The sequence below is a fragment of the Euleptes europaea genome, chromosome 5 (assembly GCF_029931775.1).
Source record: "Euleptes europaea isolate rEulEur1 chromosome 5, rEulEur1.hap1, whole genome shotgun sequence".
In the NCBI taxonomy this organism is placed as follows: Eukaryota; Metazoa; Chordata; class Lepidosauria; order Squamata; family Sphaerodactylidae; genus Euleptes; species Euleptes europaea.
Genome location: NC_079316.1, coordinates 109,424,620 through 109,491,713, shown reverse-complemented (window position 1 = coordinate 109,491,713; position 67,094 = coordinate 109,424,620). Strand labels below are relative to the sequence as shown.

General features: G+C 46.6%; 2 protein-coding genes across 2 annotated transcripts; both read right to left on the bottom strand.

Moving 5' to 3' along the window:
• Positions 1-6,671: 6,671 nt before the first annotated feature.
• On the bottom strand, positions 6,672-13,004 carry LOC130478135 (transmembrane protein 254-like). The gene is made up of 4 exons (XM_056850263.1): positions 12,831-13,004; positions 9,623-9,726; positions 8,299-8,358; positions 6,672-6,792 (listed from the first exon to the last, which is right to left on the bottom strand). Exons 1-4 carry the CDS (start codon positions 13,002-13,004, stop codon positions 6,672-6,674), a joined length of 459 nt encoding a protein of 152 aa, XP_056706241.1.
• Positions 13,005-38,203: 25,199 nt separating this feature from the next.
• On the bottom strand, positions 38,204-63,627 carry LOC130478393 (homeobox protein Mix.2-like). The gene is made up of 5 exons (XM_056850534.1): positions 63,606-63,627; positions 61,387-61,574; positions 59,783-60,056; positions 40,678-40,798; positions 38,204-38,303 (listed from the first exon to the last, which is right to left on the bottom strand). Exons 1-5 carry the CDS (start codon positions 63,625-63,627, stop codon positions 38,204-38,206), a joined length of 705 nt encoding a protein of 234 aa, XP_056706512.1.
• Between the last annotated feature and the right edge of the window lie 3,467 nt (positions 63,628-67,094).

Here is a 67,094-nt window from a genome sequence, read left to right as displayed (position 1 = left end):
GTACTGTCTAGCCTCAAGGCCGACCACACATACCAAGGCCTGGGAATACTGCTCCTGGGAAAGTTGCCTCTGTCTGTGTATGCTGATGTTGTATAATCTCCCGCCATTTACTGCCTTATATTATCGTTCGGCTAGTAGGACTCTCATAGCTGCCATAGTTCCCTGTATGCACTGTATTGCCTTTTTGACCAGTAAAAGCCATCTGCTTGGATTCTATATGACTCTGTGGTGATTTCTGGTTCGAAGGGTCAGGAGCTTACACATACAGAATATAATTTTTAAACCCTGGGACTTAGTCAGAGAAATGCCTGATTGCAACAGCCTACCCCGCTTTGGATACCATAGAACAAGATCCATTGGAGACTCTTTAATACATACTGACAGTTTACCTAAGATTGAACATAACATGCCTGCCGGACATCATAAATGCGGGCAACTTTAACATGTGTGAGCTGTCTCTACCAGTTAAAGAATGTAAAAGTACACACAATAATTTTACTTTCAAAGTTCGACAATTTTCAAATTGTAACACTCGCAATGTTATTTATATTTTAAGGTGCCCATGTAGTCTCCTCTATGTTGGCAAAACATCTAGACCCGTTAAACTACGGGTAGGAGACCACAGATCACGCATCAGGAACAACGTGCTTGAAGCACCACTTGTATCACATTATAAGGAAAAGCATCATTCTGATACTGATTTACAATTTTTTGTTATTTGGCAGTACAAACAGAAATCATATTCCAAACAAAATGTAGATAGACTGCTATTGCAACAGGAGGCTCGCTTTATTTTTCTTTTCAATACTTTGATGCCTTATGGTTTAAATTCTACCTCAGATCTCACTTGTTTTTTGTAATGCTATTGAGCTTTGGTAACTGTGTAATGATTGCATCAACTTGTTATATGCTCTCTGTACCTTTAAGACTGCATTAATTGACACACCTGTGTTATACTTTGACTGTAAGAGACATACTGTGCTTTAGACTAATTAAGACTGGCTATTAGCCTTCCGGCTCAATGTACCATGATAGTTTCATCTAGCAATGTGGTATGTATTTGTATTTTGTATTGTCTCATCACTGTGCATTATAATATGATTTACTTAACTGTAACCTGGGATATTTGGGCTAGTGGATTTGGGGCTTGTAAATTTACAGTTCCATTTTTACAGGTAGACGCACATCCGTTGTGTTTATGAATTCCCGATAGAAAAAGCTTCTGCGAAATGGGATTTGCACCGGGTTCCCATCTCGGGGATTACAATCTTGACCACAAAGATACCGTGCTCTAACCCGACTCTCAGTGCAGGAGACTGGGCGCTTTCTTATCACCCTCAAGCTCGGGCGGACGTGTTCACCAGAAGCGTCTGGAAGTTTATTTTGTGTCCTGTTAATTCTCAGAACTTTGAACTTCACTTTGTATATTTTCTTGGGACTTTTTATTGACACCATACCTTTGTTCTGCAATGTTTTATTTTGGCTGTTATTTTGAATAATCACCAATTAGCTATCAGTGCTGTCTTTTGTCTTTAACTACCATTACTCAGCATGAGGTTATTTTTGAAAGCCTCCAGGTGGTGGCTGGAGATCTCCAGCTATTACAACTGATCTCCAGGCGATAGAGATCAGTTCCCCTGGAGAAAATGGTTGCTTTGGCAATTGGACTCTATGGCATTATACCCCATTGAAGTCCCACCCAAGCTCCGCCCTCCCCACGCTCCACCCCCAAATTTTCCAGGTATTTCCAAAACCCAGATCTGACAACCCTACGCCTGGCAGTTGGCAATTCTATGCACAACTGTTTGTTAGGGTTGCCATCCTCCAGGTGGTGGCTGGAGATCTCCCGTTATTACAACTGATCTTTAGGCAACAGAGTTCAGTTCCCCTGGAGAAAATGGCTGCTTTGGCAATTGAACTCTATGGCATTAAAGTCCCTCCCCTCCCCAAACCCCGTCCTTCTCAGGCTCCGCCCCCAAAATCTCTAGGTATTTCCCAACCCAGAGCTGGCAACCCTAATGTTTGTGTAAGAGCTGAAGAAATGGCAAATCTGCTCCAGCCAGTCTACAAACATCTTACAAGGAGAAGGAATAATGGCAAATTTTGGATTAGATGAGAGTAAAATCTATTTTGTTGGCAAATTATGTGATGCCTTTAATAGCTTATGTTGGCATTTCTAAATGAGAGCTCCCCCTACTGGTCTCTGTGTGACTTTGCGCCCACTGAGCTGACTGGCTGTTAAAGGAAAGTACTGAACAAACTCTCCCAGATTCCTGCCACCCACTCCGTTTCTATTAAATTTTAGATTTTCAGCTCCTCCTGGTAAGGATATTAGGTTTTTTTATTATTCTGCAAAGAACCATACGCGTTAAAGGGTCACATCAACAAAGGAAGCATGCCAGCAAGAGAAACTTGACTTGGCCGCAACTGGATTAAAAATAGCTGTTAAAAATCCTCCTCCTGTATGGGCATTCCCACACAGCTCTCCTTCCTGTCCCATTTCCTCCCACCCCACACCTTTTTCTTGCATGTATAGTCTTTTACACACTGTCTCTGAGGGCAGGGTTTGTTTAGATTCATGTACAGCATGTACCTGGCACAGGTATTCTGCAAGAATGGGGGGGTTGCAATGAGGAGGAGGAGAAGAAGGGTTTGTTTTTATATGCTGATTTTCTCTACGTTTTTGTTTTTAAGGAGAATCAAACCGGCTTACAACCTCCTTCCCTTCCTCTCCCCACAACAGGCACCTTGCAAGGTAGGTGGGGCTGAGAGAATTCAGAGAGAACTGTGAGTAGCCCAAGGTCACCTAGCAGGCTTCATGTGGAGGGGTGGGGAATCAAACCCGGTTCTCCAGATTAGAGCCCACCACTCTTAACCACTACACCACGCTACATAGCCCCCATTATCACTGAGCTGAAGAGCTAGGATCGCCAGCCTTCAGGTGGTAGCTGGAGGTCTCTGGGAAGGGCAACTGACCTCCAGAGATCAGCTCCCCTGGAGAAAATGGCTGCTTTGGAGGGTAGGTACTATGGCTTTACACTCCACTGAAAATCCTCCCTTCCCCAAACCCCACCTTCCCCAGGCTTCATCCCCAAATCTCCAGCAACTTCCCAACCCAAAGTTGGCAACCCTACCAAGAGCCCTAAGAAGGGCAGATGATAGCTTGATAGCAAAGAGGATAACCCTAATCAAGCAGGTTTGGCAAATCAAGCAAGTTTAGCACCTAGCATAATCGAAGCATGAATAAATTTTGTGCGTGTGTGTTTTATACGTATTTTAGCTCTGGTTTTTAATTATTTTAATGGTGTTATTTTTTGGACAAAGGTGTGATTTTATTATGTAAGTTTTATGAGTCACACCACCAACGAAGGGGAAATAACGTAACCCTAAACGACAGAATTAAGTACCCAAATGGTCAAGAAAAAAATAAACATCCAAGGCCAAAAGTTACACAATCTAAAAATCAAGTACAAAATATGTATATATGTATTTCACGAGAAAATCTAATACCGCAGGGCCCTATATGTGTTATATGTTGTTTAAATTTTATCCTGAAATAAATATATACATATTTTGCACTTACATAATTTTTAGATTGTATAACCTTTGGCCTTGGGTGTTTGTTTATTTTTTCTTGACCTTTAGGGTACTTAATTTATTAGTCACCTTGGTGGCCCTTATGAGGACAAAAAGGTGGGCTATAAATTTTGTAAAAAAAAAAAAAAAGTAACAATACATGAAAGAAGAAGAATTGATTTTTATATGCAGACTTTCTCTGCCACTTAAGGAAAAAGCAAACCTCCTTACAATCACCTTCCCTTCCCCTCCCCACAACAGACACCTTGTGAGGTAGGCGGAGCTGAGAGAGCTGTAAGAGAGCTGTGACTAGCCCAAGGTCACCCAGCTGGCTTCGTGTGGAGGAGTGGGGAAACCAACCTGGTTCTCCAGATTAGAGTCCGCCACTCATGTGGAGGAATGGGGAGTCAAACCCGGTTCTCCAGTTTAGAGTCCACCGCTCTTAACCACTACACCACTCTGAAGACTGCTCACTCTCTTAGAACCTGCAGAGACACAGAGTAGAACATGTGGGCCTTGGATAAAACAACATTCAAGGCATATTCCATAGGATTTCCCTACAGGCTGGGGCCTACCAAAAAGCCGGCAGGGTTCATTTAGAGAGGAGGAAGGAAGAAAGAGGCTGATGGAAGGAAGAAGTAGTCATTGGTCTTTCCATTCCTACCAAGAAGAGAGGTGTTTTTTTTTTTTTTTTAATATATGAAACGTGGAAGCGGAGACTGAGACCATCTTAGGAGTTCTTGAACGGCCTTATAGGGCTCGTGCGTTCAACACTCTGGCATTAAGTGCTGGCATAATAATAATAAACAAATACTTGGTAACATTATTAAACATTTCATTTTATTTTTTTTTGTAAAGATGCCTCTAAAGGATGGCAACCAAACAGGTCCCGGAGAAAGCTCTCACCTCAAGACTCAACACTACAAGAATAAAATGTACCAGCTCCAGTTATCTATAATAATAAGACACAACCTCCAAAAACTACCCAGAGTTGCCTTTCTAGACAGAGGATGGCAACAGTTATCTTTCAAGAAACAGACTGTCTTAAAGAGATGGATTGTAATAGATTTCAGAAGACAAAAGGGTTATTGCAACCAACAGAAGAGCATTCGGTGTTCTTCGGAGCCACCCCAAATCCAAAGGCCCAACTCCAAAGGCACAGTGGAAGCATCAGAAAACATCACAGTGTTTAATCCAGATTACAGAGTAACTGCCTCTCAAAGGCTAGCAACACAATAAACTGGAACAATGTGAACAGCTCCTCATAGCACCCACCATTCGGCTCAGCCTCGTGGGCCTATCCAAGGCCCACAATAACCCCACTGCAGATCTGTTATGGGTCCTGAACCCACATGTAGCCACCAACGGTAGCCCAAGAAACATCCCAATGCCATAGAAAACACCGATTTCAGGTCAAGGAGCTAGAAAGGTGGGAAGGGAGAGGAAGGAGTACTCACTCTCTACTCTGGGGCACATACTCTGTGTACCAGATGCACACAGCTCCCGCTCTGGTGGTAGAGGAACCCGGACAAATTTCTTCCCAATACCAAGCACTTCCGCCCCTGCAATCGGCTTTTTATTAATCACTATGTCGGTGTTGACCTGCAAAGTGTTCTATGTCACGGGCCATTTATTCATGGAAGGTTTTGCATTGGATTTGTCACTATAGATGCACATTTTCCCCATCTGAATTCTCAAAACTCTGCATGGCAGCTTATTGTTGAGTTTTGAGAATAAGGATGGGGGAAATGTGCATCTAAAGACTGGCAAATCCAATGCAAAACCTCCCATGAATAAATGGCCATGGAGTCTACAAAAAACTGTTGATTCAGCTTCTTGCCACTACTGAGCGGGAAATGTGCGGGCGGCCGCTTTCCAGGAACTTACTGCCACAGCGTTCCAAACCTACGGATTAGGCCATATCTGCAGGGAGCTCAGATGGGGACGGATGGGGCGTGTGCGGGATTAATTAGGAAAGAGATGGCGCTACAGCCAGGGAGGGAAGAACTTCTGGACTCAGCTGCAGCTTCCAGAAAGTTCGGCTGGGAATTCTGAAGGGTTGAAGGGAGCCCACTCTGCAAACCTGGCCTCCATCAAAGTAGTACAGATCCTGCAATACGTTCTGGAGAGGACACCTCGACCACGGGCATATCCTCCCCACTGCAAAAAGAGGGCTTCCTTCCAACTGTCTGGAGGGATCTCCCAGAAAGTGACCGCATTGTGTTCCAGCTTGGGTTCTGCCTAAATCGAGTTTGGTCCCAGGATTCCAGAGATTAGCTGCCTCGTCCCAAAAAAGATGCCCTCCTGTGTCGCATGTTTAGTGCAATGTTTATCATTTCACAGTGACAGGACTAAAGTGCAGGGGGTGGGGTGGGGGGTGGGAAGAGTATGAGAAATCCTTGTCACATTTCCTTTTGGAGTAGGTCCCAGTGCATATATTGGGGCTTCCTTTTCAGTAAGAATGGGGACCCTTGGGCTGTAAGAGGTGCAATTCCTCAGGTGGCTAGGGGAGGCAAAAGAGAACTTGATCATGTGCTGATACGGCAGGCCTACGGAGGCTGCTGTAGAAACAGCAGTGATGGATCAAATCCTGCCCCTGCCCTGGAACCTCGCTAGGCGAACTTGGGACGCTTTCTCTCTCTCTCTCTCTAACCTACTTTGGGGGGTTGTTGTGAGGGTGAAATGGGTGGGAGGGTCTGGTGCATGACACCTGGGAGGAAGGAGTGCTAAATCAATAAATGGCACAGCAAGTCTGTGTGCGTGTGGGAAATATTAGCCATTAGTCAAGCTTCAAGTGTCTCTGAAATGGAAGTTCTGGTGGTAGGTTCTCATGCTCTCCTGCCGCTATGAAGCCATTGGTGGAGAGGAACATCTGGATTTCTTCCTCTGGTCAAATGATAACGCTCCTTCTTTATCGAGAATAATTCCATAAGCTACTTTCTTCACTTCCCCTAGAGTTGCAATACCAAGAGACACTCCCAGGAGATGGGAAACTCTTCCAAGCGTGTAAGTATTTAGTAGTTCCCCCACCCTCGGGCAGAAAACAATACCCAAAAGCTTGACTGCATTTTTAGTTTTTCTTCCAGTCAAATCCTTCATTGTTTTTTCTTCCTTGGCGGGTTGTAACTCAGCAAGTGGCAGAGGGAGGCCATTCCAAATAAAATTGTTTGAACGGCCCACCGAAACTGGGTTGAAGGGTCTGTGATGCCTTTGTCCCTGCAGAGAAGACACAAACCAACCGACTTTCAACTGCCATCTATGTCACACAATTTTAGATGGTCGGGGAGCAGGGGAAGAGGAGACAAGTAAAAAGCCCTCAGATCAACAAAGGAAAGGAAGGATTTGAGACAAACATCTCTGGCAGGATCCTTCAACTGTGATGACCCTGGGGGCACTGCTAGAATCTTGGAAAAGGGTTGAGGGGGCCGCCATAATATGGCCGCCATGGAGGACCCATGGCGAGTCACAAAATGGAGGGTGGCGAGTCACAAAATGGCTGCCATTGAGGACCCAATTACAAAATGTTGAGGGGATTCCCTCCAAGCATCCACCTCTGATAGGACCAGGTTTTTTTTCCCTGAATGGGTGCTCCTTGCAGACACTAAGGTGACACCTTCTAGGCCAGGGGTGTCGAACTCATTTGTGAGGAGGGCTGGATATAACATCAATGTCTCTTGATCGGGCCGAAGATGTGTAGCCTCCGGGAGGGGGGAGGGGAAGAAAAAAAAAACTCCCCAGTGGCAGGCCAGGTCTGCCGCCATGCAAGGCAATGGGTAGACCTGGCCTCCAGACAGAGACTTGGTTCCCCCCCCCCGTGGAGGCCAGGTCTACCCATTGGCTTGTATGGCAGTAGACCTGGCCTCCCGACTGAGACCCCCCCCCACACACACAGAGGCCAGGTCTATCCATTGGTAGAAACCAATGAGTGGACCTGTCCTCCGTGGGGGGGGGGGGAAGTCTCTGTCCTCCGTGGGGGGGGGGTCTCTGTCAGGAGGCCATGTCTACCGCCATGCAAGCCAATGGATAGACCTGCCCACCAGACGGGTTTTTCCCCCGCCAGGTCTACCCCCACAGGAGGCCAGGCTTGCATGGCAGTAGAGCTGGCCTCCCGACTGAGACTTCCCCCCCCCATCCCCCATGGAGGCCAGGTCTATAGAAACCAATGGGTAGACCTGGCCTCCGGGGGGGGGGGGGGGTCCTGGTCGGGAGGCCAGGTCTACCGCCATGCAAGCGGTGGCCTGGCTGCCCCGTGAAAGTGCGGGGGCGTGGGGGGGGCGCAGGCCTTGGGTCGCGGCTGGTGAGCAGCCCTCCAGGGGCCGGATCCGGCCTGCGGGCCGCCAGTTTGACACCCTTGTTATAGGCTCTTCAGAGGAATCTCCTCTAATGAGCTGGACTTCTCACTTCCATGAGAACTGGAATATTGTCCCACCATGTTCTAAACCCGTGGTTCTCAAACTTTTTTCGGGCCACCGCTCCCTCAGTTCCACCAACTCCTCCCCAGTGGCCCCCTACCCCACCCTACAAAAAGCATTTTTCAAAATAGTGGTTTTGCATGACTCACTGAGGGAGATAATAACAATAAAATCCAAAAGGGTAACCATTCATTGCACATCTGTTCAAAATCAAATTAAAAACTTTTCGACCTTATCCGGCATCTTCGAGACTTTAAAAGACAAGTGAGGGAAGGCCGAGATGGCAAATAAAGAAAGAGGGGCAACTTACCTGCACAGCTTGAGAGCGTAAAGTGTTTCCAAGACATGAATTAGCCAGGCAATGGCATATCTAAAAATGAGGAGGGGGGAAAAAAAACAATAAATGTTTTTGGACTCTGTTCCTTCAAATCTGGCCTGAGACAGTTCAATGCCCATGGGAGAAGTCTGATGGGTGCATTCCCCACCAAATGTAATTAAAATGCTGGGGCAATAAGTGAGGGGGGCCCTCTCCTGCCCCTCACTGAGCTGCACTCTTTATGTCAACCCAGGACTCAAAAGGAGGGGGGGAGGTATTGCATCTACCACCTTCCAAGACCAAAAACACTCAGGTTTGGGCCCAAAATTGCATTCTCAAGCATGCCCAGTGAAGATCTCGTTCTTTTCTCAGGCTGTAGACCCCCACCTTTTACACCCCCATCCCCACTCTTGGATAACATAAGAAAAGCCCTGCTGGATCAGACTGAGGCCGATCAAGTCCAGCAGTCTGTTCACACAGTGCCCAACCAGATGCCTCTAGGAAGCCCACAAGCAAGACGACTGCAGCAGCATTGTCCTTCCCATGTTCCACTGCATCTCATATAATAGGCATGCTCCTCTGATCCTGGAGAGAATAGGGATACATCATGACTAGTATCCATTTTTACTAGTAGCCATGAATAGCCCTCTCCTCCATGAACATGTCCACTCCCCTCTGAAAGCCTTCCAAGTTGGCAGCCATCGCCACATCCTGGGGCAGGGAGTTCCACAATTTAACTCTGTGTTGTGTGAAGAAAGTCTTCCTTTTATCTGTTTTGAATTTCTCGCCCTCCAGCTTCAGCAGATGGCTCCGCGTTCTGGTATTATGAGAGAGGGAGAAAAGTTTCTCCCTGCCCACTCTCTCCACACCATGCATAATTTTATAGACCTCTATCATGCCTCCCCTTAACTGCCTTCTTTCTAAGCTAAACAGCCCTAAGCGTTTTAACCGCTCCTCACAGGGCAGATGCTCTAGCCCCCTGGTCATTTTGGTTGCTCTTTTCTGCACCTTATCCAGCTCTGTAATATCCTTTTTTAGGTGTGGGAACCAGAAATATACACACTATTCCAAATGTCATCTTACCATAGAGTTGTACAAGAGCAGTATGATAGCAGCAGTTTTATTCTCTATTCCTCATCTAATTATGGCCAGCATGGAATTTGTCCACTCCCCTCTTAAAGCCTTCCAAGTTGGCAGCCATCACCACATCCTGGGGCAGGGATTTCCACAATTTAACTATGCATTGTGTGAAGAAATCATGAGGAGGGCAAAGTCAGTGAGCAAGGAAATCCAGGCTCATTTTCGGAATCCAACTTACCCAACATTAAGACAGGATTTGTGGTTCTCCACCAGGTATCTTGTGAAGGTGCCAAGCGGTCCCAGGCAGTCGCAGGGGATTGTTGCCGGTGAAAAGACTATCCACTAAGAGAGAGGAAGAGAACGAGAGGTGCGTATTCCTAGGCATCAATCAGACGTTTCCACATCATTTGTCAAGCTCGGTCTTGTCTGTAATAAATTAATTCAAGTAACCTGAACGATATCCATGTCTTACACAACAGAAGAATGGAAAGGTTTCCACACCACGATGGCTCTCACTCAGCCTTGGGAGGTTTTTTTTTTTTTTAATCTTCTGTGGGTAATAAACAAATTGAAGGGACCTGAACGACGTGCATGTCTTACACAAGGGAAGAGAGGAAAGGTTTCTACGCTTTGCTAACCAGCATCCTTTTTAGCCTGGTTCTAGAAACACATTGTGAAGAACGGGGGCCCAAATCAGAAATTGACGGCTGCTTTGGAATCCCAAAGTAATTATCATAGGTAAAAGTTTCTTGCCTCCATGATCGGAAAATAACAAGACAGCGTAAGAGTTTATACTGAACACCAGAACTCAATGGAATCTCAAGGGATGGCTATCCCAATAGAAGGGGATTACGATTATTTATACGAGTTTAGATGTTTATACCCTTTTTTCCCCTCAGTGGAGACAGAAAGCACCTCAGATAACAAACATGAAGCTGCCGTCTACTGAACCAGAGCCTTGGTCCCTCAAAGTCAGTATTGTCTACTTACTGTCAGCGGCTCTCCAGGGTCTCAGGCAGAGGTCTTTCCCATTACCTATGTGCCTGGTCCCTTTAACTGGAGATGCTGGGGATTGAACCTGGGACCTTCTGCATGAAAACAGATGCTCTACCACTAAGCCACAGCCCCTAACACAGTCCTCTCTGACTCCAGCTGTGTCCCCCCAACAACCCTGTAAGGAGGAATCTTCTCCACCACTGAGAGATCACCTTGCAAAGAGACAGAGGAAGCACTGCACCCTTGCCTCTTTACCTGGCCGGTGCTTCCAGGAGGCTGCCAAAAACTAAAGCACCAGCCCAAAGGGGGCTCAACTACCCAGCAAGAGGGGCTCTGCTCCCCACCTGAGGGTCACAAATCCTGGGTGGAACCACTGGACACTTCATTTATTTCCTTCCTTTACACATGGTCTTTCTCCCCAGTGGGTACCCAAGTGACTTACATCATTATTAGGAAACAATTTTTTACAGTAGGAGTTGTTCGACAGTGGAATCGGCTACCTGGGGAGGTGGTGAGCTCCCCCTCACTGGCAGTCTTTAAGCAAAGGCTGACCCTGCATTGAGTAGGGGGTTGGACTTGATGGCCTCTATGGCCCCTTCCAATTTTATGATTCTATGACTCTCCTCTCTTCCATTTTATCCTCACAACAACCCGGTGAGGTAGGTTATGCTGAGAAAGTGCGGCTGTCCCCTGGTCACCCAGCAAGCTGCCAGGGCAGAGCAGGGATTCAGGCCTGGCTCTTTCAGATCTTAGTCCGAAAGACTATAACCACTACACCACTCAAGCTGTCCACAACAACCTGCCCGTCATTCCTTTAAAACCCCCCAAAGAAACAACTGTCAAAACAAGTCTGACGAGGTGCAGCGTAGCATACCTGATCACATGCATGCAGTTGTAGATGTGTGCTCCTAGACAGGAGACCTAATTGAAATGTGATGCCGGCAGGACAGAAGAGACAGATCCATGTTGGTTTGCCTTTGCCCATGCAATGTTGGCACAGGCACATCAGGCTACAGATCTGTAGCCCAGGTGGATGCTATGCAGGCAGGTACGGAGCTGTGGCTCAGGGGAAGAGCATCTGCTTGGCATGCAGGAGGTCCCAGATTCAATCCCAGGCATCTCCAGTTAAAAGGTACCGCAAGTTGGAGATGTGAAAGACCTCCACCCGGGACCCTGGAGAGGGAAGGCAATAAGAAACCTTGACAGACCATGCTCTATGTGCACACTAATATATTACATGCATGAGTGCATGCATGCGCTGGGCTTGTGCATGTGTAAATTCTTCCACACTGACAGCATCGCATTTAAACCAGGGCACGTCTCGGTACCTCCACCCTGCCCCGTTCAAAGACTGAACTTCCAGGAAACTGTGCGGGGAGGAGGGAGAAGAGGTGGGCACGGTTTTAATCTGCAGAAGGGCCAAGTCTTGAAATTCATGCTCACCAGGGAAGCAACCCAGCTCTTCCCCAACCTGTTCATACCTCCAAGAGAGAGTTCAGACATGATCAAGAAGACACAGGAGGAGAAACTGCCCAGGCTGCAAATAAATAATGCCTTCAAGCTTGGGAGCCGGAGCAGCATTCAAGGATTTGGACCAGGATCTGGGGGATCCCAGTTCAAATCCTGACTCTCGCCATGGAAGTCTCTGGGTCCCGAGTATCTCTCTCTCAGCCTCACCTACCTCGCAGGGTTGTTGTGAAGAAAGGATCTACGCCACCCTGACCTCTTTGGACAAAGGGGGGCAGGATGGAAAAAGTGCTTAATTTGATTAGCAGACAATAACAGTAATTAACATTATTAATATAGTAATAATAATTAATAATAATTAGTACTATTATTAATAATACTTTCATTGGAATGAATGCTGCTGAAAAGGGATTACCTAACATCAGTAATAATAATGCATTTACAGTTGTCACCATCCCCAGCCTCAATGGATGCTTACTTATATGAAATTATCCCAATTTTAATACACAGAATCGTAAGAGTTGGAAGGGACCACCGGGGTCATCTAGTCCAACCCCCTGCACAATGCAGGAAATTCACAACTACCTCTCCCCCAAACCCCCCGTGACCCCCTACCCCATGCCCAGAAGATGGCCAAGGTGCCCTCCCTCTCATGAGCTGCCTAAGGTAGATTTCATTGTTTAATTGATTTTATTTCACCCAACCTTTGGGGTCCTCTAACTTTGTTTTAAGGTTGGGTCATTTCCCCCTCTGTTTTGTACTGGCTCAGAAATCTTGCGGAGCCCTAAAATGACCCCCCCCCCAAAAAAAAACACCCCACTACAGAGATAGGCTCAGCTGAACTTGGCTAGGGGGAGGTGTCTTCACTCACACAGCATCACAAGAGTTGGAAGGGACCCCCCAGGGTCATCTAGTCCAACCCCCTGCGCCATGCAGGAAAATCCAGCCCCCACCCCACCCCACCCCACCCCACCTCCACTCACGCCGTAGTAGCCCATGCCGGCCGCGATGAGCACCATCCACGCGGGGTGGGCGGCTTGGAAATAGGTGCCGGGGCTGCGGGGCCGCTGGCGGGGGGCCATGGGCGCGCAGGCTGCGGCGCCACCGGTCGAGCCGGCCAGGCTGTCCCGGCCCTGCGCCAGCCTCCGCCAGGACATCGCCGGCGCCGGCCCCGCCCACTGGGGGGCGGAGCGCAGAGGGAGGGCGGGGACGCCCGGGGGCGGGGCAGGCCGCGCGACGTCACACAAAGGGCTGGCAGGCGAGGGGGAGGGCGAGACCATTCTTCCGCCGCGCGGGGGGGGGGGAAACTCCTGCAACGTTTTTGCAAGCGGGGCGTCACGTTAACCGGATAGGGTTTATCATAAAGAGACGAGTTAGGTCATGTTAAGCAATAGTTATAACTCTTATTGATTCTTCAGTTATTATTGACAGAAAACGTAGTAGATAATCGCAGTTAGATAAAGAAGACATGATATGAGGATGCAGGATAAAACTTTCTAATTAGATCATTTTAACTCAAAATGGGGTGGAATGTGTGTTAAGAATTAACTGAACCAAATTAGTGAAATAAAGGTCAATCTATTATTTAGAATAATGGGTGGCAGCTGTGCCGGACAAGGATTAAGATGTGGTGTTTATTTCCCTACTTTGCCCCCATTTCCCCTTTTTCCTTTTTGTACCCTGAAAAATCTTAATAAAATAATTAAATATACAAAAACCAGCGCTGTTGACATGCAAATTTTAATACATTGAATACTAGCATCATAGGTCGGGATGCCAGGTCCCTCTTCGCCACTGGCAAGGTTTTTTTGGGGGCGGAGCCTGAGGAGGGGGAGGTGAGGGGCTTCAGTGCCATAGAGTCCAATCACCAAAGTGACCATTTTCTCCAGGGGAACTGATCTCTTATCGCTTGGAGATCAGTTGTAATAGCAGGAGATCGCCACCTACTACCTGGAGGTTTGGAAATCAAACTAGGAAGGCTAGTGCCCCAAAAGTAGGAGTTAACAGCAATCAACAGGCACTTATGGCAAAGAAGCACGAAACTAGTGTTGCTTACACAAGAAATCCATGTCTTGTTACCAACAACAAAAGTTAAAGACAAGGTACATATATAAGGTCCCAAAGTGGTTACAAAAGGTAAATGTCTGAAGACCATAAAGGTCAAAAAAGTCCAAGAATGCCAAAGCAAGGAAGATAGATTTCCGGTAGGGTATCCTATTTCGCATAAGCTTTTTTGATTCTGACAATCCCACGACGATCAATCACAGTTCCTCAGAGCATATGTTCTCCGGAAAAAAGGCTTGTGGCCCCTCAATGTTAGCGGATGGCGAATCTGCGTCATCTAATTTGATCTTGATCTCCAGTGTGTGAGGGTCTGCATGTCTCTGTCTGCTGGTCCCAGCTTTCCCCCTCCGCTTTGAACTCGTAAAAGCAGTTCACACCATTTGGCATTTCCTGGGTTCAGGCGCCACATCTGTCAGGCCCTGGCTGGAATGCCTCCTCCCTAATAGATGCCTCCCCTGCTGCGCTTTGTATTCACTCCCTCTTGCCAGATTCGGCCTTGGAGACCAGATAGCCCTAACAAGCCCTCTGGGGTCGATTGATGTCTGTATTGTACCCATCTGTCTTGTAGCTTCCCATAACATAGGTGTGAACTTTGATGCCCTGTAGGGGATATAATTCTGTAGCTTTGGAGTCTTGCTCACTTGCAACTTTAACTCGTGTTTGACCTATACTGTCTGAAGCCTTCAATAAACTCCTTGTTTCTGCATCAACGTCTGAGCAAGTGATTTTATGAAGTTTGCACAGTTCGGTGGGGAACTCTCACACAGTGACCCATCTTTACAATTCAGAATCTTTTCTAGCTCCTTCATGGCTATCTGTGCCAGTCTCAGTCTCCGACTTCCCCAGATTTCACTCCCCAAACCTCTTGGAATTTTCTGGCCCAGCGTTGGGGTTGCTGTTGCTGAGCTGCCCTGCCTTTTGGGAACCGACTGCGAAATCGTTCTCGGGCCCAGTTCGTTTCCCCCTTCCCCTGCAAGTCTCACATCGATTAACGCTGGACAAGGGAGGGGGCATACCGGGCCAGTACATTGGATCATTGCTGGATTAATGGCAGAATAAAACCGGAATCCGGCGGCATTTGAAAGACGAATAGAAAGCACTGCATCCCAAGATTTCCTGAGTTGGGAAGGTGAGGTGCCGTGTATAGAAATCAGCCTGGTGCCTGCACCTCTGATGAAACCCCTTGCTTACTTCATTGATTGGGACACAAGGCGGGTTCAAGAAATGCCAAGGCACCGCCCGTCCTATTAACAGCTCAGTAAAACCGGTTCACGCAAATTAAAGGACAATGAAACCAAAGGAGGAAGGTGCGTTGCATCAACCCGTTTCCACAATTCGGAAACCAGGAAGTTTGACAAAAGGCCAATACATCACAAATTGTCAAATAAATGCTCATTACAACCAGTGCCTCAAGACCAATTTTTAAATATTTGTCATATAGAGGATGGTGCGGAGTTATGGTTGCCAACCTCCAGGTGCTGGCTGGAGATCTCCTGCTATTACAACTGATCTCCAGGTGACAGAGATCAGTTCACCTGGAGAAAATGGCCACTTTGGCAATTGGACTCTATGGCATTGAAGTCCCTTTCCTGAGAGCCAGCGTGGTGTAGTGGTTAAGAGTGGTGGTTTGGAGTGGTGGACTCTAATCTGCAGAACTGGGTTTGATTCCCCACTCCTCCACATGAAACCAGCTGAGTGACCTTGGACTAGCCACAGCTCTCTTAGAACTCTCTCAGCCTCACCTACCTCACAGGATGTCTGTTGTGGGGAGGGGAAGGTGATTGTAAGCCGGTTTGATTCTTCCTTAAGTGGTAGAGAAAGTCAGCATATAAAAACCAACTCTTCCTCTTCTTCTTCTCCCCACCCTTCTCAAGCCCCCCCCCCCAAAAAAAAATCTCCAGGTATTTCCCAACCTGGATCTGGCAACCCTATGCCACATTGTTTTCAGTTGCCCCAGAAGGTTGGACCAGAATCAGTGGATTGAAAGTCAATCAAAAGAGTTTCTGGCTAAAGATTAGGAAGAAATTTCTGACAGTAAGAGCGGTTCCTCAGTAGAACAGGCTTCCTCGGGAGGTGGTGGGCTCTCCTTCCTTGGAGGTTTTAAAGCAGAGGCTAGAAGTTGGCCATCTGTCAGCAATGCTAATTCTGTGAACTTAGGCAGATTATGAGAGGGAGGGCAGGAAGGTTTACATCAGTGTTTGGCTCTCGTGGCCCTTTCTTGCATGCCCAGAGTAGTGCCAATCGCCACTTTGGGGTCAGGCCAGATTGGCTAGCGATCCTGGTGGGGTTTTTTATGACCATCTTCTGGGCATGGAGTAGGGGATCACGGGATGTGTGTGTGGGGAGGCAGTTGTGAATTTCCTGCAGTGTGCAGGGGATTGGAGTGGAAGTTAAGGAGCCATTTAGAAGTATTTTGTGGCACAAATATTCGTGGATGAGACCCTGCTTCACCTGATGCATCTCTTTTCATGCATCTGTCTCTGATGAAGCCCCCAAGTTTATGCCACAATAGATCTTGCTGATTTTTAATGCGCCACAAACTAGTAGAATGATTGGTAACTCCCCCACCCCCTGCTGGGCTCTAGAAACATCTGCAGGTATTCAACTGGTGAAGCTTTGCTATGCAAATATAAATGTGATTAATGGAACTGTCAAATACCCCTTCTTCTGGGCTCTGGAAATTTGTTACACACACACACACATCATAAATAACGTCAAAAAGTCACAGAGAAGAAATGAAAACCAAACACAATACCACAATCTAATAACAATTTTTAAAAGTTGCATACAGGGACAGAAAATCCATTTTTCTTAGTACGGATAGGGTTGCCAGCGGAAGTATTTTTGGGGTGGAGCCTGTGGTGCTGTGGTTAAGAGTGTTGGAGACCCGGGTTCGAATCTCCACTCATGCCATGGAAGCTCGCCGGGTGACATTGGGCCAATCACAAACAGTCAGCCTAACCTACCTCGCAGTTTTGTTATGAAAAGAGGAGACTGATGTAAGATGTTTGGGGTCCCCACTGGGGAGAAACTTGGGATGCAAATGAAGCAGATGGTTTAGTAACACAGCACAGAAATCTGAAGCTGAAGCTCTTGAGCACCAGGGGACAGCATTTCCTAAGAGGGTCCCCGGAAGAAAACAACTGCCTAGCAAACCACCTCTGCACATTTCTTGCCTTGAAAACCCTACGGGGTTGCCATAAGTCAGCTGTGACTTGACAGCAAAAGTCCCCGTCTTTACATTTTTGTGAGAAAGAGATCCCTGTCTTTGGGTCTTTCAAATCCTTCCTTCCTGTTTTTACTTAGTGTTTCTGTTTAATGGTACAAACCTACTTAGGATCTTTTCTTCATTTGAAAACAAACAAACGCCAAACCTCTACTGTCCCTATGCAAAATAGGATTCTGAAAGAATTCCTATCAGAAGGGCCGGAATTCAGGAAGCAAACGTGGGGTTCCAGATAGGGTTGCCAACCTCCAGGTAGTAGCTGGCGATCTCCTGCTGTTACAACTGAACTTCAGCTGATAGAGATCAGTTCACCTGGAGAAAATGGCCGCTTTGGCCATTGGACTCTATAGCATTGAAGTCCCTCCCCTCCCCAAACCCCGCCCTCCTCAGGCTCCACCCCAAAAACTTCCCACCAGTGGCAAAGAAGGAACTGGCAACCCCATTTATTGGTCCCATTTAAAATCCCCTCCCCAACTGAGGAAATAGGGGGTAGCAGGTTATGGCCCCTAGCCAGGGCCTGAAGAAAGACACCAGATGATAAATCTTGATGCGGAGCCTCCCAGTATCATTATGGAAAGCCTTCTGGGAATCCTATATAACCTGTCCTGAGAAAGGAGGGGGTGTCTATCTAAACATATATATGTTTATTTTGGGAAGGTGTTAATGATAGGTGAACGCTTCTGAGTTACTAAAAACACACCCATGCACGCTCATGGTGAAGTGCCTGGTTGTCTTATATAGTCCGATGATAGACAACAAGGAGGAGGTTAAAAGCAACAGTTCTTTATTTAGCTAAACACAGACCTGGGGTGAAATAACCAAAGATAAGATGCAGGGTTATTCACCGGAGAACAAAGGAAGCTCAGTATCATTTATGCATTCAAATGGGGCAGGCCCATAGCTGCTGACAAGCAGATTGATACACAAAAGCACCAATACACGTTAGGTGTCTACTCCACATTAATTACCATAGCCTATAGATATTGCCCGAAGGCATCTCTAAGCAAGTGCTAGGTCTTGTGATCTTAGTAACCAGAAACCACATTCCTAAGGATGAACGTAATTCAAAGACACTGTTTTCTCTCCTGGTGAAAGGCCGTACCAGGCAAACAATGTAATCTGTTGGCCTCCTATAGTTGTGGATGCCAACGTTCCCAAAGCTTCCATGTGTGTGCGTATGAATGCATAGTGGTCTACACCAGCCCTTATATCTGGGCATTACAATGGGAGCCAGCGTAGTGTGGTGGTTAAGAGCAGTGGTTGGAGCGGTGCAGTCTGGTCTGGAGAACTGGGTTTCATTCCCCTCTCCTCCACGTGAGCAGCGGAGGCTAATCTGGTGAACTGGGTTGGTTTCCCTCTCCTACACACGAAGCCAGCTGGGGGACCTTGGGCTAGTCACAGCTCTCTCAGCCCCACCTACCTCACAGGGTGTCTGTTGTGGGGAGGGAAAGGGAAGGTGATTGTAAGCCGGTTTGAGTCTCCCTTAAGTGGTAGAGAAGTCAGCATATAAAAACCAACTCTCCTTCTTCTTCATTCTTCATTCAGCTTATATCACAATGGGTAGCCTGTAGCAGTAGAAAAGAGCAAGAATCCAGCAGCACCTTAAAGACAAGCAAAATTTCTGGCAGGGGATGAGCTTTCATAAACCACAGCTCACTTCTTCAGATACCAGCTCATTAGGGTTGCCAACCTCCAGGTGGTGGCCAAAGATCTCCCGCTATTACAACTGATCTCCAGCCGATAGAGATCCGTTCCCCTGGAGAAAATGGCCGCTTTGGCAATTGGACTCTATGGCATTGAAGTCCCACCCCTCCCCAAACCCCGCCCTCCTCAGGCTCCGCCCCAAAAATCTCCCGCTGGTGGCGAAGAGGGATCTGGAACCCTACAGCTTATATGTTTCTGATGTAGATGATTCCTCAATGTTAAGTTATGCATGAAGTTGGAAAAAAAAGGTTTATGTTGCCTAGGAGAAAATAACTGATTTTCCCGTTAGTTTCTTTGAAGACCCATCTGGAAAGGTGGCATTCCCACCAAGCAAGGAAAGCTGTCTACAGCTAGGGTCACCGAATACTTGGAAGTGTGTGTGTGGGGGGGAATTCCCTCTTTTTCATAGACTCATAGAGTTGGAAGGGACCACCAGGGTCATCTAGTCCAACCCCATGCACAATGCAGGAAATTCACAATTACTTCCCCCACACACACCCAGTAACCCCCTATTTCATGCCCAAAAGATGACAACAAAAACCAGTCCAGGATGCCTGGCCAGTCTGGCCTGCAGGCCTGGAGGAAAATTGCTTCCTGACCCCGAAGTGGCGATCAGCTTTACTCTGGACATGTAAAAGAGGGTCACGAGAGCCAAACACTGACGTAACCCTTCCTGCCCTCCCTCTCAGGATCTGCCTAAGACTTTAACAGAGTCTTAATCAATATAGGTGAGATTATTGATCTCCTTGCCAGGTGAGGTTATTGATCCAGGAAAAGCTTCAGGTGCCCATTTTCACACATTTATCTTTTCACACATTTATTTATTGAAACGTTTATAACCGCTTTCCTTGTAGTTTAAGGTGGCTTACGATACTAGAGGGACAGTGCTCTCTAGTGGTTAAAGTGTTGCACTAGGACAGGGGTCTCAAAACTGCGGCTCCAGAGCCGCATGCGGCTCTTTGGCCCGCTGAGTGCGGCTCTCTGAACTTGGTTCGGAGCCCCTGCTCTTGCGCCTGCTCAACTGTTGGGCTGTGCGGGCTTCCTTTGGTAGACCTGGCCTCCGGCTGAGTCCTATTGGGTGGCCATGTCTACCCACTGGCTTTCTTGGCGGTAGACCTGGACTCCGAGGAGGAGAAAGTCCCCCTTCAGAGGCCAGGTCAACCAATTGGCTTCTATGGGCCTCTGGAGGCCAGGTCTACTGCCAAGAAAGCCAATGGGACTCAGCCGGAGGCCAGGTCTACCAATAGGCTTTTATGGCGGTAGACCAGGCCTCCAGACGAGAACTCCGGACAGGGAGGGGAAAATGGCAGGGACTTACAATTTAATTTTTATCAATAAATAAGATCACTATTAAGTATGATATCAACTTTTATTCAGTGTACCTATAGTTTAATTAAGACTTAAAACTTTAATTAAAGTTTATTAAGTTAATAAACAGTGTACCTACCTATATAGTTTAAGTTTAAGAAATTTGGCTCTCAAAAGAAATCTCAATCGTTGTACTGCTGATATTTGGCTCTTTTGACTAATGAGTTTGCCGACCCCTGCACTAGGATATGGGAGACCTCAGTTTGAATCTCCACAGTGCCATGGAAACTTGCTGAGTGAAGTTGGGCCAGTCGCACACGCTCAGCCTAGCCTACCTCACAGGGCTGCTGTGAGGAGACAGTGGAGGAGAGGAGAATGATATTAGCTGTGTTGGGCCCCCGCTGGGAAGAAAGGCCATTTTAAAAACTTTTCCAGTTTAAACCAGAATAAAACAGCAAACCCCAAATCCATTGAACCTCTATTGAAGGGACAGAGAATTATCCCTCCTGGCATGTTGGCAACCCCAACTACTGACCTGCTTGAGGTACTGGCAGGCTGAGTCCCTCACGCTTCCAATATGGCTGGCGGGGTTCTTTGCTCATGCAAGTCCTCATGCAAGCCGATAGAGATCAGTTCACCTGGAGAAAATGGCCACTTTGGCAATTGGACTCTATGGCATTGAAGTCCCTCCCTTCCCCAAACCTCACCCTCCTCAGGCTCTGCCCCAAAAACCTCCTGCCAGTGGCAACCCTACAGCTTATATGTTTCTGATGTAGATAATTCTTCCATTTGTACTCCAATCTAAATTCCTAGACATTGTCCCTTGCCCCTGATCTGCCCACTCTGTGTTGGCCCCAATAAATGGGACGAGAAGCCCACAAGGGCTTCTTTACACATTACGGAGTGCAGAGGTTGGATCTGGGCTCTCCCCCTCCCCCGTGTAAGACATTAATACACACACACACATCAATTATGGGTTTCTCTTCTGTTCCCAAGTGCGTAGTTCCCGATTTGGACAAGGACCACAGCGCACATGTGGAAAGGGCTTCCGCCTTCCTCCCTGTACCATATTCCCAACCTACAAAAGTCATGGGGGTGCTATTTGGACAAACCCCTTATTCTTTGGGGTACAAGAGAGCTCTCTCTCCCCAAGATATGTCAGACTGAAAAAAATTCTCAAAGGGAGAAGGAGGAAACTGCTCCTTCACTTACACCAGGGGTAGGCAAACTGCGGCTCGAGAGCCGGATGCGGCTCTTTGGCCCCTTGAGTGCGGCTCTGGGCTGCAGGATCGCGGCCGCCCACCCAAGAGAAGCCACCTTCCCCGGGCGTGGAGGGCGCTGGGGTGGTGGTGGCTTCTTTCGGCGGAGGATCGGGGCTGAACGTCATGGTGGAGGAGAGCCTGGCGTCCCTTCCCTGCCCTGGCTGGGCTCTGCGCGCATGCAGAAGTCCTGCAAAAGTTCTCCGCCTTTCCACCAGCCCAGAGCCGCCGCCGCCACGCCTGGGGGGGGGTGGATCTTTGCAATGTGCTCGCCCGAGCACCGGGGAGAGGGAGGGAGCCCCCGATCCAGCACACACACACCCTCCCCCACCTTCCTCACCTGCAAGCTCCAGCTCGTCGCCCTCGTGGCCTGCCCTTCCCTTCCGTCGCTGGAGAACGCCAGCGAGAGGGGAGGGGGGGAGGACACCCCTCCGCCTTCCTCCTCCTCTTCTTCTTCCTCCTCCTCCTCCTCCTCGGAGGCCGAGGCGCTGAGGAGTGGCGGATGGCAGCCCGGCCGGGGAGGGAAGGAAAGAGCCCAGGCGGCGGTGAGGAGGTGGAGGAGGAGGCCAAGAGGCGAGCGCGGGAGGCCGAGGCGGCCGGGATGCACCAGGGCAGCCGCCGAGAGGTCAGTGGGGGTCGGGGAGATGCAAGGCCATTGTTCACATTAAGTGTTTGTCAGTCATTGTCATGATTTAATTTTATGGATACCTTACTTACTTTTTTCCCTCCTCAGAGGCCATGTCTACCCACTGGCTTTCTTGGCGGTAGACCTGGACTCCGAGGAGGGGAAAGTCCCCCTTCAGAGGCCAGGTCTACCCATTGGCTTCTATGGGCCTCCGGAGGCCAGGTCTACTGCCAAGAAAGCCAATGGGTAGACCTGACCTCCCAATGGGACTCAGCCGGAGGCCAGGTCTACCAATAGGCTTTTATGGCGGTAGACCAGGCCTCCAGACGAGGACTCCGGACGGGGAGGGGGAAATGGCAGGGACTTACAATTTAATTTTTATCAATAAATAAGATCACTATTAAGTATGATATCAAGTTTTATTCAGTGTACCTATAGTTTAATTAAGACAAAACTTTAATTCAAGTTTATTAAGTTAATTAACAGTGTACCTACCTATATAGTTTAAGTTTAAGAAATTTGGCTCTCAAAAGAAATCTCAATCGTTGTACTGTTGATATTTGGCTCTGTTGACTAATGAGTTTGCCGACCACTGACTTACACCATGGTCCTCATCCTAATCAGGGTCTACATGTGCAGGTATTGAAGAGAACCCACAATTCATGTATGTGACAAAGGGAATTTTGACTCGAAGAAGAAGAAGTTGGTTTTTATACTTTCTCTACCACTTAAGGAACAATTAAACCGGCTTACAATCACCTTCCCTTCCCCTCCCCACAACAGACACCCTGTGAGATAGGTGGGGCTGAGAGAGCTCTAAGAGAGCTGGGACTAGCCCAAGGTCACCCAGCTGGCTTCATGTGGAGGAGCGAGGAAACCAACCCGGTTCACCAGATTAGTGGCTGCTGTTCTTGTGGAGGAGTGGGGACTCAAACCCGGTTCTCCAGATTAGAGTCCACCAAACCACTGCTCTTAACCACTACACCACACTGGCTCGAATTCCCCAACAAACTAGTTGGTCTCTAAGGTCCTACTGGACTCCAATCTAGCTGTTCCGCTGCAGACCAACATGGCTACCCTCCGAAACACAATCCATACATGATTGTTAGGGTTGCCAACCTCCAGGTGGTGGCTGGAGATCTCCCGCTAGTACAACTGATCTCCAGGCAACAGAGATCAGTTCACCTGGAGAAAATGGCCGCTTTGGGAAGCGGACTCTATGGCATTATACACCATTGTAGTCCCTCCCCTCCCCAAACCTTGCCCTCCTTAGGCTCCACCCCCAAAATCTCTGCATATTTCCGATCCCAGAGCTGGCAACCCTAGTGATTGTGGTACATTTGGCGGAGAGTGGGGACTCAACCTAATCTGTATGCTCTGTGATGTAATTAGGGTTGCCAACCTCCAGGTACTAGCTGGAGATCTCCTGCTATTACAACCGATCTGCAGCCGATAGAGATCAGTTCCCCTGGAGAATATGGCCGCTTTGGCCATTGGACTCTATGGCATTGAAGTCCCTCCCCTCCCCAAACCCCTCCGTCCTCAGGCTCTGCCCCAGAAACCTCCCTCCGGTAGCGAAGAGGGACCTGGCAATCTTAAATGTAATGATCCCTCACCTGCCATACTTCTTACAGTTATATATTGATTTACTTTCTTTATAGCCTGAATTTCTTGCTGAGACTCAGGGCAGTTCACAGAATATAAAACAATAGAATCCGGCACCGCGAGACAACCAATGAATAAGGACTGAGGACCAGGATTACATCATTGGGAATAGGGTTGCCAGGTCCCTCTTTGCCACTGGTGGGAGGTTTTGGGGGCAGAGCCCGAGGAGGGCGGGATTTGGGAAGGGGAGGGACTTCAATGCCATAGAGTCCAATTGCCAAAGGGGACATTTTCTCTGGGTGAACTGATCTCTATCGGCTGGAGATCAGTTGTAATAGCAGGAGATCTCCAACTAGTACCTAGAGGTTGGCAACTCTAACTGGGAAACAGTGCAAACTATCCACTGTCCAAGGCAAGGGATACACTAAACAATGAAGTCAGCAAGATGGTTCCTGCAGTAATCTGTGCAAAGGTCTAGAATCATGAGAACATAAGAACATAGGAAAAGCCCTGCTGGATCAGACCAAGGCCCATCAAGTCCCTCAGTCTGTCCACACAGTGGCCAACCAGGTGCCTCTAGGAAGATTCAAAACAGATAAAAGGAAGTCTTTCTTCACACAACGCAGAGTTCACTGGTGGAACTCCCTGCCCCAGGATGTGATGATGGCTGCCAACTTGGAAGGCTTGAAGAGAGGAGTGGACATGTTCATGGAGGAGAAAGCTATTCATGGCTACTAGTCAAAAGGGATGCTAGTCATGATGCGTACCTATTCTCTCCAGGAACAGAGGAGCATGCCCATTATATTGGGTGCTGTGGAACACAGGCAGGACAATACTGCTGCCGTCGTCTTGTTTGTGGGCTTCCTAGAGGCACCTGGTTGGCCACTATGTGAACAGACTGCTGGACTTGATGGGCCTGGATCTGATCCAGCAGGGCCTTTCTTATGTTCTTATCTCATAACACCAACCCTGTGAGGTAGTCCAAGCTAAGAGCTTGGATGGCCAACCTGCCCCAGGATGTGATGATGGCTGCCAACTTGGAAGGCTTTAAGAGGGGAGTAGACATGTTCATGGAGGAAAGGGCTATCCATGCCTACTAGTAAAAATGGATACTAGTCATGATCCTCCAGGATCAGAGGAGCAGGCCTATTATATTAGGTGCGGTGGGACAGGCAAGACGGGGCTGCTGCAACCATCTTGTTTGTGGGGCTTCCTAGAGGCCCCTGGTTGGCCACTGTGTGAACAGACTGCTGGACTTGATGGGCCTGGGTCTGATCCAGCAGGGCTTTTCTTATGTTCTTATGAGGATAAAATGGAGGACAGGAGAACAGTTTAAGCTGCTGTTGGTCCCTGTTGGGGAGAAAGACTGGGTGCAAATGAAGTACATGAAACGAAAAGCCCCCTGTGTTCGCACTGTTCTCCCTCCTTTTCCCCTGAAATTTCGGAGGAGGGGGCTTTCACCTGCCCCATCTCAAGGGATCCTAACCTAATCACAGGGGGATAATCTGCATTTGAATACCCGCCCACAGGGCATCTGTCTTTGGCAACTTGGTCTCTAAGGTGCTACTGATCTCTAACCTTACAATTCCCTTTGTTGTCCTTGATAGCTCACAGGAATGCAGACGAATACGATCAGAGGCATTGCCCTTCACTCATCAACGACCCTGTTCAGATCTCTTGATAAGCTAGATGGGCCCAACTCTGATATCTTGGCCTGGATTTTACATCTTTATCATTCCCAATAGGTCATGATAGAATTAATGCTGGGGATTCTTATGTTCTGTTAGGCAGGTAGTTTAACAATTAACAGGACATAAGAATCCCCAGCATTAATTCTATCATGACCTTTTGAGAGTGATTAAGATGTAAAATACAGCACAGGCCAAGATATCAGAGTTGGGCCCATCCAGCTTATCAGGAGATCTGAACAGGGTCATTGATGAGTGAAGGGAAATGCCTCTGAACGTGCCGTGATAGGATTAGCCTGCCTTCCTGGACACTAAGGGATGGTAAAAGAAAACAGACCTGTGTGACCTTCCTGTTGCTAAATGATGGATATTAAAACTCTTGAAAGAGAAATGCCCACCTCCAGTAATTCAATGGATTGAAGACCTTACAACTTTATCAACCCAGAAGTGTATGGAATACAAACCAGAATTGAGCATGGATGTATTTGGAAACTTTTCACCATTATTGTTTCACTTTTTGTTTGTTTTCATTTCTTTCTGTTTGGGAGTCTGATTTAAAAATTTAAAAACATGAAATTTATAATGAGAAAATGATGGAATAAACATTGTTCTTCCATCTTCATGCTGCCCCTGGACTCAAACTTTCAGAGACTTCTCCTGCAAATACTGCACCCCTTGCAAGAAGAATGCAGTCATCTGTCTCTGACTCTCTAGGGCAAAATTGTTCTGTGATCTGCCCTGAGTGGATCTCTGTAGGGGAGGGCGGAAAACAAATTAATGAATAATAATAACTGTTGAGGGTTCAAAACATTTCATACGCATTGGGCATTTCCACACGAAAGGATGACACGTTTGTGAGACATTTAATGAAACGTCTTATGTTCGTCTGTCCGCACCATTTCCCCCCATTTTGTCTCCAAAACGTTTTTGAGTGAACTTTACAACATTGTATCAGAAAACGCTTATACAGCGATGCAAACAATCAGTTTCTAGGACACCTTCTACCATGGTGCGGACAAGTAATTGTCTCTTCTAATTCTAACAGCAACCTTGAAAGGCAGCCCCCAAGTATTGCCCTCCTATGACAGAGGAATACTTGAAGCTGAAAAAATAATGGCTTGCAGTGTCTTGGTTAGAGAGCTGGACTTGGAACCAAGAGACCCAGGTTTGAATCCCCACCCTGCCATGGAAGCTTGGAGGGTGACCTTGAGCCAGTCACTCTTTCTCAGCCACCCTTTCCCCGAAGGGCTGTTGTGAGGATAAAATGGTGGAGAGGAGAATGATGCTACACTGGCTCACATCCAGGGCTTATGAAAAGGCCCATTCTTTAGTGCACACAGAAACCGCAAATCCCATGAACATAACTATTGTGGGAGACGCACGTAAAGATTTGGCCTGACATAGAACCCAGCCTTGGCCAGTGAAAAGCAGTGGGCAGCAGTGGGTACATCTGTCACCACCAGCATCGTGGTTCTGGTGCGCATGTCCAAAGATCTGACCCTGACATTCACTGGGGGGTTGTGAGTGTCCCAGGATTACTTTGGCACATGGCTGCCAGGTGGCAGGAGGGCCGGAGATGTGGGACAGCTGAGGGCCCAGTAGCTGTAAAATATTTCTTGCAAAGCTCTCTCAATGGCTGCTTGCTAAGAGGGTGAAACGGAACCTCCATGTTTAGAGGCAGTATACCACTGAAGGCTAGTTGCTATGTTTGCTAAGCAAGAGCAAATACATACATGGTGGCTTTTGTTGTCCAATCATCAATGGAAATTACTCCCACTGAATTTCTCTATTTAACGGAGGTATTTATATCTTGCTTTTTCTCTCCAATGGGGACGCAAAGTGGTTTACAACACAACACTGTCCTCCCCTCCTCCATTATATCCATACAACGACAACCCTGTGAGGCAGGGGAGGCAGGGAATATGTGAGAGGCCCAAGGTCACCCCATGAGCTTCCCTGGCAGAGATAGGATTCGCATCCAGCACAAGGAGCGCAATGCTCTAACCACTGCACCATGCTGATTCCTGTGGCCTTACGCTCTAGAAGCCCCAACCCGATGACAAATTAGGACTTCACCGCTTTGTATTTATGGCTAGGGAGCGGATGTTGAAATCTGCATCCCTTATAGGAGTGTTTGTAAACCTGGGTTGGAGTCACCTGACTCTGCCTGATCCTGAGAGATCGATATTGGCGGTGGTGGGGGGTGGACACATGAGCTACTTTGTTCAATATGTCCTTGTGCCTCTGGGCAGGTGCAGAGTATCTTTCTGTCATATTTAAGCCACCCCAGCTCTGCCCCTGGGAGTTTACAGGAAATGTTTTCAAACCTATTATTTTTTAAAAAATTAAACAGGAAATGTGGAACTGTAAGTTGTAATTCATGAGTCTGGTGTGCGTCACCAACCATCCAGCACCCCTGTGCATTTCCCATGTGTGTTTGTGTGCACTTATAAAAAGTCACATCCCATATTTACACCTCTCTCCACTAACATCAGAGGGCTTCCTCCAGGTGGGCATCTCTGCTTGGGACGGTCCTTTGAAAAGCCCTCTCAATAGAGGCCATTCTGAAACAGAGGTGAGACCTCTAGTAGGATGGAAGAGTCCAGTTGGAGACCTTCGTAAGGAAACTGGAGCCCACTGAGATTATCACTGTGGGCATCACCTGCTTTGGACAGAGGGTCTGTCCACTTTGGATAGGTTCCCGCCCCCCAGTCCACCTGGCCTGACAGGATCTTTTGTTGGCATTGTTCTCCAGCCCTGCAATCCTGGTCCTGTTTCCTTGCTCCTCAGAGGCCTTCTGCTGCCTGATGGCACGGCTTCATCACCTGTCATCCGCCTCAAGTCTCAGCCAGAAAAGGGGACTATGAACCATGTCAATCCATCAATCCCTGCAGGGAGCAAGAGAAATCCCAGAACTGGGAATTGGGTAGCAATTAATACAGGAAATCATGATATTGTGGCTTCATACAAAGGGATCAGAAATTTCTACAAATTGGAAAGAGGGATATGTTTTTACAGAATAAATTAGAAGGACAGGGAAGGAAAAAAAACTCATGCAAAGGATTCCTATAACTCATCTGTCCAAGAATGGAACAGTTTATCCCTTGAGATTTGCCCCCTGTGGTGTGGAATGGCCCCCATTGTTATTCAGATATGCTGCTGCTCAGAAAGGGTCCTTAAGAGGGCGATTGAATGTGCACTTCTTTGGAGATGGGGAGATAGGGCCCTCTGGGACACACCTTTGTTTTTTGAAACCCACAAAGACCCCCTTTCAACGGAAGGCACCAAGAAATTCAGAAACCTCCCAGGTCCCCTCCCCTCCCATTGGAGGAAGATCCAGGCGTTGGCCCTACGGAGAGCTATAAAAACTTGGCCCCTGAGTGAGCCTCCCTATCCAAGGATCCTGGTCTAGAAGAAGACTTGGTCTTCAGCTCAGCCTTTGGTGCCCCGACTGTGACCTAGGAGGGACGCTTCGCCCTGAACTCGGCCCAGCAAAGAGCTTTTTTCTTTAACTGCATCCTGACAAGATGTCATCTGCTAATGGAGGAGGTAAGCAGGGGTTTTAGGCGAAGACTGGGGGTCCAAGCCTGTGATCAATTGTTTCTAAGCTCATCAGCTTTAATTTTTCTCTCTTTCCACCATCTTATTCTTCTGTCTTTGCCCCACCTCATTCCCTCTCATCTTTGAGAAAAATGCTGGGTTTTTTTGGATGCCAAGCTTGGAAACCCATCTCTTTTTCAAGCTAGAAGTTTTGCTTTCCCATCCATGAGCTTCCCTGCTCTGCCAGAGAAGCTCCCTAGGTGATCTTAGGCCAGTCACACACAGCCAGCCTGGCCTACCACACAGGGGCTCGTGGGGATAAAATGGAGGAAAGGCAAACATGTGAAACTTCTCTGGCTTGCCTTTGGGGAGAAAATGGGGGTAAAAACAAAGTAAATAATGGTGGTCATTAAGGTGTGTTTGTGGGATGTTGCTGTGCTGTGCGTGCGTGGACCAGATTAATTGTGGGGTGAACGTAGAGGGAATCGGGCAGTCAGACGGGCATTCATGAGGCACCCCCTCTGTGTTTTTCCTGCAGATGCCGCTTTCCCAAGGTCTCAGGGACTGAATGACAAGGGTGGCCAAAAGAGGAAGAGGACAACCTTCACACAGCAGCAGCTGGATGTCCTGGTGAAGGCGTTCAAGGAGGACAGGTATCCAGGTTTTGAAAAGCGGGAGGAGCTGGCTGCAACTATTGGGGCATCTGAAAGCCGAGTCCATGTAAGTAGGGGATGGGTGCTTTCTTGGTATTTTATGTCTCTCTTTTATCTGGGTGTGTGTTTGTGTGTGAATTGTGAGATTTGAATGTTTGCCCGCCCCAGGAGGTTCTCAACCCAGAATGGGGGTCTTAAGCCTTGAAATGAAACCTGCATTTTTCTACAATTGTATTTTATTCTCGTTTCTATACAGAATATTGTAATGAACTATTAAGCCCCTTGTTGATGGATAGACAGAATGTCCCAGATTCTTTTAATGTCACCTCTGTATTGATCAACCGTTCACCTCAAATATTGGAGATGGTGGCTCTGTTTTTAAAGTTTTTTTTAAAAGCCCACCAAACAGTTAATTGGATGGTAGTTATTCAATGTCTATTAACTATTTTTAAATGGCACCTTTTAATGTCTCCATTCCTTTCGTATTCTTTTGTATTGGGCCTTTTTATGCCAATAAAGGATTGATTGATTGATTGATATAATTGTAGGAAAACAAGATTATTTCTGAGCATGTGCATCCTGAGTTTTCAGGAGAGGCTTTCAGATTGAAGGGCGTCCTTCCCAAATAGGTGTGAGAACTTCTGTATCTTTTTCATAAACTTCATAATTGGCTCCCCTGTGTTGCAGTCCCAGAAATACCCAGAGGGATCCCTATAATATCTGGGAACCTCTGCCCCCTAGGTGTAGGTGGACTGATCCTGCTTCTGCCCTGGGGCCAGGCATTTGCAGGAGGCATCTTGGTATAAGGGGACTGGCCTTTCTTCAATGTAGGTTGCAGACCATTAGAAAGTTCCTTTTGGCAGGGAATATCTGCAGCAGGCTAGGGACAGGTGTGCCTGTGGAACTACATGTGACACTAAGGTGGTGAAAAGAAGCGGTGAAGGGATTCCCATGGGCTGAGCAAATCTCATTCTCATTAGTGATTTGCTCATAGCTTTAAGATTTGCAGTGGGCTGGATTGGGAATGCGATATATGTAGGATGAGCATCAGGGAGCGTTCATAGATCTGAGCCCCGAAAACTGGGAAGAGATAACAGGCTCTTTGCTTCTCTCCTTTCTTCTCTGTAGGTCTGGTTCCAGAACAGGAGAGCCAGGAATCGTGCACAAAAAACAGAAGGTGGAGAAGATGCAGGAGCAGACGCCGTACCATCCACGTCCAGCCAGCAGAATGCCGCCACAAGGCTGGATCCAGCTGATGTAACCCGCACCTCTTCCGTAGATTCGGGGGTTGGAAACACCCCCCCTCCACCTTCCCCCCAACTCAATCAAACTGTGCCCGAGCAAATTGCTCCCTGCATCTGGTTGGAGCTCATGCAAGGACTTAACAGTGAGACCCCACTTCCAGTTCTCACGGAGGAAGATCTGGCCATCCTTCATTTCTCAGGAGGAAGGTGCTAGATGTGAGATCATCCTGCCCTCCTCTCACTCTGGAGACCCCCCCCCCGACATTTGTTGAACTTCTCCTCTCCTCTCCCTCTGGAGACCTCCCCCACCCCAGACATTTATTGGACTTCTTCTGCACTGTGTTTGCTCAATGTGAAACACAATCTACTGGGGATACTTCTGTCTTCCACTAGAAGGAATGGATTATGTGTTTTTTTTTAAAAATGGAATTAAAATTATTTCTACCTGTGCACCACTTGTCTCTTGTTCTTTGCTCAAGGTCATCCAGCAAATTTCTATGGTAGCCAGGGAAGGGTGCGGGAAAGAAACCTCATATGGAAGCATGAATAAAAGAGAACTTTCAATACTGTAATTATTTCAGGATTGCTTTGGGTGTTATTTTGAGCAGAGAAGTAGGGCTTAGGGCGGAGGTCCCCAAGCATGTTCAGCCCAAATAAACCTTTGCAATTCTGAAACAGGGTGGTGGGCACAGGGACAAAATGAGGGCCCCCTGGTTTGGGCTCTATGGCAGTTTCACTGATAAATGGGTGGACAATTCACATCAATGTCAGTTGCAAGGTGATGTTTGTGCCTTGGTTTGAGGGCAAAGAAATCCACGTACACAGCCATTCAGACACCACATTGTGATCTGGGAAGTCAACTGTATTCACAACATGAAAAATGGGCTAACTCCATGCAAGGATCATGGCCGGCCCATATCATGGCAAAGGAGAACAAAGGGGTGTGTGTATGTGGGGTAGGAATCAGAAATACACTGGAAAGGGGGGAAATATCCAACTCGGTAGTGACTTATTTATTCACATCAAGCTCTCCTCTAGATGCTACAGCCTTGCGTGAGCATCAGCAGATATTCTAGCCGAACTAAACATCTCAGAGCCTACTTACGTATTATCATATTGAGGTCTCATTTACTGTTTTATTGTCCCCATATTTAACTTTTTATTTGCCTTATCTTAACAGCAAACAAGAGAAACACTTGCAAAAAAAATATATGTCAGTGTATTTTCTTCTCATTAAAATGTGCTTGTTTTTTGTGTTTGGGTCATCATATTGGGCTGCGCTAGGGCAGATGGACAGCAACGGCCTAAAATCATGTGTGTGTGTGTGAGTGTGAGTGGCCAATCTCAAGGGCCAATCTTGAGATTTGGATCCCACCCTCCCGGGTCTTCATTGAGATCTATTGGGAAGGCAGAGTTGCCAACCAACTGGAGAAAAAAAAATACGCTGCCCCTTTAATGGAGGCGTAAGGGAACAGGTTTGGCCTGCATGTCATGAAAAGATTCAGCTTCCCATTTCCACAAAGGAAGCCTCTTTTAAAAGGACAGGACAATTCCCCCCCCCCCCGGCCTGTTGGCAACCCTAGTGATGGACAACTGAGAGGCCTCCATAGAACTGGAAGAGTCCCCCCTCCCTTCCCTCCCCCCCAAAAGGAAAAGAGGAAACCGTCTCTGACAAACCTGAACTCAGGTGTTCAGGTAAGGAGAGGAAGGGCAGGGCCAGAGATGAGCATGGTGATTCTGCAGCATTTCGTACTCCAAATGTCAAGGGGGAAGGGGCGTTTTAAAGTCTTCCTCCCTCCTTTGTATGCTGGGGGGGGGCTGAACTGGGGCTGGGGGAAGGCATGCTGGATGGCAGACGGCCTCCTGCTCTGCCCAGCCCTTGTGGGCTCCTCAACCTCTGCAGCTTCAGGATGGGAGGAGAGGCAAATTAGTCACATCAGAGGATCTGGGCCAAAACTCTTTCCCTTTCCCATCTCCTGCTGGACTACGAGGACAGGCAGCTGCCTCAGTGGATAGCAAAAGCTGAAGAAGGAAATTCGGAGAAACAAAGGTCCTAAGACATACTCCATTCTTCCACATGATTAAAAACTCCATGAACTGTTTAGATCTTTCTGCCTATTTGACAGTTTCTTATTAGGGAAAGAGCATCTTTCTTTTCTCTCTATTCCAATTCCGCCAGAAACGTGCCCGAGATGTTCCTACTCTGCATGTACTTAACTCTTCCAGTTTTTGATAAGATATGTCAGTTTCAGCCTCCCTCTAATTTCTCATATCTGTAGGACCCCCTCTCCCCCTATGCTCCCCCCAGCACAATTTCACTCCTCTGGGCAGGGCCTTCAGCAAGTGGCACCCTGCAAATGGACAAAATCAACAACTGCCCATTCCTGTACCATCTCTGTTGTATCCCCCCCCACCGTATGGATAGAGCAAACCAGAGCAAAACCTCTGTGTGGAAACTACTAGAGCTGCGGTGGAAACAAAATTGTGTGTGTGTGTGTGTGGGGGGGGGGAGATTGCCCCACTCCACCATAAAAGTTTGCTGGTGACCTTGGGCCAGTCACACAGTCTCAGCCTAGCCTACCTCACTGCGTTGTTGTGAGGATAAAATGGAGGAAAGGAGAAAGATGTTTTGGGTTCCCACTGGGGCATCTTTAAATGAAGGAAATAAATAAATCAAGGCAGTCTGTGCTGTTTGCCCGATACATCCACGGTGTGGTCCAGATGTATGTTCTCAAAGCTGGATCCCCCATCCCCACGGCACCAGGGGAGTTCTGATGCAGCTCTCCCTTTCCTCCCTCCCCATTTTGCTGAGGAACCAGACCCCCAGAATGGTGTTCTTAGGTTCTTGTAGGTTATCCGGGCTGTGTGACCGTGGTCTTGGTATTTTCTTTCCTGACATTTTGCCCACAGCTGTGGCAGGCATCTTCAGAGGAGTAACACTGAAGGACAGTGTCTCTCAGTGTCAAGTGTTCTTAGGGTTGCCATCTCCAGCTTGGGAAATTCCCGGAGATTTGGGAGAGGCCCTTGGGGGGTGGCAGGGTTAGGGGAGGGGCCACATCTGGGTCAAATGCCACAGCGTCCACTCTCCCAAGCAGCCATTTTCTCCAGGGGGGCTGATCTCTGTGGCCCGGAGAGCGGTCTGAATCCTGGGGGCTCTCCAGGTCTCACCTGGAGGTTGGCAACTACCGTCATTTGCCCCCAGACGAGGTTCTATGTGCTGGAGAAACCTCAGAAGACCGAGACAGATGCCACAAGGCTATGGATTCCCCCATCTCCACCATGACTTCTATAGAATCATCTCACAAAGAGGAATTTTAGGGGATGGAACCATGGACAGTTCCTCCCCTGCCATGAACTCCCTTGGCAAGCGACCTTCCTCTCAAGAACAACATTGCCTTTCTTTAAGGTAAAGGTAAAGGTCCCCTGTGCAAGCACCGAGTCATTCCTGACCCATGGGCTGACGTCACATCCTGACGCTTACTAGGCAGACTTTTGTTTGCGGGATGGTTTGCCAGTGCCTTCCCCAGTCGTCTTCCCTTTACCCCCAGCAAGCGGGGTACTCATTTTACCGACATTGGAAGGCTGGGAGGCTGAGTCAACCTTGAGCCGGCTGCCTGAAACCAACTTCCATCGGGATCGAACTCAGGTCCTGAGCAGAGCTTGGACTGCAGTACTCCAGTTTACCACTCTGCGCCACGGGGTTATGATTATACAGCTTCCTGAGGATGTATGAACATACCAAAGCAGTGCATATATGCGGGCTATTGTTGTCGCTTCACTGCTATCTGTTTATTTATTGATCACAGAAGCTCAGGACACCAGTTCTCTGGTGCTGAGGTGAGAAACGTCATGTGTTTTTCATTCCCACGCACACACACACTGAATAGTGCATTTCCAATCCACTCTCTGTGTACTTTGCAACTGGATTATACTGTGTGAAGTCACAAAATCCACTTGCAAACAATTGCTAGAGTGAAAGGGAAGATTGAAAGGACTTCTCCTTGGAGCTGTGGGCACTTTGAGAATTTTGAAGAGAGAAAGTGCCATCACACAATGGCTGCTGTGGTGATGGCACTCACCAGCCAAGGAACCCCCCCCCCACTCCCAATCTGGGATGGCAAGGCATGGCCCGGCTCGACCAAATGACATTTATGTTGATGAAGAAGACTCCTACAACAATGTCATACCTGGCCCTCGTAAAAAATGAGTTCGACACCCCTGGCCTTGAGCATCCTCAACCAGCATTTGTCCTGCCTCTGCTTAAAGACTGCCAGTGAGGGGGAGTTCACCACCTCTCTAGGTAGCCAATTCCACTGTTGAACTACTCTTACTGTAAAGAAAGTTTCCCTAATATCCAGCAGTTACCTTTCATACCCATTATTGCGAGTCCCATCCTCTGCTGCCAACAGGCAGAGCTCCCTGCCCTCCTCTAAGTGGCAGCCCTTGAAATACTTCAAGAGAGCCATCATGTCCCCCCCTCAAATTCCTCTTCTCTAGACTGAGCATCCCCAGGTCCCTCATCCTTTCCTCGCAGGGCTTGGCCTCCAGGCCCCTGATCATCCTTGTTGCAGGTGGAAGTTCAGCATATATTTCTCTTTTCCACACTATAATCTGCTGGCACTAAAAGGGCTTAGTTTGGGTAACTTCAAATCCTCCTTGAGAGTAAAGACCTAGAGACACGCATGTGATGTCAGTCCTCTGCTGTCCATCTAACCTAATGTAGCCTAAGAAGATGTCCAACACACAAAAATCAAGAATATTTTGATTACAAGAAAATACACTGACATGTATTTTGGCAAGTATTTCTCTTGTTTGCTGTTAACGCAAGTAAAAGGTTAAACATGGAGATAGTAAAATGGTAAATGAGACCTCACTACAATACTAAAGTAGGAGATCTCCTGCTATTACATCTGATTTCCAGCCGATAGAGATCAGTTCGCCTGGAGAAAATGGCAACTTCGGCAATTGGACTCTATGACATTGAAGTCCCTCCCCATGCCAAACCCTGCCTTTCTTAGGCTCCGCCCCCAAAGTCTCCAGGTATTTCCTATCCAGGAGTTGGTAACCCTAAGACTGTGACATGTTTAGAACAACTAGAATATCAGCTGATGATCACCCAAGGCTATAGGATCTACATGACCATTGGATGTGAATAAATAAGTCACTACTGAGTAGGACATTTCCCCCTTTTCAAGTAGATTTCAATTTCCCCACCTCCACACCCCTTCATGTTCCCTCGCCACAATATGGGCAAGCCATAAGATCGCCAATCTCCAGGTGGTGGCGGGAGATCTCCTGCTATTACAACTGATCTCCAGGCGACAGAGATTAGTTCCCCTAGAGAAAATGTCTGCTTTGGCAATTGGACTCTATGGAATTGATGTCCCTCCCCTCCCTAAACCCCACCCTCCTCAGGCTCCACCCCCAAAATCCCCAGGTATTTCCCAACCTGGAACTGGCAACCCTATCTGGCCATGAACCCTGCATGGAGCTAACCCATTTTCCAAGTTCTGAACAAGGTTGACTTCCCAGGTCACAGTGTGGTGTCTGAATGGTTGCGAATGGGGATTTCTTTGCCCTCCAACCAAGGCACAAACATCCTCTTGCAACTGAAATTGACACGAATTGCTCAATCAATCATCCTTGAAACTGACATATACCGTAAACCAGGGGTCTCTGTTTTGTAGCACCACTCTGTTCCTGCGCTCGCCATGCTGTGTCAGAATGCCAAAGGAGCCCGCGGGATCGAAAAGATTGTGGACTCCTGCCCTAAACATAAGAAAAGCCCTGCTGGATCAGACCAAGGTCCATCAAGTCCAGCTGTCTGCTCACACAGTGGCCAACCAGGTGCATTTAGGAAGCCCACAAACAAGACGACGGCAGCAGCATTCTCTTGCCTGTGTTCCACAGCACCTAATATAACAGGCCTGCTCCTCTGATCTCTGGAGATAATAGGCATGTATCATGACATATCCATTTTAACTAGTAGCCATGGATAGCTCTCTCCTCCATGAACATGTCCACTCCCCTCTTGAAGCCTTCCAAGTTGGCAACCATCACCACATCCTGGGGCAGGGAGTTCCACAATTTAACTATGCTTCTCTCTTTAAACCTTACTTCTCTCTTTAAAGTAATGCCCAAAGCAATCCTGAGATAGTTCTGAAATTTCACTTTTGTTAATCTTGGGTTCCTGCTTACATATGGGGTTTCTCTCTCCCCCCCCCCCCCCGCAACTTCAGATTAAGGCATCTGTGGGAATTTTTATATGACAGCCAGTGTCGCGTAGAGGATAGAGAGTCAGATGAATAACTGGGAGACCCAAGTTGAAATCCCCTATGAAATACCATAGACAGATGTTGGATGACCTTGAGCAAAGAATAAGAGACAAGTGGTAAAGAGGTAGAAATAATTTTAATTCCATTCAGAAAACATAATCAATTGCTTCTTGTGGAAGACAGAAGTATCGCCACTAGATTGTGTTTCAGGCCAAGCAAACATAGTGCAGAAGAAGTCCAAAGCAACATGGCCTGTCAGTGTCCTGGGGGGTCCCCAGAGGGAGAGGAGGACAGGATGCTCTCACATCTAGCAGCTTCCATCTGGCAACTGAAGTATGGAGAGGTCTGCCCATGTGAGATCAGGAACTGGGGTTCCATCCCAAGTCCTTGCCAGAGCTGTGGCCACCAGACATGAAGAACAACTTGCTGAGACACAGCTTCATGGAGATAGGGGGAAGGTGGAGGTGGGGTGATTCCCATTCCTGAATCTATGGAAGAAGTGCATATCTGCAGGCTGGATCCATCTGGGCTTGATATCCAGGTCTGCATTGTGGAGCTGTGCCATACACCATGTGGGAACCCTGGGAAGATAAGGCCTGGAATTTGCTATTGAGTGTATAGAAATGTCCCCCCAGAGTTGGGGCTCCATCCGCTGGATTCGGCCTTGTGGGGGCATTCTGCTGGCTTGACGATCCAGCATCAGTTTTGAAAGTTCTCTTTTGTTCATGCTTCCATATGAGGTTTCTCGCCCCCCCCCCACTCCCCTGGCTAGCATAGAAATTTGCTGGATGACCTTGAGCAAAAAACAAGAGACCGGAAGTAGAAATAATTTTAATTCCATTAAAAAAACCATAATCCATTCCTTCTAAGGAAGACAGACAAGCAAACACAATGCGGAAGAAGCGCAGAAGTCCAAAAAATGTCAATGGGGGTCTCCAGAGGGAGAGGAGGGCAGGATGTTCTCACATGTAGTACCTTCCTCCTGGTGAAGGAAGGATGGCCAGATCTTCCTCTGTGAGAATTGGAAGCGGGGTCTCATTGTTAAGTCCTTGCATGAGCTCCAACCAGATGCGGGGAGCAATTTGCTCGGGTACAGTTTGATGGAGTTGGGGGGAAGGTGGAGGAGGGGTGATTCCGACCCCCGAATCTACGGAAGAGGTGCCGGTTACATCAGGTGGATCCAGCCTTGTGGGGGCATTCTGTTGGCTGGACGAGGACGGTCTGGCGTCTGCTCCACCTTCTCTCCTTGGAGCACAATGGCTCTCCTGTTCTGGAACCAGACCTACAGAGAAGAAAGGTGAGAGGCAAAGAGTCCGTTATCTCTCCACAGAAACTTGCCTTGCTTTTTTTTTTTTAAATATATTTTTTATTGCATTGGAAGTCATTTTACATCTCCATACCTTTATAATTACAATTTACACTTTCCTTCTTCCAATACAAGTTTCCCCCTTTCCCTCCCCCCACGGACCAATCCATAATATCATATTTTCATATTTTCAGCCATGAGCATAGCCTTTTTAGTTTTACTAAAGTCTCTTCGTTGGCTTTTCCTCTTTTCACCCAATTAATATATGGGTTCCACTTAGTCTTCATTTCCATTTCTTCTGTTTCTCCCATCGTCTGTTGTTTTAAGTATCCCAATACATCTGTTTGCACGTATTCGAACACATAATTATTCCACCTGTCCATAGTCCACTTCGTTTTATCTTTCCATCCAAAAGCTATAACTGCGTGAGCCGCTAATATCATCGCTTTAAACATCTCTTGTTCACTCTTTTCTACCTTCTCACAACCCATTATTCCCATAAACATCAGGTCTACAGTTACTTGAAATGTAATCTTAAACAATTCTCTAATTTTACTAAGTATTTTGTTCCAAAATTCTACTGCCCTTGGGCACTCCCACCACAAATGTGAGAACCACCCCTCTTTCGCATTACAATGCCAACAATTCGGTCTCATTCCTTTGATCATGTGTGCTATTTGGGCCGGTGTTCGGTACCACTTCAGCATTATTTTGACTATATATTACTCTTCCTACACACTTGACACTGAGAGACACTGTCCTTCAGTGTTACTCCTCTGAAGATGCCTGCCACAGTTGCTGGCGAAACGTCAGGAAAGAAAATACCAACACCACGGTTACACAGCCCGGATAACCTACAAGAATACAATTTTATTCTCTTTGAATTTCAGGTCTTTGATTTTTCTCAAGGCTTTATACACATACTCCTGCATTTTTTCCCTGGCAAAGGCAACTATTACTTCACGTGGGTTTGCTCCCACTGGGGGGCGTGGTCTCCGTGCCCTGTGAATTCTTTCCAAATCGTTGGGCTGAATTTGCACCCCCAGATCCTGGAGCCAAGTTACGAACGTTTGTTCCAATTCTTTTGCATTCACTTGTTCATTAAAGCCCTGTAAACGAAGATTCCTTCGTTTCTGTCTGTCATTTAAAGCAGCCAGCCTATTTGTTAATTCCGCTATTTTCTTCTTGTTGGTTTTTGATCTTCTCTCATTCGCTTTGACTGTCTCTTTAAACTTTAGCAGTTCAGTGTTTGTTTTTTTTAACTTCAGCGTATAAATCATTATAATCCTTTTTTAAGTTTTTCTCCAGACCTGCAATAGCCGACATTATATCTTTAATGTCCTTTTTGGTGGCCATTTTTCTTATTCCTCCTCCACCTCTTCTGCTGATAAGCCGGAAAAAAAACAACTCACAGTCCGAGCAACAGCTCACTCACCATAAATTTTCTTCCCAGTGATGTTGACCTTTTCTTACAACAAATAGTTGTCTTTCCAATCAAACGTTCACCATTTAAGGGCTATTTAATTGCTTTCTCCTCGGAGGGGGTAGAGAAGGGCTGCTAAATTCCTTCCCGCATGCGCAGATCTCCCAGAAACTTGCCTTGCTTCCCAGTTTTCGGCACTCAAATCTATGAACGCTCCCTGATGCTCATCCTACACATATCCCATTCCCAATCCTGCCCGCTGCAAATCTTAAATCTATGAGCAAATCACTAATGAGATTGAGGTTTGCTCAGCCCATGGGAATCCCTTCACCGCTTCTTTTCACCACCTTAGTGTCACGTGTAGTTCCACAGGCACACCTGTCCCTAGTCTGCTGCAGATATTCCCTGCTGAAAGGAACTTTCTAATGGTCTGCAACCTACATTGAAGAAAGGCCAGTCCCCTTATACCAAGATGCCCCCTACAAATGCCTGGCCCCAGGGCAGAAGCAGGATCAGTCCACCTACACCTAGGGGGCAGAGGTTCCCATATATTATAGGGATCCCTCTGGGTATTTCTGGGACTGCAACACAGGGGAGCCAATTATGAAGTTTATGAAAAATATACAGAAGTTCTCACACCTAGGGTGCACATGCTCAGAAACAATCTTGTTTTCATTCAGTTGTAAAACAAATGTACAAAAAGTTGTAGAAAAATGTCAAGGCTTAAGACCCCCATTCTGGGTTGAGAACCTCCTGAGGTAGGCAACCATTCAAATCTCACAATAAATACACACACACACATCAAAGAGAGACATAAATACCAAGAAAGCACCTCCTTCTTACGTGGACTCTGCTTTCGCGTGCCCCAATTGTTGCAGCCAGCTCCTACCGCTCGTTGATTCCTGGATACCTGTCCTCCTCAAATGCCTTCACCAGGACATCCATCTGCTGCTGAGTGAAGGTTGTCCTCTTCCTCCTTTGGCCACCCTTGGTGTTAGCATTCAGCCCCTGAGACCTTGGGGAAGAGACATCTGCAGGGAAAACGCAAAGAGGGGGTGCCTCATGAATGCCCATCCAACTGCCTGATAACCCCCAATGACCACCCCACAATTAATCTGGTCTACACATCATAGCAAAGCAAAGAAACTCAGTCGGACTAAGTTGCATTCATGATTGGGCAACAAAAGACACCAGGTATGTGGTTTCCCTTGCTTAGCAAACACAGCAACTAGCCTTCAGTGGTACACTGCCTATAAACATGGAGGTTCCATTTCACTCTCTTAGCAAGTTGCCACTGATAGAGCTTTGCCAGAAATATTTTACAGCTACAGGAACCCTCAGCTGTCCCATGTCTCCGGCCTTCCTGCCACCTGGCTGCCATGTGCCACAGTAATCCTGGGACATCCACAACCCCCCACCCCCAGGGAATGTCAGGTCTTTGGCCATGTGCACTAGAACCACGCAGGTGGTGGCAGATATACCCACGGCCACCCACTGCCTTTCAATTCGAGGTTTCTGTGTGCACTAAAGAAGGGGCCCTTTCATAAGGCCTGGATGTGAGCCAATGTAGCACCGTTCTCCTGTCCCCCATTTTGTCTTCACAACAACCCTTCAGGGAAAGAGTGGCTGAGAAAGAGTGACTGGCTCAAGGTCACCCACCAAGCTTCCATGGCAGGGCGGGGATTCGAACCTAGGTCTCCCGGTTCCAAGTTCAGCTCTTGAACCAAGCCAATATTCTCTCACCCTACGGTGTTACAGAGGAATGATGACAATACTTTGTGCCTACCTTTCAAAGTTGCTTTTAGAATGACAAGAGAGAACGTGTATGAAATGTTTTCAACCCTCAAAAATTAATATAATGCTTTTTAAAAAAGAGTTGGTTTTTATATGCCAACTTTCTCTGTCACTTAAGGGAGACTCAAACTGACTTACAATCACCTTCCCCTCCCAACAACAGACACCCTGTGAGGAAGGTGAGGCTGAGAGAGCTCTAGGAGAGCTGTGACTTACCCAAGGTCACCCAGCTGGCTTCGTGTGTAGGAGTAGGGAAACCAACCCAGTTCACCAGATTACCCTCCGCTGCTTATGTGGACAAGCGGGGAATCAAACCCGGTTCTCCAGATTAGAGTCCACCACTCCAAACCATTGCTCTTAACCACTACCCTAGAGAGTCCGAGATAGCTGATTACTCGTTTTTGGCAAAGGGTATGGTATTTGAAGAAGAAAGGCTCTTAAAGTTAAAGTCTAGGGACAGCATAAAGAATAACAAAGTTTTTTTTTCATTGTGTTTTTTTTACAAAATTACATTTTTGAACCAAACTCCCAAACAGAGATAAATTTTAAAAAGCAACATGTAACAACCATGGTGGCAAGTTACAGATACACTTGAATATTTATATAAAAGGCTCCCAAATATCTAACAATACGTCCATGCTCAATTGTTGTCTGTATGCCACGTGTTCAAATGTTGGAAAAGTTGCAAATTCCTCAATCCACTGAATAACTTGAGGTGGGCATTTCTCTTTTCCAGGGTTGCAATACCAGTCTTTTAGCAACATGAAGGGTCTGTTTTTGTTGATAGTCAGCTAGTCTCCAGGAGACAGGCAGATAGTTTAACAGGACATAGCATTCCCCAGTATTAATTATATCATGACGTTCTGTCTTAGAGTTGCCTCCGTCAGATGTAGTGGAGTAGTCATTGGGCCAAGTAGTCATTGGGACTCTTAATTTAATCTGTAGATAGGGAGGATGCCAAAGAAGGGTGTGGACAAATGTCCCTCAAGATAAAGAGAAGCTAGCCCCCCATGCCTACATTTGTAATCCTGGTCTGCATTTTATGCTGGCCTTTGGCTGTAATAAATATGATTGATTGTAATCCTGGTCCTTATTCTTTTAGCCAAGGAGAGTGATCAGAAGAATGTATTTCAGGCCCTTTATAGTGATTCAGAGCTAAATGCTTGGAGGGTGCCAACATCCCCCATTTCAAAGGCTTTGCAGCTTGCTGTCCTCTTTGCAACTCTGAAAGAAGACTCCCTGCCACACTCAAACCATTCTCACGGTTTCAGAGGGCAGCCATGTGGGTCTCTAAGATGTTACTAGACATACCATATAAGAATATTTTGATTAGAAGCGAATACACTCACATTTAGTTTTCCAAATGTTCCTCTCCCCCCCCTTACCTTGACCCAAGTAAAAAGGTTAAATACAGAGAGTGCAAAAGGATGAAGATGATAATAAATAGGTAGGTGGGCCAAACCTTTGAAAAAACACTGAGTTCCATCCCTGTGGATATGAATGAAGTTGCAGTTTTATATTCATGAAATGCCAAAGCTGTGAAGTTAAATGTTGCTACACTGATCTGATGTGACATCTTTCGTTTGAACAGAGTATCAACTGATGCTTACACAAGACTCTCTATTTATTTATTTATTTTAAAAATATATATAGCCACATTTCTAGCTTGTGGCACACACGGCAGTTTATCAAGTAACTGAAACAAGGATTATAAAGAAGACTACGATGTAAAATCTCAATTAGGGCTGCCAATAAACAAAAACTAAGTCAAATGCAGTCCTAAAACTTCCATTGCCTCCTGAAAATCCTCCTGTGTGCTTTTAACCTATTGTATGCAACATATAACAAGTAAAATGATTTTGTTATAGGTTTTATAATTTCCAGTTCAACCTTTGAGGTTCCCTCTATTTTTTCTGATTTTTTCTTGGTGTTCTGTCAGGACTTCCTTGGGATAGTAACACAATTGAATTCACCTAGTTTAGGTACCCTTAGCTCCTTAAGTAACTCACACAATAAAGCAAAATTAAACTTTAAAAAGAAGGCATTTAGAACAGTCATATAATTCAATAGGAGCAGAATGCAATAAAATGAGAAAGCTGACTAGCGGTCCTACTTACTGAGTTTCAATATGTAGTGGAAACTGCGGAAGACCACTGTATTACGAGGAGGTAGATGGTGATCTATGCAGCCCTTCCCCATGTGAGAGCAATCTCAGGTCATTAGGGAGTTAAACTTTCACACAGCACTGTAAATGATGAGCACCTGGTGATGGGGGAAAAGGTTAGTTTTCACTTTGTTAAAAGAAGGGGAGGGCTTCAGATAAAGAGCCAGCCAGCCAGGAGGAGGGCATCTGGATGGCTGCCAGAGAAGAAGCAGCTTGCTTGCCTCCCAGGAGACAACTTCCCATCCTTATTTCGGATTCAGCCTGGATAAAGGGTATTTTTTGTTAAAAGATTACTTAGCCTGGGTAAAAGGGTGTATTTTTTGTTTAATAAAACTGCGTACTTTGTTTCCCCCCAACACCTGCCTGTTGGAATCATTTCTTTACCTAACCATGGGTAATACACAATATAATGCAGATAGCTGTTAAGGCAAGCATTTCCAGAGCATAGTACAAGTGCTTTCCTGCAGCCAGGAAGCAAGGAGGGTTAAGAGGAGGAAGTAAAGAAATAAAAATAGATTCTTCTCTCTAGCTACACTTATGGGGAAAGCTGGCCATGACCTCCTGACCAGATTAATCAAATGTGGATAGAATCTTCCAAGGTAGGAGTGATCTCCTCCCTCCCGTACCAGATCCACAGCTGAAACACATAAGTTAATGAATTGGCCCTTGAAAAGTAGCTCCTGTGAGGGAGGGGTGAGCTTGTAACGGGCTAGAGAACAAATGCAGAAAGAATACAGAATTTTTCTGTTTGAAATCCATATAGACTTCATATGTAATGAAAAAACAGTCTTTTCAGAAGCCTGACTCTCATTGGAAATGACTCAGCTGAAATGTTTTTTGTCAAGGTCTTCCTGTATTCTTAAGATACAGGCCTGAGCTGCAGCTCCATCCTTGCCCTCTTAGAAAGGTGCTTGTTTCTGAGGATATTCAGAGCAACCTTGAAGCTGGTAAGGAGGCTTCCAGGATGTTCTCCACTGAAACGCAGGCAGCATCAAAGTGTTTTTGACTTTTTCTCCTGTACTCTGGTAATGTGTTACTAACTATGACCTAATGATGTAATGTAATCATATAATGTGAGTTTTAAGGTTTCAAAATGCAAGAAATGTCTCATAAGATAAAGGAATAATTCCTTCTGACCATAAGATTCAGAAGATGGGAATGCAGGTAAATCAACCACTACATATACACAACAGAGACACCAACTGACTGTTTAGTTTATAGTTAAGGTCAGCAAATGACCTAACAGGAAATCCTTATAAGGTAAGCGCAAAGACTTGCGGCCCAGAGGACATGAGGTGCACACGGGTATCAAGGTATGTCTCAAGATCAGATCCAACCAAATACTGTCAAGGGTAGAGAGAAGGATACTGATCTTGAAAGATATAAAAGAAGGAATTTCCTACCCTGGAGTTGGAGTTCCTAGCAGGTTGATACCCATTGGCCTGCATGGATCTCTCCATCCCTTGCATGGGATGTAGGTTCCTGACCCTTGATTCTTGCGTGGATTGAGGCTCTCAGACCTTTCATGTGGGTTAACAGTTTCTTGCCAAAAAATCTTTCTAAGTGTTTAGTCCTTGTGAGGACTGAATACTTGCAGATCTCTCCAATATTTACAAGTCTACCTGTGAGACTGGAGAACTCCCTAAAAGGGGGGTTCTTTTCAAGATAGCCAGCCCTTGCTAGGACTGGATGTCTGAACTGAATGCCTGCAGACTTCTCCATCCTATAAATAAGAGGGAGCCTCTTAGAGTCCATCAGCCTTTGTGTGGAGTCTAAGAGTTTAGATCTTGCCATATTTAATGTGGAAACACTGAGATCTCATTTGTTCTAGCAGGGATTAATGGGTTTTCACTAAGATCTATCTAGCCTTGTACAGGCCTCCCAGTCCTGACAGACATGGAGATTGTAAAACCTTATAGCTCCCTTCACACAGGTCTCTTCAACCCTTCAAAGAGTTGAAGACACTAGGAGCCTATACTCTGAGCATGCGTCAGAGATTTCTCTAGCTAACAGAGAGAATTCTGAACATTCTCTGAGCATGAGTCAGATCTCTCTAGCTGACAGAGAGACCTCTGAACTCAGTTCTTACACAGAACTCTGACATTCACAGAGCTTTAAGCTTTGCATAGCTTTCTAGTTCTGACACAGCTAAAGATGGCATGCACATACACACAGAAACTCTCTGATCTTAGCATAGATCAGAGGCCTTTCATAGGCTAAAAACACTGAAAGATTTCTCTATGGTTTCGTGAATCTAGTCCTGGCATGGACTGAAAATATGCTTCAAAGGCTCATGACTTCAGCTCTTACATGAATTCATGGAATCAGAGCGCTCTCTAACTATTGTATACACCAAAGACATTTAAACACTAAAATAACACATAGAGGACCCAAAAAGGTCTATTTTATCCTTAACATGAATTAGGAACTTTTCAGATCTCTCTAGGCCCTGCTGTGCTGGGGAGGTTCGCAAATGACATGACTAGGTGAAGTATGTTATTATAGGTACTTTGAATGAAGATGCTTTTAACTAAATTAAATCTTATTCATTGCATTAACCATTTTTTACAAGATTTCTGTAACTTAGTTTTCCTGAATTAAATATTATTACTGGGTTAAGGTTTGAACTCTCATATAGAGGAATAGAGATTGTTTAAGATTGCCTGCATACATGAACATGTTTAAGACTCATAATGTCTGAACTTTGTAACATTTTTTGGAACTTTGTAACCATTTACATGCATATATATTATGTAAAATAAACTGTATATACTTTCACATCCTTTTCATAATTTATTGGAGCACTTTAAGAGAAAGGTTACTTCGGTAAGAAGCATTGAGTCCTGCTCAGTAGGTGTCTAACTGAGCAAGATAACATACTTCTTCTCAGGAAGGGGTCCATTCTAAGAGCATAGGCACTGAAAAGCATAGACCCACTTCAAGCTGACACCGGTTTAGTGTCAGGAAAAAATACATTAAGCTGGAGGATTCTTTCAGATGGTCTTTCTCTTGACAGGCTCTCAGGTTGGGGAAGGGCTGTAGCTCAGTGTTAGTGCATCTGCTTGGCATGCAGAGGGTCCCAGGTTCAATCCCTGGCATCTCCAGTTAAAGGGACTAGGCAGGTAGGTGGTGTGGAAGACCCCTGACTGAGACCCTGGAGAGCTGCTGCCAGTCTGAGTAGACAATACTGACTTTGATGGACCAAGGGTCTGATTCAGTAGAAGGCAGCTTCATGCGTTCATGTGTTGAAAGTCTGAATAGGCTGAAAGTACAGCACCCAACAGTCGACCAGAGCTGATCTCCTTCATGGCATACCCAAAGGCATGGAATAGCAACATAATAAATGGATGGTACCATTTGGCCTCTCATATTTAATGACGATGAACTCATTAATAACCATTAATGTTGATGCACTGGAGAGGCAGTTGGCCTCTGAATCCCAGTGCCAGGAGGTGACCTCAGGGGAAGGCCTCAGCCTCTGCTCACTGTTGTTGGCCCTCCAGGTTGGCCCTCCAGGTTGGCCACTGTGTGTGACAGAATGCTGGACTGGGTGAACCCTCACTGGCTTGATCCATCAGGGCTCTTCTGATCTTCTTCTGTAAGTCCCAGTCTTGAAAATGAAAGGGCCGACGGAGGCACTCACATTAGACAGTATGGATCAATGCTTGGAGACCATCAGTTGTGTGGGGCCTGGGAGAGTTTTGCCTTTTTATTCCTTCTCTCGCCCTCCCCCTCCCCCATATTGAGAGGAGATTCATGCTGGGAGTTAATCTTCTCCAGGTTCCATTAATTTCAATGGGACTGACATCTGGGGAAGTATGTTTAGGACGGTTACTTCATGTTTCATGTGACTGGATTTTTCAGCCAGGGAAGTTTCTGATATTCACCAAGCATATCAAGATCCTGCGACCAGTGTGGTGAGCTTGGTTGGCCTCGTGGTTAGCATACTGGGAGACCAAGGTTCGAATCTCTACTCTGCCATGGAAGCTGGCTGGGGGGGCCTTGGGCCACCCACACACTATCAGCCTAACCTACCCCACAGGGTTGCTGCAAGGATGAAATGGAGGCAAGAAGAACGTGGTCAGCCACTTTGGGGGGAAAGTCGGGAAGACCCATTCACATGTTACAGTGAATGCACATGCATCCTGTATGTACGTGTGTACATCTGTTTGGAAGAAAGACCCAGCACGTGTTCCCTGTGTAAATGAAACTGCATCAGGGGAGGGTTTAAACCAGTCTTTCCAAAACTGACACAGGCTAAGGAAGAGGCATTTGTCCCATGAAAACTCCCCCAAACATGTGACGGTTTCTATTCAGGCCACCCCAAATCACCCAAGATGAACTGGCCTGATTTTGTCAGATCACAGAAGCTAAGCCGGGCCAGCCCTGGTTAGTGTTTGGACTGGAGACCACCAAGGAAGTCCAGGGTTGTGATGCAGAGGCAGGCAATGGCCAACCACCTCGGCATGGCTTTTTCCCTAACACGAATGACCCAGGCTAGCCTGATCTCAGAAGGTAAGGATGGTCGGCCCTGGTTAGTGCTTGGACGGGAGGCCACCAAGGAGGTCCAGGGTTGCTACGCAGAGGCAGGCCAAGGCAAAACGCCTCTTCATGTGTCTTGCCTTGAAAACTTGACAGGGGTGGGGGGCTTCCGTAAGTCAGCTGTGACTTAAATCCTTTACCCCAAACCACATTTGCATTCTAGCAGCATGATCCTAAAGGGAGTTTAGACTCTTCTCAGCCAATCTGTTTCAGCAGATTGAGGTGGGAGCAGATCTGCTTAGAACTCCACTCCTGCAATTTTATTTGCTCTGGAGAAATTAGGCAGTTGCAAACAGGGTGGGGGACAGATATCCTTCCACACTGCAGGGTAGTATTTTCCAAAAACCTTTCTGCGCTACTGGTGAGAGTAAGAGTCAACCCAGAGTTCAAACTTATAATGCAAAACTTGGGATTTAGAAATGAAGGCTGAACATGGGGACTGCTTTATCCATAAGGCGAGGGGACACAACAGAGATGGGCAGTTGTTGATTTTGTCCATTTGCAGGGTGCCACCCAAAGAAGGGCCTGCCCAGATGAACGAAACTGTGCTGATGGAGAGGGGGAGAGGGGGTCCTACAGATGTGAGAAATTAGAGGGGGGACAGCAACTGATACATATCCTCAAAACTGAAAGAGTTAAGTAGATGCTGAGTAGGAATATATTGGGTATTGAAGCAGGGAGAAAAGAAAGATGCTCTTGCCCTAGTTATAAACTGCCAGATAGGCAGAAAGATCTAAACGGATCGTGGAGTTTTTGATTATGTAGAAAAATTCAGTATGATAATCATGAAGGATCTTAGAACCTTTGTTTCTACGAATTTCCTTTTTCGGGTTTTGCTGTCCACTGAGGCGGCTGCCTGTGCTCTTAGTCCGGCGGGAGAAGTTTTGGTCCAGATCCTCTGATGTGACTAATTTGCCTCTCCTCCCATCCTGAAGCTGCAGAGGTTGAGGAACCCCCAAGGGCTGGGCAGAGCAGGAGGCCATGTGCCATCCAGCATGCCTCCCCCAGCCCCAGTTCAGCCCCAGCATACAAAGGAGGAAGACATTAAAATGTCCCTCCCCCCTTGATATTTGGAGTAAGAAGTGTTGCAGCATCATCCATCTCTGGCCCTGCCGTTCCTCTCCTTACCTGAACACCTGGGTTCAGGTTTGTCAGAAAGACCCATTTCCTCTTTTCCTTTTTTTGGGGGGAGGGAAGGGAGGGGGACGCCTCCAGTTCTTTGGAGGCCTCTTCGTCTCCCACCACTAGGGTTGCCAACAGAGCCAGGGGGGAAATGGTCCTGTCCTTTTAAGAGAGGATTCCTATTTGTGGAAATGGGAAGATGAACCTTGTCATTACATACAGGTCATTCCTGTTCCCTTAAGCCTCAGTTAAAGGGGCAGCATATGTTTTTTTTCTCTCCAAGTGGTTGACAACTCTGCCTTCCCAATAGATGTCAATGAAGACACAGGAGGGTGGTATCCAAACTCAAGTTGCCCTTCCCAAAAAATTCACATGATATCAAGCCAGTGTGGTCCCATCTGCACTGATGCAGCCCAATATGATATCCCAAATGCACAAACCAAGAATATTTTGAGGTCTTTCACATCACCTACTTGCCTAGTCCCTTTAACTGGAGATGCTGGGGATTGAACCTGGGACCTCCTGCATACCAAGCAGATGCTCTTCCCTTGAGCCATGGCTCCGTACCTGTCAGCATAGCATCCACCTGGGCTACAGATCTGTAGCCTGATGTGCTTGTGCCAACATTGCATGGGTACTGACTTGAGAGTCTGGTTTAAATTAGATGCTGGGCAGAGGCAAAACTACATAGATAAGTTTCTTCTGTCCTGCTGCCATCACATTTCAATTAAGAGCTCACATGTATAACTGCGTGCGTGTGATTTGGTGTGCTATGCTGCACCTGCTCCAACTTGTTCTGATAGCATGTTACCCTAAAAGAAAAAGGGGGGAACTCCCCTTTGTTTTCAAATTAGAAATAACGACTATATCATAAATTTATTGTTATTGTTTCTTTGTGTGGGTTTTTATAGGAATGACAGGCAGGCTATTGTGAACACATGAAACTGCCTTATACTGAATCAGACCCCTGGTCCATCAAAGTCAGTATTGTCTACTCAGACCGGCAATGGTTCTCGGGTTCTCCAAGGTCTCAGGTCTTTCACATCACCTACTTCCTTGCTTTTAGAAAGTGAAGTGAAAGCTGCATTGAGAGCAATCGGGAGAAACAAATCACCAGGAGCAGATGGGATATCAATAGAGCTATTCCAAGCCACAGAAACGGAGTCCATCAAAATCTTGACAAGAATATGCCAACAGATATGGAAAACAAAACAATGGCCCACAGACTGGAAACGATCCATTTACATTCCAATTCCCAAGAAAGGAGACATCAAAGATTGCAGCAACTATCGGACCATTGCATTAATTTTTCATGCAAGTAAAGTGATGCTCAAAATCTTACAGCAAAGGCTGTTACCATATATGGAACGAGAAATGCCTGATGTTCAAGCTGATTTCAGAAAAGCGAGAGGCACTTGAGATCATATTGCAAATGTACGCTGGTTACTGGAGCATATGAGAGAATTTCAGAAGAAAATCAGCTTGTGTTTCATAGATTACAGCAAAGCTTTTGACTGTGTGGATCATGAAAAGCTATGGCTGGTTTTAAAGGAAATGGGTGTGCCACTACATCTGATCGTATTGATGCACAATCTGTACTCTGGACAAGAGGCCTCAGTTAGAACAGAATATGGAGAAACTGAATGGTTTCCAATTGGCAAAGGTGTCAGACAAGGATGTATTTTATTTCCCTATCTCTTCAATCTATATGCAGAACATATAATTAGGAAAGCTGGGTTAGATTTAGATGAAGTTGGAGTGAAAATTGGAGGGAGGAACATTAATAATTTGAGATATGCTGATGACACTACATTATTGGCAGAAAATAGTGAAGATTTGAAACGACTACTGCTGAAAGTTAAAAGAGAAAGTGCCAAAGCAGGACTACAGCTGAACATCAAGAAAACAAAAGTAATGACTACAGGAGAATTACACAACTTTAAGGTTGACAATGAGGAAATTGAAATTGTTCAAGACTTTCTATTCCTTGGCTCCACCATCAACCAAAAGGGAGACTGCAGCCAAGAAATCAGAAGGAGACTGAGACTGGGAAGGGCAGCCATGAAGGAGCTAGAAAAGATTTTGAAGTGTCAGGATGTGTCACTGGCCACCAAGACTAGATTAATTCATGCCATCGTATTCCCCATTACTATGTATGGGTGTGAAAGCTGGACAGTGAAGAAAGCTGATAGGAAGAAAATAGATTCCTTTGAAATGTGGTGTTGGAGGAGAGTGTTACGGATTCCGTGGACTGCCAAAAAAAAAACAAATCAGTGGGTTCTAGATCAAATCAAGCCTGAACTGACCCTAGAAGCTAAAATGACTAAACTGAGGCTGTCGTATTTTGGTCACGTCATGAGACAACAAGAGTCACTGGAAAAGACAGTCATGCTAGGAAAAGTTGAGGGCAGCAGGAAAAGAGGAAGACCCAACAAGAGATGGATTGACTCAATAAAGGAAGCCACAGCCTTCAATTTGCAAGATCTGAGCAAGGCTGTCAAAAATAGGACATTTTGGAGGACTTTCATTCATAGGGTCGCCATGAGTCGGAAGCAACTTGACGGCACTTAACACACACACACACTTGCTTGGTCCCTTTAAAGGGAGATGCTAGGGATTGAACCTGGAATCTTCTGCATGCCTAGCAGATGCTCTACTGCTTGTCCCAAACAGCTCTGTGTATTTGGAAGCTAGGCAGGGTCACCCCTGGTTAGAAGGTGGATGAGAGACCTCCAAGGAGGTAGTTGAGGGTCTTTACGCAGAGGCAGGCAAGGGCAAAACACCTCTGTGGGTCTCTGGCCTTGAAAACCCCAGGAGGGGTGGCCCATTAGTCACCTGCTCCTTCACCAGGAAATTTACTTGTCCCAAACAGCTCTGTGTATTTTAACTTTTTTTTTGTTTTTTGGTTCCATGAATACAAAGTTTTACTTCTTTGGTTTGGATTCACTGAATATCAGCCAGGATGGAGAAGACAGGGGGGTAGAGCTTCAGCTGATGAAAAACTCTACCTGAAAGCTGCTTTCCACACCCAAATGAGACAACTAAGAATGGGTCTTAAAGACCTTGTTCAGCAGTACCTGAACCTGCAGAGAGAAGACCCTGAACAAAAGCTTGAATGGGGGGTGGGGAGCGGGGGAGGAAGTCCACAGGGCATCTTTCCTTGGTGAAAGGAAACCAGCAACAGCCTGCAGAACACAATAAAAATGCAAATGACAGACAGGATGACCTGTGTGGCTGATACCTTTTTTCCAAGCCACTAAACCGATTTGGGGCAGGTATTCAAAGGTACTCAATTTGCAAGACCTGAGCAAGGCTGTTAAAGATAGGACTGTTTTGGAGGTTCATAGGGTAGAGTCCTTGAGGACACTTAAGACACATTCAAAGGCAGATTATCCTCTTTCCAAGGTTGGTTCTTGGCTGCTGACACAGAAGCCAGTTCTTGCATACAAATGGGTCTTAAAGACCTGGCTCAGCAGTGCCTGAACCTGTAGGGAGGGGACTGAACAAAAGCTTGCATGGGGGGGGGGATTGGGGGAATACTATAAAAATGCAAATGACAGACAGGATGACCTGGGTGGCTGATACCTTTTTTCCAAATCCATTTGGGGCAGGTATTCAGAGGCAGATTATTCCCCTGGGATTAGGTTAGGATCCCTTGAGTTGATGCAGGGGAAATCTCCATCCTCAGAAAGTCCAGGGGGGGGGGAGGAGGGAGCACAGCTGGAACAGAGGTGGCTTTTCCTTTCATGTACTTCATTTGTATCCCGTGTTTCTCCCTAAAGAGGACCCAGAGCAGTTGAAATTGTTCTCCTTTCCTCCATTGCATACCCAAAGAACTGTGGAAAACTATCTATGCTGGACCTCGTCAGGCATATAGGAAGCGTGAGGGACTTCACCTGCCAGTATCCCAAGCAGTATATAAAGCGGGGAGTGGTACCTGAACATAAATCAACAGAAACCAATACCACTACACAAACATGAGTCTGTTTTATATACATTCATTAATAGGGTTGCCAGGTCCCTCTTGGCTACCGGTGGGAGGTTTTTGGGGCAGAGCCTGAGGAGGGCGGGGTTTGGGGAAGGGAGGGACTTGAATGCCATAGAGTCCGATGGCCAAAGGGGCCATTTTCTCCAGGAGAACTGATCTCTATCAGCTGGAGATCAGTTGTAATAGCAGGAGATCTCCAGCTGCTACTTGGAGTTTGGTAACCCTATTCATTAAGGATAAACTTTATTACATATATGTAAGCTTTGAGCTTTTATACAATTATTATCACATAAATGCATAAGCTTTTGACAACAGGTTTCGCAATTATTTTTCCTTGTTTCACTTGTTGCATCCTCCGATGTCTGTCGCTTTTAATTCACAGAAGAATCTTAGCTGCTTATGAAGTCTTACTGGTTCTTATCCATGTTCTCTACACAACATAAGTTTATAACATAAGTTTACCTATCCTATATTAACTTATTTATTATACAAACAAAATAATATGATTATATTTACCCAAGCAAGTATTCAGTTAAATCTGTCAGACCATGCTCTGGGGTATGCCTCTCTCTCTCTCTCTCTCTCTCTCTCTCTCTCTCTCTCTCTCTCTCTCTCTCTCTCTCAAAGGTCTGTGATAACAGTTAGTCGCACTCTCAATAAATCTTCTGTCGCACTAATTGTGTGCAACTGGTATGCTCTACTATGCTTTACATACATTTTTCTTTTCAGGCATTTAACAAAAGTTATCAATTATAAAAATGAGGATATGTCAAATACAGAGTTTAATCCTACAGGTTGGATAGTATTTATATCTATCTATCTATCTATCTATCTATCTATCTATCTATCTATCTATCTATCTATCTATCTATCTATCTATCTATCTATCTAATGATTCCTGTTGGTGTAGCCATTTCACGACATTCGCATTACTATAATTATGTTTTTCTTTCTTAAATGTAGATCTAAACACAAATTCCATATCTTCTGGTGCATGCCCCGTTTCCCCCCAAAAATGCTCTGTATCCCAAGCAGGGCTGTAACTGGGGTTGCCAACATGCCTGGAGAAAAAAAATGCTCTGACCTTTTAATAGAGGTTCAATGAATTTGGGGTTTGCTGTTTTATTCTGGTTTTAACAGAAAATGTTTTGAAAACTATTATTGTAAGGCACTTTGAACCAGGAGGAAAAGCAGGGTGTACATGTTTTAATAAACCAACAAGTCAATCAATCAATGTGTGAAAATGGGCAGCTGAATCTTTTCATGGGTGGACTTCAACATCTTCACCTGGTCAATCACATTGATTAGGCCTGTATTAAAGGGACAGGAAATATTACCCCCCCCCTCCAGCCCACAGTCAATGCCTCCTTTCCAGATGGGGTTTCAATGAAACTAATGGGGAAAACTACCATTTCCTGCTAGGTGACATAAACACCCCCCCACCAAAAAACCTTTTAGCATAATTTAACATTGAGGAATCCTTTGCCCCATAAGAAGAGCATAAGAACATGCAACATAATAACCTTGAAGAGTGTTTGGAAGCTGCAACTAATGCAGAAGGCTGTGGCTAGATTGCTGGTGGGGGACAGCTATAGGAAGCATGTAGGGTTGACAGGTCCCTCTTCACCACCGGTGGAAGGTTTTTGGGGTGGAGCCTGAGGAGGGCAGGGTTTGGGGAGGGGAGGGACTTCAATGCCTCAGAGTCCAATTGCCAAAGCGGCCATTTTCTCCAGGCAAACTGATCTCTATCGGCTGGAGATCAGTTGTAATAGCAGGAGATCTCCAGCCAGTACCTGGAGGTTAGCAACTCTAGGAGCATGTGACCACGATATTACAGCAATTGAACTAGCTAATATCCCCCCCCAGCCCAATTTCATGGAGTCCCACCAAATATATATAGAAGACAAGTGCATTAAGAAGATAAGGAAAGCCCTGCTGGATCAGACCAAGGCCCATTAAGTCCAGCAGTCCGTTCACACAGTGGCCAACCAGGTGCCTCTAGGAAGCCCACAAGGAAGACAACGGCAGCAGCATTATCCTGCCTGTGTTCCACAACACCTAATAGGCCTGCACCTCTGATCCTGGAGAGAATAGGTATGCATCATGACTAGTATCCATTTTGACTAGTAGCCATGGATAGCCCTCTCCTCCATGAACATGTCCATTCCCCTCTTCAAGCCTTCCAAATCTGCAGCCATCATCACATCCTGGGGCGGGGAGTTCCACAATATAACTATAAGAACATAAGAAAAGCCCTGCTGGATCAGACCCAGACCCGTCAAGCGCAGCAGTCTGTTCACACAGTGGCCAACCAGGTGCCTCTAGGAAGCCCACAAACAAGATGACTGCAGCAGCATTGTCCTGCCTGTGTTTCACAACACCTGATATAATAGGCATGCTAAATTGTGGGAAGAGGACATGCGAACTCAAGGGTACCTTTTCCTGCTCTTCAAATCTTCAAAGGTATCCGGTGTAGGATAGAAGAAATCCATAACTCCCTGTTATGGATTTTCATTTTTTAAGGTTATTCCAATGATAAACTTGCCCAAAAAAGGAATGCTGACTCTTTAAAAAAAAAATGGTATTCCACTGCACCCAAGAAACACCAAAAGTAATTTGCACTTTTAGTGTCTGTGTGTGTTTGTATGTGCATGTGGGGTGTGTGTGTAAATTTGAGAATGAAGCAACCCAAACTAAACCTTTTTGGTTCTGGCAGATTATAGTGAGGGAAAGAGAAGAATATGCTGATCTAGGCCGGATATGCCCCTTGCATAAGCACTGGTGAGGTGTGATTTCGAGAAGCCCTTTGCATGTGCCAGACCTCTTGGCATCCACTCGAGATCACAGGCCTAGAGACAGAGGTCTTATCTTCACACAGCCTTAGGCGGTTTCCAGGGCAATCCTAAATAGACTCTAAGCCCTCTAAGCCCACTGACTTCCATGGGCTAAAAAGGTCCTAAATCTGCTGAGGACTGCAACTTTTGTTGCATCTGTCCCTAGATGTCATTATGAAAACATGTGTGGGGTGGAACCCAAACTCAAAGTAGATCTTCCCACACGCACTCACAAACACACACATGATGTCAGGTTGCTGCTGTCTATCTGCCACAAAGCAGCCTAATACTGTGGCCATTTATGCCTGGGAGGTTTTGCCTTGGATTTGCTGCTTTCAAGATGCACATTTTCCCCATCTGAATTCCAAAACTCTGCATAGAGTCTTATTTTTGCGTTCTGAGAATTCGGATGGGGAAAATGTGCATCTAGAGAGTGGCAAATCCAAGGCAAAACCTCCCATGTACAAATGGCCAATGTGCGACACACACAGAATCAGAAGAGTATGACTAGACGGAAATACGCTGACATGTATTTCCCCCAGTGTGTTCGCTTGTTTCCCAAGTGAAAGGTTAAATGTGAAGGACTGTAAAAGAGTCCTCATGATTCAGGTTGCCAACTTCCAGACATTCTGGCAATCGGCTGCCAGAAAGGTTACTCTGTTGAAACGGCTCTTGGCATTGAGTGCCTACAACTGTAAATTTTTATGAACATCATTCTTATGAATAAGAACATGCACATGGCAGTCTTATTTCTCAAGCAACTGAAGAAGGGAGCTTGGTGGTTCGAAAGGGACCTAGAAGCCGGCCTTACCCTTTTGCATCTTTAATAGACTTTCATCCTTGCACACCCTTGGTTAATTGCCCATGTTATTTCAAATGTTCTCTATTGTTCTAATTTGTATCTGTCCCTTTAAGCACCATCACATTTGGGGCCTTGTTAATTCTGTGAGACATATGACAGCTGGAATTGCATGCCTTTTTTGTACGTGCTGCACTATTTCTACTTAATATTTGTCCCCTTATAACACCATTACATTTGGCTTCTTGTCATTTTCTGGGGTTTGAATTCATATAACAGCTGCATTTGTATGTTGCTGTTTATACCTTTGTTATTCCTACGCATGTATATGACTATATATTAGTATAGTACATTTAATCAACTTGGCCACTGTGCTGTGTTTTCTTTTTTGATAAACCTCCAGGTGGTGGCTGGAGATCTCCTGGGATTACAATTTAGCTCCCAGTGACAGAGATAGGTTCACCTGGAGAAAATGGCTGCTTTGGAAGGTGGACTCCATGGTATTTTACTAGGGTTGCCAACCTCCCGGTGGTGGCTGGAGATTACAACTGATCTCTAGGCAACAGAGATCAGTACACCTGGAGAAAACAGCCACTTTGGATGGTGGACATCATGACATAATGTCACATTATGGCATAAAGTCCAGCCCCAAACCCCGCCCTCCTCAGGCTCCACCCCCAAAATCTCCAGGTATTTCCAACCCTGGAGCTGGCAATCCTACTCAGAATGGTAATACATAAGTAGGTTGGCCCCACCTTTGAAAATAACTCTGAATTCTGTCCCTGTTTATATGAATGAAGGTGCAGTTTTATATGTGTGAAATGCAAACACTGAGAAGTTAAATGTTGCTACATTGAACTGATGTGACATCTTTGGTTTGAATAGAATATCAGCTGAGGCTCACCCAAGGCTGTAGGGCCTAGGTGAAAACTTGATGTGAATAAATTCACTCACTGCCAAATGGGACCAGTGTGGAGGTTAAGAGCGGCAGTTTGGAGCAGCGGACTCTGATCTGGAGAACCAGGTTTGATTCCCCTCTCCTACACAGTTCTCTCAGCCCCACCTACTTCACAGGGTGTCTGATGTGGGGAAGGAAAGGGAAAGTGATTGTAAGCTGATTTGATTCTTCTTTAAGTGGTAGAGAAAGTCAACATATAAAAAACAACAGGTGGGTTTGTGATTCCCTCCATCCACATACCTTTCTGCTCCCTCGCCACAGTATGGGTTGGCCATGATCCCTGCATGCAGCCATCCCATTTTTCATGTTCTGAATAAGGCTGACTTCCCAGGTCACAGTGTGGTGTCTGAATGGCTGTGTACGTGGATTCCTTTGCCCTCTAACCAAGGCACCAACTTCCCCCTTGCAACTGACATTGACATGAGTTGTCCAACCATTCATCAGTGAAACTGCCATAGACCCTAAAACCAGGGGGTCCCCGTTTTGTCCCTGTGCCCACTACCCTGTTTCAGAATTGCAAAGGTTTCTGTGGGCTGAAAATCCTTGGAGACCTCTGCCCTAAACCTTACTTCTCTGTTTAAAATAATGCCCAAAGCAATCCTGAGATATTTACAGTTTTGAAATTCCACTTTTGTTAAGCTTGGGTTCGTTCTTCCTTATAGTGCTTGTCTCCCCATACCCTCCAATATTTATGTGACACACAGTGTAGTGTAGTGGTTAGAGTGTTGGACTAGGATCTGGGAAACCCAAGCTTAAATCTCCACTCTACCATAGAAGTTTGCTGGAAGACCTTGAGCAAAAGAAGAAGAGACAAATTGTTGCAGTGGGATAATTCATTTTAATTAAGTTAATAAACCATTATCTAAAAACCTTTAAGTGGAACGCATAAATATCCCCACCAGAGTTTACTTCATCTAGAGCAAGAGTAGTGCATAGGGAACATCTGAGTGCACGAAGAAGTCATCACGGCTTTCCTGGTCAGAAGGCAAGTGGACAGTCTGAAGACCAACTGTGAAGCAGCTAAAACAAGCCAACATGGGCCGCTTCCTGTAGAACTTGACGGGATGACATCAGGAGAAATATCTCCTTGTCCGAGCCAGGTGAAAGTTCCCGCATGTTGCTATGGGAGGAGAGGAGCACACCATGCTCTCAGATTTGGTACCTACCTCCCATCTGGCAACTGGGTGCATAGTTACATTGTGGAACTCCCTGCCTCAGGATGTGGTAATGGCTGCCAAGTTGGAAGACTTTAAAAGAGGAGTGGACATATTCATGGAGGAGAGGGCTATCCTTGGCAACTAGTCACAATGGATACTAGTCATGATTCTCTCCTCCATGGATTCTCTCCAGGATCAGAGGAGCATGCCTATTATCTTAGGTGCTGTGGAATAATGCTGCTGCGGTTGTCTTGTTTGTGGGCTTCCTAGAGGCAACTGGTTGGATACTGCTGGACTTGATGGCCCTTGGTCTCATCCAGGATGGCCTTTCTTACGTCAGTCCGTATGTTCATAACTGAAGAATTGTAAGGTCTTCGTCCGTCAGCTCAGGCAGAGAGGTGCGGTGGTGACTTCCTTGCATGGGGTGTCCATGCAAGACAGGAGGAGCAGCTTGCTGTGGCAGTCCTCGATTTGTAGAGGTGGGAGCTGGAGGCAGGGTGTTGCCAATACGGGGAAAAGCCGGTGAAGAAATGGCACTGATAGATGGAGAAGCTGGAGGAAGAGAGGTGCCGACATATGGAGAAGGTGAAGTGATGCTAATCCCCGAATCGAGGGAGCAGTTGTGCATGGGTGGTCTTGCTCTACCCTGTGCTTCACCTTCTGGAATGTTCTGCAGATTCGGGTTATGTAGGATCTGGGAAACCAGAAAGCTGTTGCCTTGATTCCCTGCTGATTGGAAACCCGAGGACTGGTGGTGGCCCCTGGGTGCACTGAACTGGTTTCCGGGCAACCATTGCCTGCCCGATGCCAAGGAGCCATCAGGTTGAGTTCGAATGTCGGGGGCACTCTGCCCGTTCCAGTGCCTGGCACCTGCAATGGCATCCTCTTTCTTGTGGCCGGGGTACCTGGCCCTCCTGTTTTGAAACCACACCTTCAGAGAAGAAAGGAGAGAGACAAAGAGTCAGTTATCTGAACACAATCTGATCTTCCTTTCCGCTTTTCAGAACTCACATCGATGAATGCTTACAGATGCTAATCCTACACATTTCCCATTCCCCATCTTGCCCAATGCAAGTCTGAATGGTGGGAACATGCAAGAACACAAGAAAATAAGAAGAGCCCTGCTGAATCAGACCAGGGCCCATCAAGTCCAGCTGTCTGTTGACCCTGTGGCCAGTCACTGGGGGTGGGACAGGGGAGGTAGTTGTTAATTTTTCTGCATTATGCAGGGGGTTGGACTAGATAACCCTTCCAACTCTATGATTCTTGCTCAGCTTAACCATGAAGATGCTAGAGAGTGCCTGAACATTTTCTACCTCACAAGTAGAGGGGGAACTTTCAAACTACTCCAGCCTTCAATCCAAGGCCCCCTGAGATGAGCTGGAGGTTGTGTTCCCTCCAGAAGGCACTGGAGAAAGAAAAGGGAGGGGGTGGACTTCACCCAGCCAAGGTGGAAGCCCTCTCTTTGCCGAAGGCAACTGAGAGGAAGGGAAGGAAATGGACAGATCCCGGTGTTTGCTTTTGATAAGCATCACTCTCTCGCTCTCTCCTTAGCAAATCCCATCGATAGAGCTAAACTGGCCACAAGAGAAGCGTTCCCAGAAGGTCAATTCTTCAAAACAAATATTTAGAGAAAGTTCAGAGCCCTCAGCAGGCTGATCTGAAGATTGCAATCCTAAACATGCGAATTAGAGAGCATGTCCAGAGAAGTAACCAGACTGAGAGCTGGAATTAAGAACATAAGAAGAGCCTCGATCAGACCAAGGCCCATCAAGTCCATCAGTCTGTTCACACAGTGGCCAACCGGGTGCCTCTAGGAAGCCCACAAACATACCCCCTTCCCTTTGCCAGTTATGCCAGCTTTCTATCTGCAAGGAAAATAAAACAAAAACAAAACAAAAACAAAGGAGACTTTCCAAAATTGAATATTCCAAGGTGATAGCCAGTGCCATCCTAAACCGAGTTGAACCGCTCTAAATGCAATGGAAGTCAAAGGGATTAGAAGGGTGTAACTCTGCTGAGGATGCCACTGGATGCACAAGGAGGGTTGCCAGGTCCCTCTTTGCCACCAGCAGGAGGTCTTTGGGGCAGAGCCTGAGAAGGCAGGGTTTGGGGAAGGGAGGCTCAATTTCAAGGATTTAGACCCCCCACTTTGGTTTGGGAAGCTTTGAACTCGCTCCGTCATTGGAATTATACAGTTAACACACATACACAACCAGATAAAAGAGAGGAGTTGCAAGGAAGCAACCCCCCCAACTTACCTGGATGCGGCTTTCTTGCGTCCCAATCCTTTGGGCGAGATCCTCCCGCATGTCGATCCCAGGGTATCGGTTCACTTGGAAGGTGGCCACTAAAACGTCTAGCTGCTCTTTCGTGAATGAGGTCCGCTTCCTTCGCCGGCCTCCTCTAGGGCGAGTATTCAGCCACTGAGGGGCCTGAAAAGCAGCGTCTGCAGGGAAAACACAAAGAGTTGGTGCCTCCTGAGGACCCCTCCGACCTCTAAGCTCTCTCCCAGATCCGTTTGGATGACTCCTCCTTAGCACAGCAACATCCAATAAACACGACTTAGGGATCAACAGTATTTAATTATTTGTTTCCACCCAGCGGGGACCCAGAATGGCTTAATCCACTCGCCTCTTCTCCATTTTATCCTCACAACCACCCTGTGAGGTAGGCTAGGCTACTGTAGCTTCTATGGCAGAGCATGGAAGTTAATTTATTGGGAAGCAAATTATCTTGCTTGAAAAAGAAACAGATTTCCAAGCATGGCATCCAAGAAAATAGAAAAATTGGAAATGACTTTCTAGCTGGATTTCTAGCTGGAACCTTCTTTAGGAGTCGTCCCCCCCCCACACACACTCCGGGCTCCTAAAGAAGGGTTTTTTTTTTGAAAAAGCAGCGCTTTTAACCCTAAAATGGTAATTTCAGGCCCCATTACAGTTAACACTGAAAATGACTCAAACTCACTAAATGGGGTGATTTTGTTTGTTTGTTTATTATATATTTTTGCCCACCCTCCCATTCAAAGACAGGCTCAGGGCAGGTAACAACAATAAAACACAGATTATATGTTAATACTGATAAAAACATCTAAACCAATAAAAATACCGACTTATACATTATTAAAAACAGATGGCAAGAAGAAGAAGAAGAAGAAGAAGAAGTTGGTTTTTATATGCCGACTTTCTCTACCACTTAAGGAAGAATCAAACCGGCTTATAATCACCTTCCCTTCCCATCCCCAAAACAATCGCCCTCCCTTCCCCTCCCCACAATAGACACCCTGTGAGGTAGGTGGGGCTGAGAGAGCTCTGAGAGAGCTGTGACTATCCCAAGGTCACCCAGCTGGCTTCATGTGGAGGAGTGGGGAAACAAATCCAGTTCACCAGATTAGCTTCCATCACTCATGTGGAGGAGTAGGGAATAAAACCCGGTTCTCCAGATTTCAGTCCACTGCTCCAAACCACCACTCTTACCCACTACACCATATTGCCTCTCCTCCCTATAGATAATATAGGATCTGCTGCATCATCATAAATAGGGCTGCCAGGTCCCTCTTCACCACAGGTGGGAGGCTTTCGGGGTGGACCCTGATGAAGGCAGGGTTTGGGGAGGGGAGGGACTTCAGTGCCATAGAGTCCAATTGCCAAAGTGGCCATTTTCTCCAGGTGAACTGATCTCTATCAGCTGGAGCTCAGTTGTAATAGCAGGAGATCTCCAGCTAGTACCTGGAGGTTGGCAACCCTAATGATAAATAACATAGCCAGGCAAGCAGGCCGCCCCCATATAGATATAGATAGGGTTAGGCTTTAAGTTTCCGCGGAACTCCTGGTTTATTCTAATCCATAAGGTTGCCAGCGTCCAGGTGGTGGCTGGAGATTTCCTGGAATTACAACAGATCTCCAGATCTACATAAATCACTTATTTATTAATTAAAACATTTACTCTGCTTCCCCTGGATAAAATGGCTGCTTTGGAAGGTGGACTGCACGGCATTGTCCCCTCCCGAGGTCTCTCCCCTCCTTAAACCCCACTTTCCTTGGCTCTATATTTGAATCTCCAGGTATTTTCAAACCCAGGGTTGGATCCCTACTGATGCTTCAGACTAGAACATCTCCCCACTATGAAAGAGCACCACGAAAATTATGGGCTTCTTTCTCCTGGGCTGCAGAAGCCATAAAAAAATTTTCCCCACCCAAACAACACCTTGCAGCCTGTTAAGATTTGGGTTCCCACTCAAGCTTTGGAGGACTTACAGCCCATTTAGGCCACAAAAGCTGGAATCCAGTTGTTGGCCTTTAAGTGGGGGCCTGGAAACCTCCCGTTTATTTTGGAGGCAACAGGCCAAATGTTGAAACCCTAAGCTGTTGGAAGACCTTGTGGGGGGCCTCCAAGATAAACCAGCTCCATCCAAATTTCCCCCTCCCCCTTCAAGAAGTAATTTCACTGCATTTCAGACTCGGATGGGTTGGCTTTTTACCTGCTCCACCAGCAGCTTCCATCTCGTTGGGCTTCAGCGGAGAGAAGGCGTTCTAGGGCAATAGGAGATGGTGCCTGACTGGCCAAGCCAAGGACCAGCTCTTCTTCTAGGCCAGGCTCCTCTGACAAGGAGAGATGGATCAGGGGCCAAGCTTTCACGGATCCCTGTGGGGGCTTTGCCTTGACCCCACCCTTGATCTTCTCCAATGGGATGCGGTCTTGGCTGGGGGTGTGGGAAAGCTGCCCTCCTCAGGATTTTTGTCTGTTTCGCACAATGAAGGTGTGACTCATCGGGGCTTTATCGACCTTGGCCTGCGAAAGACACAGATAAGCTGCTAAGCACCTTCCAGCTCTGGTGCCGCTCGGCTTGGCTTGCAACACTCTCGGGCTCCGAGCAGAAAAAGGGGCTACTGCTCCATCCCCCACCCCACACTTTGGGCCCTCTGGAATCTGAAAAGGGTCCAGTTTTGTCCCTCCCAGGCTCCTTGGGTCTAAGCCTCGGTGGGTCTAAGCCTCACCTAATGCAGTTAGACTCATGTTCAAATAAGCACTATGTATAGGACGGGGACAAAATAATTATTCTTCCCATATTGTGTGTGTGTGTGTGTGGGGGGGGGGAGATGGTTAAAAATGCTGCCATAGGGTAAATCTGACCCAGGACTTCCATTTTGCAAGCTGACCCTGTGGAGAGTGCAAAGAAAAGGCAAGGTTTAAGTCCAGCAGCACCTTAAAAGGCCAGAAAAGAGCAACCAAAATGGTCAGGGGTCTAGAGCAACTGCCCTATGAGTAACGGTTAATACGGTTAGGGGCTGTTTAGCTTGGAAAGAAGGCGGCTAAGGGGAGACATGATCGAGGACTAGAAAATTATGTATGGTTTGGAAAGTGGACAGGGAGAAGCTTTTCTCCCTCTCTCATAATACCAGGACGCTGCTGCACTCATCTTTTTTGTGGGCTTCCTAGAGGCACCTGGTTGGCCATGGTGTGAACAGACTGCTGGACTTGATGGGCCTTGGTCTGATCCAGCAGGGCCTTTCTTATGATCTTATATAGAATCATAGAGTTGGAAGGGGCCATACAGGCCCATCTGGCCCAACCCCCAGCTCAATGCCTTCTTCAGATTTAAGTAGAAACAGAGATCCTTGAACCCTTATATCTCAGGAATCTCCATTCCTCCTTGTGTCAGGAGTCCAGGAGTGTCTTACATCACTCTCCTCTTTTTTATCCTCACAACAACCCTCTGGGGTAGACTAGACTGAGAGTCTGTGGCTGGCCCAAAGTCACAGCATGGTGCAGTGGTTAAGAGCGGTAGTTTGGAGCAGTGGAGTCTGATCTGGAGAACATGAGCAACAGAGACTAACCTGGTGAACTGGATTTGTTTCCCCACTCCTACACACGTAGCCTGCTGGGTGACCTTGGGCCAGTCACGCTCTCACAGCCTCACCTACCTCACAGGGTGTCTGTTGTGGGGAGGGGAAGGTGATTGTAAGCCGGTTTGATTCTCCCTTAAGTGGAAGAAAAAGTCAGCATATAAAATCTAACTCTTCTTCTTCTTCTTCTATATGACCCTGGTGGTCCCTTCCGACTCTATGATTTATGACCTTTCCTCTCATTCATGTTTTCATTTGTTTATATGTTCAGTTTTAAAATTGTCCTTATATATTTATACACACGTAGCCTGCTGGGTGACCTTGGGCCAGTCACGCTCTCTCAGCCTCACCTACCTCACAGGGTGTGGGGAGGGGAAGGGAAGGAGATTGGAAGCCAGTTTGATTCTGCCTTAAGTGGTGGAGAAAGTCAGCATATAAAAACCAACTCCTCCTCCTCCTCCTCCTTCTCCTCCTCCTCCTCCTCCTCCTCCTCCTCCTCTTCTTCTTCTTCTTCTTCTTCTTCTTCTTCTTCTTCTTCTTCTTCTTCTTCTTCTTCTTCTTCTTCTTCTTCTTCTTCTTCTTCTTCTTCTTCCTTGGAGGGAGGGCTGGATTCCTATACATAGGAAAGGTGCAACTTTAAATAGAAACATGTTCTAGAGTTGTGGGCCTCACTCCCCACAGTCTGAGAATCTGCATCCCTTGCACGCATCCTGCGGTCACCCGGGGCCTTCTGTTTCCCCCCCACACACACCCGTGCACAGGAAGAACGGGAGAGGCTTCCAGCAGCTGTTTAGTGACTGCAAGACCCTGCGCACATTCCCACTCAGCATGGCTCCACACTTCATGTGGCAGACCAGAATAGCTGTGAATGTACCGTGCCTCGTGTTCAGGGAGATGCTGCACATGGGATTGGCATGCACTCATGTTGACTCAGGAGTAAATAAGAAGTAAGAAGTACGTAAGTCGATTAGGGCAGTTTTAACTCAGTGTTGTATGTGATTGTATGGTTTTATTGTATTGTATGTTTTATAGTTAGTGTGGGCAGCTCTGAGCCCAGTTTGCTGGGGTAGAGCGGGTTATAAGAGTGATATAATAAATAAATAAGAATATAGGCATGGGCAGACCAAGGCGCCTCTGCCTGTCTCACCCCCTAATCTATATCCACCTCCAAATGCGACATATCTGTTTAAGACATCACTGCCAGAGTGATTCGGTTGACTTCCAAAACTACCCCAGGAAGTAGATCATGATGGGTAGCCATGTTAGTCTGTCACCAGCAGTAGAAAAGAGCAGGAGTCCAGTAACACCTTAAAGACTAACAAAATTTCTGGCAGGGTATGAGCTTTCGTGAGCCACAGCTCACTTCATCAGAAAAGAGCAAAAGTCCAGTAGCACCTTGAAGACTAACAAAATTTCTGGCAGGGTATGGCTTTCTTGAGCCACAGCTCACTTCGTCAGATATCCAAAGAAGTGAGCTGTGACTCACGAAAGCTCACGCCCTGCCAGAAATTTTCCCAGTCTTTCAGGTGCTACTGGACTCCTACTCTTTTCTACTCCAGGGAGGTAGATGACAAACAGCCACTTTAGATGCTGGCAGCTGAACGAAACAGGAGTCCAGAAGCCCTGCAAAGACTAGCAACTCTCCATCCCAGCCGAGGCTTTGGAGCATTGCAGCTACTCCCATGAGAGGCACGGGAGGAGAGAAAGACATCTGGAGGATTGAGCAGGTTAGATAAAGTGTGTTGTGGGTTGCATCATTTCACAGAGTCTGGGAGACAAAACACCCTCTGGGCCTCGTTCTGTCCTATCTGGCTCCGAACTTGCTCAATCACTGGCTGGCCACCTCTCCAGCTGTCCCAGCAGACATGATATCATGCCGAGAGAGGCAGTTTGCCCTGGGCTAGTTGTTTCCCAGCAGAGAATTGAGGGCTCTTTGTGGTGGTCAATGAAGAAAATGCCCCCCCCCCCGCTGGCTTTCTCTGGTTCTTCCAGATACAGGAAAAGGGCAGCAGCCCTCAGAATGGGTGCTTTGCACACATCAGGGCCATAGCTGTAGAAAAGAGCAAGAGTCCAGCAGCACCTTAAACACTAACACAATTTTTGGCAGGGTGTGAGAACATAAG

Bases quoted from the DNA above. Each gene is read 5' to 3' on its own strand.
- LOC130478135 (XM_056850263.1), bottom strand. From the start codon at position 13,004: ATGTCCTGGCGGAGGCTGGCGCAGGGCCGGGACAGCCTGGCCGGCTCG. The intron at 8,359-9,622 runs GTAAGTTGGATT...CCTCATTTTTAG, and splicing joins AAATCCTGTCTTAATGTTGG to ATATGCCATTGCCTGGCTAA. The intron at 6,793-8,298 runs GTAAGTTGCCCC...TCTTCTCTGCAG, and splicing joins TACGCTCTCAAGCTGTGCAG to GGACAAAGGCATCACAGACC.
- LOC130478393 (XM_056850534.1), bottom strand. From the start codon at position 63,627: ATGGAAGCTGCTGGTGGAGCAG. The intron at 60,057-61,386 runs GTAAGTTGGGGG...TCTTCTCTGAAG, and splicing joins CGCAAGAAAGCCGCATCCAG to GTGTGGTTTCAAAACAGGAG. The intron at 40,799-59,782 runs GTGAAGCACAGG...TTTTCCCTGCAG, and splicing joins TCTGCAGAACATTCCAGAAG to ATGTCTCTTCCCCAAGGTCT.